This window comes from Pinus tabuliformis, chromosome 6 (genome assembly GCF_031772625.1).
Source record: "Pinus tabuliformis cultivar Carrire ecotype Pingquan chromosome 6, CPIR1, whole genome shotgun sequence".
In the NCBI taxonomy this organism is placed as follows: domain Eukaryota; kingdom Viridiplantae; phylum Streptophyta; class Pinopsida; order Pinales; family Pinaceae; genus Pinus; species Pinus tabuliformis.
In genome coordinates, this window is record NC_142292.1 from 222,830,104 (window position 1) to 222,902,192 (window position 72,089).

A 72,089-nucleotide genomic window follows, 5' to 3' on the forward strand; every position below is an offset into this window, starting at 1 on the left:
CTAAAAGACACGGTGGCTTACATAAGACACGGAGGTGGCTACAAAACAATGATGGGTAGAGGGGAACCAATGGGAGTTGAGAATGACTTGAGTTAAAAACTCTTTAAAACTCCAAATCCTAAGGGAAGAAAATTAAAACTAAATTAAACGAACACAGACCTTTGTCATCAGGCTAGGATAGAAAATTATATGCATCAAATTTTTAGTTCTAAGTGATAACAGATACCATGTAGAAATTCCCACTGTAGATCAACAGATTATGCAATATACTAAAACACAATACAAGATCTACTTCTACAACACTTTGCGGAATCTTAATCGAATTGAGCAAGATCACGAGAACACATATAACTGAGAATGAGAAATCAATCACACATAACACAAAAGAAATAACCCGGGGAAAACCTTAGCTTAAAACCCCAATCTCTGTATTATCATACAAGTGGAAATCTTGTTCACATTACAAAAAGAATCAGCGCTCAAGCTATCCTGCTCCCTCTGCAATCAAACAATACAGCTCATAGACTGAATAGACATTGTATATGTCCTCCTCAAGCCCTCCAAGCCTCCTATTTCCTTGCGCAGTTTTTCTTGGGGTCCACTGAAGCCACATGTGTGAATTGGCCTTATCACACTCACTAAACCTGAAGAAGTAACTGCATAATCCTCAAGGAAAGAATTCCTTCTGCATGCAAGGAATATTCACAATGGAATATTCTAGCAACTAATAGTACACTGCCCCTCCATCTGATCTCAACTGGGTCTCTGTCTAAACTGACATGCATGAGTTATTTATGAGAGAATACTCAGTTATCTGAAGTGCAGTAGTTACATGCATGCAAGCATTAACTAACTAACTTACATTAATTCAACAAACTGTTTGAATTAATCTAACTAGACCTGACTCAGTTAACTGAGCCAACTAATTACAACTCAATATTACAACTCATCCTTATCTCCTTAACTAATGGATAAATTCCTCAATTAATGGAGAAACTGTTGCATGTCCCCACATAGACTTCATATTTGATTTTCCTTAACTAATTAACTCAGGATGAATTAATTAATTATTTTACAAACAACTTCTAAGATCAAATTCGAATTTTACTTCATTATTTTAGTTTAGGGACTGACTAAAATAGGAAGGTATCCCAAAATTCTATTTATAGAATGCTATTTTTAGCACTTCCATTTTTCCATCCATTGTTGCTAAGATCAATGCTGGATGAACTGTTATTTATAGCAGTGCCACTTTTAGCAATTCTAATTTTAGCATTTCTTGTTGCTATTTTCAACACTTCCAAGGGCTAGGAGGTGTTTCTTTGGATGATGAAGACTTCCCAATGGAGGGAATTTGTCCCTTAGCTGCCAAATTAACACTCCCTCTTAGCTAGGGAGAAATTTTTGACTACATCATGAATCTCATTTCAAAAGCCCTGTCATCATCATCACTATATCATGTCATATCTCATCTCTTCTCATCTACTAAACACTCTTGAATCTAATGAAGAAGAATCATCATAGGGGAGCTCAAGCTACCACCCTATATCTAATGACAATAGGCGAGATGCAACTTATCAGACACGAATTACAACAATCTTGTTGTCTAACAACAATAAGCGAGATACTACTTGCCATGAGAGGTAAGGATCACATCCATCCTATCGTCCAATGAAAATGGGAGAGATACAACTTACCATTAGAGGTAAGGATCAAATCCAGCCCATTATTTGCTGATATTCCCACTTTGACCCTCAAGAGTCAAGTGGTAGAACACCTACATCCCATCACTTGAGTGAGATACCAATTGCCATGAGAGGCAATGATCACAACCATCTCAAGTATCCTTGCCTATTGGCCAGATGGGTGGAAATCCCAACAAGCCCAACTTGTGGGTAGGATGCATAATGGGGTATACTCTGCCAAGTCCAAATATGATAGGGGGAGATACCCAACTTGCCACAAATAACAAGGATCACACACACCCTATAGTGAAAATAGGCGAGATACTACTTACCACAAGGGGTAAGGATCACAACCATTCTATTGTCCAGAGATCCCTTAACCCCATGAGCTCTCCAGCTCAATTCCTCTCCCTATGAGCTCAAACAGGGGGAAAGAGCATGGATCAGTGCCCTCGATCAACCAAGACCCTTTCTCGGGATGGTCACATCCATCAGTCCAAACTGCTCTTTGAAGACCAAGAACTTCCCTTTCTGCAAAGCCTTAGTAAGAATATATGCTATCTGCTCATTAGTCAAAATTTGATGGAGTCTTACAGCTCCTCTCTGCACCATGTCTTGAATATAATGATACTTCATCTCAATATGCTCGCACTTGTCATGAAACAGAAAATTCTTTTCCAATCAGATCCCTCTTGTTGTTGCAATATATCACTGTCGTATCCAAAACCTGCTTAAGCAACTCTCCAAAGAGATTCCTCAACCATATGGCCTTGTAGCTAGCAATGCTAGCAACAATATACTCTTCCTCAGCCGTGCTAAGGGCAAAAAACTTCTGTTTCCTGCTCATCCAAGATATCACGTCAGATCCATGGCTAAAACAACATCCTGATGTGCTCTTCCTGTCAATAACATTTCTGTCCCAATCAACATTCGTGTATCGACAATGTCTTACATGTCTGATAGTATATCTCAATCCAAGATTAATCATTCCATGTAAGTATCTTAGCACATGCTTAACAATGACCCAGTGTGCATGTATAGGCTCAGTCAGAAATTGACTCAAAGTGTTAACTGCAAAACATATGTTCAGACGAGTGTTCACAAGAAACATTAATGCCCCAATCAATTGTTGATACTTAGAGGGATTCACCAAGTTAGGTCCAACAAGTTCTCACATGACTTATTGAAGTTGATCTCCATCGGTGTGGCCATGGACTTGCATTCTACCATTCCAAATATTTCCAATAATTTCACCACATATTGTCCTTGTGAAATGAAAACCTCACTAGGCCTTTTCCACACCTCTAAGCCCAAGAAGTAGTGCATCAATCCAAGGCATTTCATCTCAAATTTAGTGTCCAAATCCATCTTGCACTCAAGGATCAGAGGCTCACCACCCGTCAAGAATTGCTCATCAACATACAAAACCAAAATAAGTGGAAAACCTCGTACAACTTTGAAGTAGAGGTCCGGGTCAACATTGCTTCTTGTAAAACCAAGCTTCATAGAAAAGCTATCAATATGTGCATACCAAGCTTTGGGGGACTGCTTTAATCCATAGAGTGCCTTCTTTAGCCTGCAAACATGAGTTTTCCTGTCCTGTACTTCAAAATCCTATGGTTTCTCAACATTTACTTCATCCTAGAGTATGCCATGAAGAAATGCGGTCTTCACATCCATCTGGTGAAGAGTCCATACTTGACTAGTAGTAAGGGAAACAATCAATCAAATAATATTATAGTGGGAAACAAGTGCAAATATATCATCATAGTCTTCTCCCTCTTTCTGGGAAAAACCTTGCCATGAACCTCGCTTTCTATTTATCAATACTTCCATTAGCTCCATGTTTGATTTTGTCATTTAGAAGTCACAACAGATTTCCCTTTGGGTCTCAAAACCACTTCCCACACATCATTCTTCATAATAGATTCATATTCTTCAGCCATAGCATCTTTCCAAACCTGCTCTTTAACTGCTTCTTCAAAAGTGGGAGGCTCAACCTATATGATGGTACTCATAGGTATAACATATCCTTGGTATCGACATGCCTTCTTACTTTCTCTAAAGGTTCCTCTGATAGCAACATGTCTTTTAGCATCCCGTAAAGTATCATGAAGCCAGAGTGCTCGCTTCCTGGTAGGGGGATCACATGGAGGAGGATCCAAGGGGTCCATATATTCCATGGGATCATCAACAACATCTTTCTCAGGTTCGGGCACATAATGACCTTCTAGTAGGTCCATGTCACCATCCTTCTCAATAGGAGGAATGCCCCTTGCTTTTCCAAGGGAAACATCTTCATTGAAACTCACATTCCTGCTAAACTCGATATTCCTTTGACTAGGCACATATATTCTAAAATATTTGGAATTCTCACAATAACCAATAAACATACCTTATTTCCAATGGCTTCCAACTTGTTCCTCTTGTTGTTCGGCACATGAAAGTACACAAGGCAAACAAAGATTCTCAAATGTCCAACATCGAGCTTGATACCTTTGAATACTTCTAGAGTCTTTTCACCCAGGGCTTGATGAGGAGTCTTGTTTTGAACATAGACCGTTGTATTAATGGCTTCTCCCCAAAGGAAATTCAACAAATTTTGATCATGCAACATGGCTTGGGTAGCTTCCATAATGGCCCTGTTCTTTCTTTCAACCATGCCATTATTCTCAAAATTATAAGGTACAATGGTCTCCTTTTTTATTCTAGCCTTTTGCAAAAGTCAATGAACTCAATAGAAGTGTATTCTCCACCATTATCAAACCTGAAGACCTTGATTATTTTCCCTATTTGATTTTTTATCAATGCCTTGAAATCTTTGAACATATCAAATGCTTCATCCTTATGCTTCAAGTAGAATATCAATGTTTTCTCGATAAGTCATCCACATAGATTATATATTATAGATAGCCACCTAGAGATTTTACCGACATGGGTCCACATAGATCAAAATGTATGAGTTGTAGAATATTAGTGGTCTTGCTTTTGCTAGAAGGGAATGGTCCCCTTGACTTCTTTCCACCAGCACATCACATACATAGTCCATTGTGATTAGTTTGAACCTCAAACATTAGAGAGAAAACTTTTGGTGCCATAGCTCACTTTGATGATTACTATCATGTACAAGTGCTCGCATCAGTTTTCCATTGTCTCTATAGAGTCCTTCAATTCGAGATTGATCCGAAATGTATCCTTAAACATAACCATGATTGTTTCAAATTATGTCAGGCTTCAAAATCTCATGAATAATGAGCTTATCAAAAATGACCTCTGGACAATGGAAATTTGTGGCCAACACGGAACAATGAGGACCCTCGGTCAAAGCACGCTAACCGTTGGCCCATGGAGACCGTGCATGGACGCAAATTGGCAATCGGAAGCCCAGATCCAGAAATAGAGGTAGTTTTTGATACGCGATTAAGGGAAAAACTCTTAGTGAAGGAAAGCCCGGAGCGCTTGGTCACGGGGAAAAGCATAGAATCGCACAAAAATCGCTGAAATCGTCAAAAGGCGGGTCTTGCACCCAAAAACGGTAGGATATCGTGTGCACTTCGAGTGGTAAGCGGGTTGGGCCGAGTTTAGCACGATGTCACACACCAGACGATGCGTGTCCAACGGATGAGAGAGAAAACCGCTTACATTGCGTGAGTAACGGTCGAGCAACTTACTCGCGTGATATAGATGGAGACCGTAGGATCCAGAGGCTCCAGATCAACGATGGAGAATTAACCCGATGGACGACTGAATTTGACGGGGAAATAGACTGAGGCGCATAAAGATTTGAGGTCTGGCATGACTGATGAGCTGGCAGAAGAATCAGTTTCGCAGGCAAATCCTGGAGTAACGTAAATAACGTTTGTTTAAAGAAAATGGACACTCAGTTCGTAAGGCGACAAGTGGCCACCTCTCTGTGCAGCGTTACACAGCGATGATGACGCATAGCAGGGGAATTCTAGTGGACAGAGGCAGGAGATCCAGAGAGTCGGGAAGGGGAAACGAAAAATCAGGGAGCAGATGGGATTTAAGCCACGAACAGACAAAGACCAGAAAAAACAGAGGTAGAGAAAAAGAAGTGAATTGCAGAGAACAGAGAAGCTGAGCTAACCTGCAGAGCAAAGGCAACATTGAGCAGATAGAATAGAGAGAGTCCGAGAGTCTGTGAACTCCAGAGAAGGCTTGAGAGGTTCAAGCAACTCCTCTGTGTAGACCTGTCAGGTATTGAGTACCAAATTGGACTCATATCACTGAGACCAGTCGAGGTCGAGATTCAGTAAGGGAGAGTCTGTGTACTCTAGAGGCTTGGGGGATCCAAGTAGCACCCTACTGATCATCATCTGTTAAGTGAGACTCAAATTGAGCTCCTTATTGTAAAATCTCTGCTTTAAGACACAATAAAAAAGGCCACCACTGAAGGCTGGACCATGAGACGTAGCCTAGGAGGATTGGGGGAACTCCTTATTAAATTTGTTGTGTTTTTATATTTGCTTACTGCTTTTCTCTTACTGTTTCAAGTGTCTGTGTATTTTGTAATCTTATCGATCCGTTGCTTAAAATAACATAGACACACCCCAGCACATGGGTCTGTAATACCTTCATTAATTAACTGAGATCATTCACGAGTGATTTCAGATCAAGTGGTATCAGAGCTTTAGGTTGATTAAGGTTAGACAAGCTTGTGCTGGATTTTGCTGTTGAATGCTAACTAGATCAAAGCTTAAATTAGGAGAAGGAGAGTTGGTTGAGACTAACCCGGAAATTGGAAGAGTCTATCCTCAGAAGAAAATGTCAGAGGAAAGTCCCTTGGGGCCAGACCCTCAATTCATAGATAGTTTCCTGGCCATGAGGTCCATGGTAGAGGAAATGTATAGGGACTTTAGGAAACATAAAGATGAGGACTCATCAGGCTCCAAGCAAGATAAAAGAGAAGAAAAGTCTCTCCTCCATGACCACTCAAAAGGCAAAGGGAAAGAAGAAAGCTTTCTCACACCTCCTAATAGCCCTGAACATAAAAAGAAGACATCTTTGATCAAATTAGATGTTAAATTTGATTTACCAATATATGATGGAGAGTTGAATGCAGAAAAGCTGGATAACTGGATCAGACAAATTGATGTTTATTGCAGAGTGCAGAGTATCGACTCAGACAAGAGTAAGATTCAGTTGGCCAGCCTACGCCTCGGAGGCACTGCCTTGGTATGGTGGGAAGGCAGGACACAAGCTGACATGAAGAAACATGGTAAGATTCTTTTTGTCTGGAGTGAATTTGTTTCTGCAATCAAAAAGCAGTTCTATCCACTAGCTTACATGCAACAAGCCATGATGAGCTGGCAAACTCTTCGCCAATTGAAAGGGCAAAGTGTACAGGGTTACACCCAAGAATTTAGGAAGAGAGCTTTGATTCTAGGAATTTCATTAGCCTCACCTAAGACTCTGTTAAAGTACATAGGTGGTCTACACAGCTACCTGAGGCACACTATCCTCATGTTTAATCCCACTAGTATAGATGAGGTATCTGTCCAAGCTACACATCTAGAAGCTAGAGGAAAGAATGGGAACCCAGAAGTTGGAAGATCATCCAAGCCCATTACAAGCAAGAATAAGGAGAAAAGAAAATAGAAATGGAAAGAGAGGAAGGCCAACACTGCACAGAAAAACAAGTCTTCATGCACTCACTGTAAGAAGGATGGGCATGATGATCAGCACTGTTGGATTCTGCATCCGGAGTTGAGACCTAAGAAGTTCGAGGGCAAGAAGAAGAAGACTGCTTCAACTATTCAGAAAGATTTGGGGTCGGACTCAGGAGATGAAACAACCATTGCAGCCACAGGTATAAAAGGTAAGAATTCTGAAGCATCTACTAGCAATTCTGCACAATCTATTAATGATGAAGAAAATGAGAGAAAAAGACATGAAATTTTCCATATTCGAGTTATTTCCAAACATCAAAAGATTGATACTTTGTTTGATAGTGGCTCACAAGTAAATTTAATTTCTGAAGCAATTGTAAGGAAGTTGGGATTACTGACTACACCTCATAAGAGACCATACCCATTAGGTTGGTTAAGTGATAAAGCACAACTACAAGTGACTAGACAATGTAAACTTAAGTTTTCTTTTGGGTCAGCGTTTGTAGATGAGGTTGAGTTAGATATAGTTCCTCTGGATATATGTGGAATTGTTTTAGGAAGTCCTTACTTGTATGATAGAAAAGCTATTTTCTATAGAGCTGAGAACAAGTATCTACTCGTTAAAGATGGAATCAAATACTTTGTAAGAGCTCATAAGCTCAAGAATAATTATACTCTCATAAACTCAGGGCAGATGAAACGAATTGTAAATTCATGCAAACAATTTTTACTGATGGTTGTAAAGGAAAAGAAACCTGATAAAACCAATGTATTTGAGGGCTGTGATGCTAAACAACAAGCTGATTTAGAAAAAGTTGTTTCAGAATATGATATCTTGTTTCAAGAACCTAAAGGTCTGCCACCCAAAAAGGAAATAGTGCATGATATTAATTTGCAGCAAGATGCTCCATTTCCTAACATCAGAATGTATAGGTTGTCCGCTTTAGAGAATGCAAAAATCAAGAAGCAAGTGCAAGAGTTGCTCGAGAAGGGGTTCATCAGACCTAGCACATCACCATGTGGGTCGCCATTCGTTCTGGTGAGAAAGAAAGATGGATCATGGAGAATGTGCATTGATTATCGGGCACTGAATAAGATAACGATAAAAAATCATTATCCCCTTCCTCACATAGATGATCTATTAGATCAGTTAAACGAAGCTGTTTATTTTTCCAAGTTAGATTTGCATAGTGGATATCATTAGGTCAGAGTTGCAAAACAAGATGCATGGAAGACTGCTTTCAAAACAAAGCAGGATTGTATGAGTGGCTGGTTATGCCTTTTGGCTTAACTAATGCTCCTGCTACTTTCATGAGAATAATGAATGATATACTCAGAACTTTTCTTGATGATTTTGTTATTGTATATCTGGATGAAATTCTTATATTTAGCAAGGCGTGGGAAGAACATTTAAAGCATGTTAAGCAGACACTATATGTTTTGAAAAGAGAAAACCTTTATGTTAAACTCTCAAAATGTGAATTTGACAAAAACATATTTGAATTATTTGGGTCATATAGTAGGGGGTGGTGAATTGAAGATAGATCCCTCTAAAGTTGCAGTCATTGTAAACTGGCCTAAACCCAAATCTGCTACCGAAGTGAGAATCTTGTTAGGAGCATCACAATATTGGAGAAAGTTCATTTCTAACTTTTCCTTAATTGCAGCTCCCTTACATGCTTTAACATGATTGAACAAGGTGTTTTAGTGGGGAGGCAAACAGCAGAAAGCCTTCGACACCTTGAAAGAAAAGATTAGTACAACACTAGTACAAGCACTGCCAGATCTTCAAAGACCATTTGAGATCCAAACAGATGCCAGTGACTATGCCATGGGAGCAGTGTTGATATAACACAGTAAACCCATATGTTATCATTTTGGGACATTTAATTCTGCAGTAGTTAACTATCCAACATATGATAAAGAATTGTATGCATTAGTATAGAGTGTGAAAAAGTGGAAACATTACTTAATGGGAAAAGAGACACTAATACATACTGATCATCAACCACTTCAATATATACACTCCCAAACTAAGTTGCAGCAATCAAGACACTATAGGTGGATGGGTTTTCTACAATAGTTTCATTTAGTCATCAGATATAAAAAGGGCATACACAATAAAGTTGCAGATATGTTATCTAGGCCTATTATAAATGCATCCACTATACTTAAGCATAATTTAGTACTGCATGAGAGCTACATTGAACAATATGTTCAAGATATAGATTTTAAAGATGTATATGCAACTTTAAGTCAAGGCAAACGAGTAGAAGAATTGTATTATCATGTTATGGACCGAATCTTGTATTATTGTGGGAAGCTATGCATTCCACAAACTGAAAGAGTAAAGATAATTCGGGAGGCACACACTTCTCTAATATCAGGTCACTTTGGTGTAAGTAAAACGGTTGCACAACTGTAAAGATTTTGTTATTGGCCAAAAATGAATGAGGCGGTTTCTAGATATGTAAGAGGGTGTACCATGTGTGCTAAAAGCAAGCCCAACAATAGAAAACTAGGCTTGTACACTCCACTGCCAGTTCCTTCTCATCCTTGGGAAAGTGTTTCCATGGACTTTGTTGGAAGACTGCCTAAATATAGGAAAGGTCATGACTATTTATATGTTGTTGTGGATAGGTTCAGCAAAATGTGTATTTTGATACCTTGTAATAAACAGATTACAACTGAACAAACTGCAAAGATGTTCTTTTAGCATGTATGGGTTCATTTTGGATTACCCACTTCCATTGTATCTGATTGAGACACTCGATTTGTTAGGAAGTTTTGGTCGAGTCTATGGGAATTGATGGACACCAAATTGAAGAAAAGCACAACCTTTTATCCACAGACAGATGGCCAGACAGAAGTAGTCAACAGGACAATGATCCAGCTGCTCAGAGGCTATTGCAGCAATCATCCCAAACTTTGGGATGAACATTTGTGTTATGTGCAGCATGCTTACAACCGAGCAAAACATTCTTCTACACAGAGATCTCCTTTTGAGACCTGTTTTGGTTTCACACCAAGGTCTCCCTTGGATTTTGTCTTTGGTAAAGACATAGCAGTTAATGGACACAGTGATGTGGACAAGGCAACCAAGTTCATTGAACAAATCCAAGAGATTCACCAGGTAGTACAGGAACAACTGGAAAAGAGCCAAGCCAAATACAAGGCAAGGCATGACAAGCATCGGAAGGAGCATAGTTTCCAAGTTGGTTACCTAGTCTGGATGTATATCAACAAAGACAGAATGCAAGGTGAAGGTAAAAAGCTAAAGCCAATAAGGTATGGACCTTTCAAGATACTTGAGAAAATTGGTGAGAATGCTTTTCGCATTGATTTACCAGCTTACATGCACATCTACTCAGTCATTAATGCAGACAACTTGAGACTATTTGAACCTTCATTAATTGAAGAACTCGAAGAGCAAAGTCAATTGCCTTCTATTGATGACCTGTTACATGAATATCTTAATGAATTGCAGGAAGACACAGTTCTAGACAGGAAGGTGAGGACGACGCGCAGGGGAGATGTTAAGTACCTCAGGATTGGACTCAAGGGTTCAAAGCCAAGCAGTGAAAAATGGATAGAGATTGGACAAGTGAGACAACTATGCCCTCACTTAGTCAATGCTTGAAAACCAACTTTTGGTGGTCCAAAAGCTTTTTCAGTGGGAAGGCTGTGATCCGAATTAAATCCTTAAACATTTCCATGACTATTTCAAATTATGTCAGGCTTCAAAATCTGATGAATAACGAGCTTATGAGAAATGACCTCTGGACAATGGAAATTTGTGGCCAGCACAGAACAATGAGGACCCTCGGTCAAAGCGCACTGATCGTTGGCCCATGGAGACCGTGCATGGACACAAATTGGCAATCGAAAGCCCAGATCCAGAAACAGAGGCAGTTTCTAATACGTGATTAGCGCAAAGAGCTAATCGCGTATTGCAGGGCAAAACTCTCAGTGAAGGAAAGCCCAGAGCACTTGGTCACTGGGAAAAGCATAGAACCACACGGAATCGCTGAAATCGTCAGAAGGCGGGTCCTGCACCCAAAACTGGTAGGATATCACGTGCACTTCGAACGGTAAGCGGGTTTGGCCGAGTTCAGCGCGATGCCACACACCGGACGACACATGTCCAGCGGACGAGAGAGAAAACCGCTTACATCGTGTGAGTAATGGTCGAGCAACTTACCTGCGCGATATAGACGAGAACGTAGGATCTGGAGGCTCCAGATCAATGGCGGAGAATTAACCCGATAGACGACCAAATTTTACGGGGAAATAGATTGAGGCGCATAAAGATTTGAGGTCTAGCATGACCGATGAGCTGGCAGAAGAATCAGTTTTGCAGGCAAATCCTGGAGTAACAGAAATAACAACCATTTAAAGAAAATAGACACTCAGTTCCTAAGGCGACAAGTGGCCACCTCTCTGTGCAACGTTACACAAAGATGATGACGCAGAGCAGGGGAATTCCAATGAACAGAGGCAAGCGATCCAGAGAGCCGGGAAGGGGAAATGAACAGTCAGGGAGAAGATGGGCTTTAAGCCACGAACATACAAAGAGCAGAAAAAACAGAAGTAGAGAGAAAGAAGTGAATTGCGGAGAACAGAGAAGCCAAGCTGACCTGCAGAGCAAAGGAAGCATCAAGTAGACAGAACAGAGAGAGTTTGAGAGTCTGTGAACTCCAAAGAAGGCTTGAGATGTTCAAGCAACTCCTCTGTGTAGACCTGTCAGGTATTGAGTACCAAATTGGAATCATACCACTGAGACCAGTCGAGTTCGAGATTCAGTAAGGGGGAGTCTGTGTACTCTAGAGGCTTGGGGGATCCAAGTACCACCCTACTGATCATCATCTGTTAAGTGAGACTCAAATTGAGCTCCTTATTGTAAAATATCCGCCTTAAGACATAACAAAAAAGGCCACCACTGAAGGCTGGACCAGGAGACGTAGCCCAGGAGGATTGGGTGAACTCTTTATTAAATTTGTTGTGTTTTTATATTTGCTTACTGTGTTTCTCTTACTATTTCAAGTGTATGTGTATTTCACAATCTTACTGATCCGTTGCTTAAGATAACATAGACACACCCCAGCACATGGGTCTGTAATACCTTCGTTAATTAATTGAGATCATTCACGAGTGATTTCAGATCAGAGATCCCAAGGTGAATGCATCCCTCATGTGAGATTCCGTAGGCCAGGTGAGGAGCTTTCCCCTTATAAAGAAATTCTCCTCCCTTTGTCTTCCAAAGAAGATATAGATACAAGGTTCTTCTTCAACCCCATAACATACATAACATCATGAAGTAATGCGACTTGCTCATAATCCAAATGAAATGTAACAAAACAAAAACCCTTCACAGGATAAGTAGATTTATCCCCAAGAATGATCTTCAAATTATTTTCCCTCTCAACCAGGTTTGGGAGGACTTTATGATACCCAAAGAAGTGTCTAGAGGCCCCACTATCTACCAACCAACTATCAAATGAATCATAAGGAGAGTAAAATAGAAAGTGCAAAAATACGTTTAGATTGAATAGCAGCTGCATTATTTCCATACCTTGAATTCCTTGATCTCTTTTGAGGACGATGACCTTCTTCACGATCATCCGGAGCTTCTCTTCTTCTTCTATCATTAAACCTATTGTTGTTGTAGCCACAATTGTAGTTAGAACTTGGAGCTTTCCTCTTTTCTTAATATTCTTGAGCGTAGTGACCATACTTGTGACACTTACAGCATTCAACTTTCATCATATCCTTGTCCCTTCTTGATCTTCTATTAGATTCCCTGGATGTTAAATTTTTCAGATTTTTCTATGCTATATCAATTACTTTAGCCCAATTTAATACTTCTATTAGTAATCTTTCCAATAACAATTAGTCTTTCCAATCATTAAATGTAATTGAAGATAGAACAATAAATGAAATGACAAAGGAGACAATCAACACGTCAACAAGAGACATTGGGTTTGGTCAAAGACTAGGGAAAAACCACACTACGAGGGAAAACTCTTTGAAATTCTTCCTCTCTTAGATTGTCATAAAATGTTCAGCAGAGAGTTCAATGAGCCCAATACAATATCATCCAAAAAAACAACCCAATAACATGAACTAGGAAGTGCTGATTATGAGGCCATTACCAACTTCGAAGGAAATATCATAGATTCATGGTCATGTGATATTCCACATGGTAAGGAATGGATGAATCTTATGGAATTATATATGTAGGTCACTCAAAGCGTATTTACACTAGTGTCATAGGTGGCATCGACAAAGGTAGGTTCCATCTCAAAGCCTCCACCACCACAACAGGCACGATCTCAATAGTCGACTCTAACATTAGTGCCATTGGCACAGTCAGTAGCCTAACCAAGGTAACACCCTGTTTAGGTAGTGCCCAAGCAAAGAAAGAGAAACAATCTTAGCGCACGGCTAGGAAGAGAGATAGACAAGCTAGTGTAACCAAATATAATGGGACCACCCTACATTTGGCATAATTTTCTAGAAACTTCTAGAAGAAGTTTGTTATAATACAACTAACATTTTGTAAAAATTATTAGTTGTTTTCTAAATATCACTAGTAGTTTAGGGTGAGGGTCTTGGGCCTTAAGAGCTTATATATAGGCCTCATTTTGTATTTTCAAGGAGAGAAATATTCTAGTGTAAAAGAAACTTCGTCAAATTTTCTCTAGAATTTGCTGGGAATTTTGAAGCTATTAACTAAGGAATTCTAAAGTGAGTTTTGGGATGTCAATTTTTCTCATTCATGTAATTCTATGGACCCACCTTGTATTTTGAGGTTTTGCACAAGATTAATAAAATTTCAAGGATTTTCATGGCAAGTTATGTTGTAAACCTGGTTTGTTATGATACTAAAATGGAATTGTCAAATTAAAGTGGATTCTACATCAACATGATGGTTTACTTTAATTTTTGCAAAATTTATCGAAGTTGTTGAACATTATCGTGGCTTCTTTGATGGGTTTTACCAGTGTTTTTAATGAAATGGAAAAATTCAAAATATTATGTTTTTTTGTGGATGAATTCTTAATTGCTCAGCTACCCATATGATTTTAACAGGTTTAAAAGAATTCTTAAATGCTCTTTTGAATTTGTTGAGGTTTATTCTCAACTTTTCACCTTCTCCAAAAAAAATTCAGTTCCTTATGTCAAACCCAAAGCTCATGAATGCTCCAACTAAAAACTAATGGAAATTCTACCCAACATAATTGTTTTAATGATTGATGGTTTTCCCCTCTACCCAGATTCTCAGAAGAAATTTGAATTTTAAACATAAATTAGAGCTTAAATTCACATAACAATTTTAAAACAAAGACAACACACATTCAACAAGATGAGTACCGAAGCCACCGAAATAGTTCAATTTCTCCAGTACATATGAACACAACATATACTATAAAAATCCCAAGAATAGTCCTAAAACATTTGTGATACATGCATGAAAATGTGTTGGCTCATTGAGCTTCAAAATTAGCTGAAAAATTCAACTACACAATTACAATAGTGAGGCACTAGTTCCATTAGTGGAACATTAAGTCACTTCTTTCTTTTCCAAAGAATAGTTTTCTCTCATATCCCAAGTAGAGAAGCCAATACTAGCTCTCCAAAGCTTAAGCCTTCAAAAGCCCTTTGCTTGAGCTATGAGGTTGCTTTTATAAAAAGAGGAAATACCTTTCATCTCCCCATGACTCTTGGTTTACCCTCATGACTCTTGGACTTCTTAATATGTCCTTTGGAGTTCCAAACAACTCTTGAACTTCTAAATGACACTTGAACTTCTCTATGTGACTTTTGAACTTCTCCTAAAGACATTTTTAACATATATGACTAAGTGACTTTTCATATTCCACATATGACTATTGGACTTCCACACATTATATTTTGTCCTTTTATTGAGAATACATCATTACATTCCACATGATGATGTTGCATGACACACAGACGCACATTTACTATTATGATGACACTTGTTCAAGTTACAACTTGACAATGATGACATGGACTTCATGATGAGGTGGCAATGCCAAGTTGTCTTTCTTGCTACTTCATCTTGCATTCTTAATGGTAGATATGATATATGCTTCATCTTCATGAAGGATCCACTTTGTTCTTCTCTTCACCCTCCAAAGGGTTTTGGATGAGCTTTGGAATCCTCAGAGTCATCATGCAATGTCTTCGTTTTGTCTTATTCCATGATTTTCTTAATGTCTCCATGATAGCTTTGATTTGTTGTTCTTCTCCACAACTACTTCATTATGATTTATTCTTGCTATCTACTTTGAGCATTACCTTGTCATTCTAGGAAGGTGCTTCTGCCGATGAGAATCATTCACGACAAACAAAATCAGTCTTAAAAATATATATTCTATCACTACCTAGCTCATGGAATGATTAAATCATGATAGGCCTGTGAGAGGATTAAAAGAAGGAGGCTTGATTACGAGGGCACAATCAAACTCATCAGTGGCTTAGGAAGGCTCCACTATTCATTTTTACTACATGCACTATGAAGAGGATCTCTCCTTGGTCCAGCGCAATGGGGGAAGTTGAAGGCACAAGATGGGAAGGCTTTAACCTTTAAGACTACGCCATGCGCCCTAAAGAAAAGAGAGCGATACTTGAAAGCGCAGATTGACTAGTCAAGGGATGAGAGGAGGCCTCCTTATGCCTTCCCTACTGTGGTGTCCCTTCTTGGTGAGATAGCTTTGATGACACTTGGAGAGGGTGATTATGATGCAATGATATAAATATTATTCATGTCAAACCTATGTATATGCTTGTATGCTATAAACCTGGTTAGAGTCACACAATTACTATGTGCTTATGATAAAGACTGATTTTGGTAAGACTAATTTTAGTTAAGTGCATATTATCGATGTTTTCTCTATTTGTATCCTATTTTGGACATAGGTGTATGGCATGGATGGTGATCCAGGATTGAGACACATAGATCCATGGATGATCATGGTTAATGTGGAACATATGGTTAATTATGATTTATGGGTGATACATGATTTGTACGATTATATATGCTTAGTATTGTACTAAGTAGGATGTGGCAGGGGACTTGCTTATTTGCAAGCAAGGATGCTCATATTATAAATGACTATGGAAGACATGATACATGATTTGTATGATTATATATGCTTAATCTTGTACTGAGCAAGATGTGGCATGGGATGTGGTTATTTGCAAACAAGGATGTTCAAATTATAAATCACTGTGGAAGTCATTTCTTCAAAACCAAAATGACTATGGAAGCCATGCACAATTCTCGGTCTTGGAACTAGACTTTACCAACGAACCATTAGATGGATATGAGCTCATAATCAGTACCTTAAGGTGAAGTGTGAAGTTTCAAAGAAGAGTAGATGAGAAGCCATGGAAATTAGGGCACAGAGTCCTAAATGCATGAAAGATAAAGACATGGAGTCTTAGAGCTATAATAACAATTTTAAGGCGCGAAGTCTTGAATATTTAAAAGGATTAAGGTGTGGAATCTTGGATCTTTGGAGTAGATTAAGGCATGAAGTCTTCAATCTACTAAGGCGCATAGATGTGTGCAATAGGGGTGTGGAATCCCTATTCTTCAGAAGAAAAATACAACTCATGGGAAGCTCAGGGATGAATTTCCTTAATAAAATCTCATTTCTAACAATTCTAGAGTGACTTTCTAAAAATATAAATTATGTATTTCATCTCATTTATGACCTTCCAAAAATAGTAAATCACATTTCATCATTTGGTAATCAAGTATAGTTAAAGGAAAATCACTTAACTGATCTATAATCAATCCTAATAGTTCAATTTTGACTTAATCATCAATATTATTATTATTATTATTATTATTATCCTCTATGAGCCTATGTTATTATTATTAAAAGGAATTACAAGTCACTTCACACCTATCTCCTTGATGACCCTCATGGCTCTAAATAACTTTTTCTCTTAATGATACATTTCAATCTTTTATGCACTCATCAAAGACATGGCATATTCCTCTTACACTATTAAAAGCTTGTCATACAAGATTCCTCTTATGCTCTCTTTAATGCATCTATTTGTTGGCTTATTGGGGCCTGACCTAGGTTCGGAAGTGTTTTAGCCAAAAAAATCCCGCACTACCGGCCTTTTCGGCAACAGTTCGTGGAGCGCGGATTGAAGTCTCACCCGAGGTAGTATGGGAGGGTGTTGGAACCAGGTTTCCACACCCTAGGTATGTCTTGATGAGGTTTGGAGGGGTCGCGAACCAATCTGCGTACTCGTGCTATACTGCCCGGTTGTCTAGCCTTCGCGTAGCTCAGCGACGAGGCACTTCCTAGAATCCTTATTATTATTGTGTTTATTATAGATATGATCTAATTCTTAAGGTCTTTTAATCAAGCATTCAACAGTTATAACCAGCGCGCGCAACCATAAATCTTAAAACATGCATAAAACCGTAACATCAGAATAAACATGTAGGTTTGTGACTAGATGCGCAATAATTTAGAAACACTTATCTTTATTGATCTTCAGTTCAGTACAATCCAATTCCGCCCTTTGCACTCAGCTGCAGGGGTCTACACACACAACTGCGGACTCTACCAGGCCTCTGCACACACAGCTACAGAGCCTTCTCTAACCTCTATCAATCTTGACTTGGACTTACAGACTCAGATTGAATATTGCCTTCATAAACCCATAATCCTTAGATCAAAACCAAAAAGATACCCTCTACCCTTAGAGCCTCGTTCTATTTATACATTCCCATGGTCCACGGACCATGGGCAGGCCGACTCGCTTTCTATTATCTTACATTATTTTCGGGCGGACAACCCTTTGACTTGACCCATTACAATTCGCGCTCCGCGCACTTCGCGGAACTTTTACAACATCAATACCCAAAATTGTGGGCTTTGAGCCCCAAAACCCTTACGCGGGGGACCCGCTACCCAACAAGCCCCCAACAAAATCATCGTGACTCATCCTGAGTCACTCAGTTGGTGCGGTGATCTTCGCGTGGAGGTTATCCAACAACTTCTGTGCTTTGCTTACCTCCGCAACACATTCTTCCGCCATCTGCTATACTCGTTGTGCGCGAGCCTCCGATACGTCATTATCAGCTTCACTTGCTTGTCTGAGTTCGTATACTGCCTGCATGTGTGCTAGCTTTCCCTCGATGTTGGCGGTGATCGCGAATGCCTCATCAAGCCAAGGCTGGATGTGTTCTTTAAGCACTGCTTCTTTCTGGCGAGCGGTGTCGACTTGTGCCTTGAGAGCCTAGGCCTCCCTCATCTTGGCCAATCGCTGAGTAATGGCAACTGTCTACACAGTCCCCCAGACATTATCATAGCCCTGCTGCAACTCCTGTGCTTCGATTTCTAACCGCTGTAATGTTGGGTCTTCCTGTAGTGAAGTGACCGTGATAAGTGACTGATCTAACAAGCCGGTGCACTCCTGTATGGTGCGTGCTATTTCTTCCTGCGCGGATTGGATGGCGCGTTACTGCTGCTCTCTAACCTCTGGTGGTGTAGAGGGCTGCGCCTTGAGTCTCAGCTCTGTGATCTACAAGCTGAGGTCCAACTGGATCCTCACTGCTTCCTCCTTCGCTTTGCGGAACCCACTGGCCAACTTGTGGATCCGTATGTCTACAGGTAAATCTACTGCAATCTCGAGCTGAGGGGCATGACAACACGCTTCCTCAACAATTTGCTCCAATTGCCGATTCTGTGCTACTGCTTCATCACGTTGGAGGCTCAACTGGTCAATGTTAATTCATTGCTCACTGAGCATCTGTGCCACATGTCCTTCCCTAGTGCGGAGCTCCGTCGTTGCACCATCCTGTAGCTAGTATAAGATTTCTCGTGGGAGGGTAGCCAAGTTTAATCCAAGTCCTGTGAGCCGGCCTACCACGGCTCTGTCCTCCACGTTGTCTGCTGTCAATGCTCCTGCCGGGAGTGCGATAGTATTAGCCATTTTGGCCCGCAACAGCTGCTCAGTTGCTGACGTACCCGTAGCTCCATGGGCAGCTACCACTCCCGGCTGTGGGGGCCATGCTTGAAGTTCCTGCAGTTGCGTCCTGAGTGCCCCCAACATAGTCTGCTGCTCTATCATGGCCTCGTTGAGCACCTCCCTGGTGACTTCGTGAACTATATCCCCGATGTCACATAGGTCACCCTCGGTTAGTGTAATAGGCTCCCCCTGCAACTTGGAAGCCTTGGTCTTCTTCCGTGGCCCCATGCGTTCTGGGTCGCGTGGTTGTTTCAATTGTGTCAAGGTGGTGCTTGGGTCTGTGCCTTCCGTTGCAGCATCTTGTTGTGGGGAAAAATGCCTATGCAGGATGATCCTATCCACCTAAGGTGTGACAGTGCCTTAGCAACAAACGAGTACAGCTATTCTGGTTTCTTCCTTTATGAAATGTGAAAGAAGAGAGATCAATAGACTTACCGGTGTCTTCCGTTTGTCCCTCGATCCGGTCTCTCTTCTCTTTGGGAGTTCACAGCTACTTGCCTTCTTGCTTATCCAGCTTCAACTTCCTGCAAGATCACAAGAGAATAGCTACTTGCGACAAGAGAACAACTACTTGCGACAAGAGAAGAACTCTACACAAAGACAGATATTCACATTCATAACTAGTTTAGGATTAGAAATAAACTAAACATAGTAATGCATTCATACATCAAAACACATCAGCATATAGGAGAAACCAAGATAGCTTTATTGATGAATAACAAGGTTCAGGAAGAGATACAACCCAGAGGGCTCCAATCCAGCATCTCCTTCCCAACAAATGGAATTCCTATCTTCACCCCTTTCAAAGCATTAAGCACCCAATGATTCCAATCTCAAACCAACAGCAATTCTTTGCAATAACAAAATTCCAGCCTCTAGATCTCATGGAGGAGAGATCCATATATAGATGTTTGGAGAGAGGATGAGTCAGCTTGAGATCTGACTAGTGTCCTCTCCCTCTGTCAATTCTTGAGTCCACTTGGAGGTTCTTGCTTCCACTTGGAGATTTGGAACCTCTTACTCATCACCAGTCGAATTCCCTGAGGCAAGTGTCATTTTGGAAGCTTCTTGGGTTTTGACACCTTGAGAAATGAGCCTGCCACTTGTCCATTCTCGTTCAGCGCAGGTAGCCAGTGTTCCAATTGACATTCAACGCAGGTAGCCAGTGTTGGCTTTGACATTCAGCGCAAACAGCTAGTGTAGCCACTGAAATGATCCTGATTTGACTTGTTTTGAGCAGTTTTTGGTGGAGAACTTCTGTGAATTGCTGTGGTTTGTTAGCCTTGTTCCTCTAGGGGTAGGAACAACATGTTTAGGGACTTTGGATCCCTTAGACTATGGACATTTCATGCTCAATGCTGTAAGGCACAAAAATGTCTATAACAGTTGCCCCCTAAAGTATGAGGCTGTTTATCGGGCGAAATGCTTTATCAGGGGGATCCGAAGTTCATCCAATGCTGAGAGGAGACCTGTAATAAGATACAATACAATACATTATTTTTCATTCTGATTTCATGATCTAGCTGAGGCGGGCATTCCCATGCTCATCTTTATAAATTCATTTTTCTGTACATAGAACAGACAATCGTCTGATGGTAGACTGATAATTTTGCTGAAATTATCATCCTTTGAGTAGGATGATTATCTGCTGCAATGATGTACATGTCAATGTCTTTATCTTTCCTGAATATATATCGCAGCCCGGATGGATGAAACTAGATCCGGGGTCTTCAAACTCGTTCGATCTTCACTCTAAGTACAAGTCGATCCATGTGAGAAATGTTCTGAAGTCGAACATGGAAAGACATCGCTTGATTACCGGTCAATGATGTAAACCGTTAACAAGCGCGAGAGGAATCACCGATAATGATAATTACCCTCAAGGTACTGCAGTACAATTCACGTGGTGTGAATAAAGGACTTGGCATCGAACACCACGCAAAATCTTTCGGTCGAAGGTCATTGATGTATACCTGTCGCCGGAAGTGAGAAACTTGCCATTGTGGCATGCAAGCTTCAAAGTACTGAAGGGGTTGTTCCTAGATCCACTTCTTGGATAATGAGCTGATGTCGACAAGAAGCGATCCGTCAAAGGAGGGCCTTAATGAATCCCACATCAGTGACACGGAACGGAGCTAATGATTTTAATGGAGGTGAAAACGATCTGTGACATATGATTCAGGGTGGCGGTCATGAAAGGATGAAGGATAATGTATGGCAGTGGATGGGACACGGTTGACTTTTTTGAACGACTTCTCTTGAACATATGGCGACACTGATGCGATGGATTGGTAGCATTACCCCAAATGTGGATGGTATGGCGAGACCATGGATGTGACTGGTGAATGAAACAACCCAACCCGACTGTGGTACGGAGGAAAAGTGTCATGTTCAAGAGCGACTTGCTACCATCAAAGTTTTCTTTAGTTTCTCCCAATTTTTCCCCAGTCATTGCTGACCAATACTTCTTTATTTTTGTCAAGCTTGAGGAGGATAACATATGCTTGTTCTATAACCTGCCCTTCGGGCAAGCCCATCGCTATGTTTTAACGAGCCTAGCGATAGTGAAACTCGTTCTCGTCTAAAGACAAGTTTGTCGCTATTTAATGATTTTAACAAGTCTAACGACAAGGATAACTCGGTCCTTTTCATTTTTAGAGAGTCTGAAAAGGCACATAAAGTTAACTCCAAAAGTCCTTTTTCGTCATCTAATCCCTTAAGTCCGAAAAAGTATAAAACAATACAGAAGGGATGAGTTTTCGATAGTTTTAACGAGCCGAATAAAACAAGCGCTCGATCTTTTTGTGCAATAATCCCTCAGGTCCAAAAAGATTAAAATCTAGAGGGGGGATAACACTTCCGGTCGCTTTAACGAGCTGGAAGGCCAAAACTCGGCAATCTTTTCATATTTTACGAGTCAGATGAAAAGAGCTTAAAGAAGACTCATCTTTTGAGGAACGAGTGATAAACAGGGTTAGCAGCTGATTCCAGGTACAGGTTGGAATTTTCCAATCACGGCAGTGTCACAAGGATGGCTAGGTGAAATCACTCTTCGCAGCTGTTCCTCAAAATGGGTAAACAAACATATGGAGGTGAACGATCGGCCAATGGAAAAGTGGAGGTGACGGTGCAAACACGACCAAGGCTTTAATGGTTGATGATATTACATTCACAGTGGTTATTTACCGGGATAGTTCATTTTTTAACGAGCTTAAACGCGGGTGGAAACATTTTCTCGGTCTTATGTTTATTTTTTAACGAGCATGAACTATGCGCTAAAACTGCTCAGATCTTGCGTTTATTTTTTAACGAGCATGAACTTTGTGCTAAAACTGCTCGATTACCCAGTCATATGATAAGAATGTCTCATTAAGATTCTATTTTTTATGGAGCTTCATCTCACTAAGCTTTGCTCCACATCCTTTCTTTATGCAAGTTAGGAAACGGCTAACCCAAAAAACAGATAAATAACCGCTCTTTGCTTGCACTCCAAAAGGTTTGCATGCCCCCAGGTATAAAGTACGATTTCAAGGTTACCCCTCAATTTGCAGATAAAACATTTGTTTTACCGGGAGAGGCCTACCTCTTTCAGGCTACCCAAAGATTGTTCTGTTATTCTTTCAACAAAACACTTCTTCGGCGATGTCTACTGAGATAAACAAAGGTGAGTGACGAGACCCGCCCTCTCACATAACTTTGACAAGAGAATCTTATTCCAGAACAACCCCTCTTCCAACCACGGACGGGGTACGGACTAGTCATATTTTCTCGCGGAAACCTACCCTATACCCAAAGTTTTCCTGCCGAAGCAGACCAGGACGCATGCCCCCTGGGTTCCGGTCATATCCTCCCGGATTACTCGCGCTCATCAGGAGGACGGACCATGGGTTGAGACACTTCTTGCGTGAAGAGACCATTTAGGGATGGTACATGATTATTTGCGATGCGTGATCCGGGAAACGAAAGTTGGTCCACGAGCTTGACCACTCTTCCTTCATGCGGAAAACACATTACTCTAAAGAGTGAGGAGACTATAGCTCCCATGCAATATATATAGTCTCGTCCAAGGAGTAGGTTATAATCCAAGGGTCCTTGAACGACCATCACGTTCATTTGAACGGTCTTCCCTTTCAATGTTATGGGCACATTGGGGAGGATCCCTAAAGGTCGACTGGTTCCTTTATCAAAACCTGGTAGATTTCTCATTTCAGGTAAAAGCGTTGGCGAACCAAGCACTTTCCAAGCAATAGAGGAAAGGATACTCACAGATGCCCCCTCATCAATGATAGTGCCAGCCATTACCATTCTGTATATTTGAATGATAATTCTGAATGGTATGCTTGCTGGCAACCGGGGTCTGCCTAGTTGGTTCCAATCAAAGGACACAACCAGGTTGCTTGGTGGTGGGACCGAATAGACGGCCGGATATCGCTCTGACGAACTTCCTTCCTGCGATAAAGGAATGGGGGCATTTCCCCCTTGTTCATCAGAGTCAGTGTTAATGAAGAGAATTTGGACGGTGTCGTCTTTATTCTCCTCTGTGATGGTATCATTCGAAGATAGAGCCTCTGAAGGCAAAACCGGGTCAACTGCCGTCTCAACCTTTTGACTTTCGTCAGGCATGGATCCAGACGGTTCATCTTCAATGATAGGTGCTTCGGCTGACCACATGGGCGGGCCAACCGGGTTCTCAACTAGTGAAGGACTTGGCAGGAGTTTTTGATATCCAGGAGGAAGTTGCGCTCATAAAATCAGGCGATCTTCCAGAACTCTTTTAGCCTCGTCTAAGAAGGGACAACGGTGGATGGCGTGATCGCCTTTACACAGTTTGCTGGGAAATCTAGCTTTCCCTCTCTGTCTTAGGACTTCACTTTCACTAGTTGATGGTGAGCAGTCAACATGGCTATCAGAGGTTGACGCTATCGAATTGTGCAAACGGGGAGACCAGTCCCTTAGTATCCGAGGGATGCAGGGACAATCTCCGTGGAAATGGTCTCCCTTGCATATGACACATGGCGATTTAGGCCTGGTCAGTGCTGTGTGTGGATTTTTGTCAGACGACACTTGTTTGCCCCCAGTCGCCTTTGGCTCCTTCTTCTTCTTCTCTCTCTTCTTCTCCTTAGGAACTTGGTTTTTTGTTTTACCAGTTCCGTCAAGCGAAGAGGAAGGAGGAGAGGAAGAGTTAGATGAGGTAGAAGGCTGGTTGGCAACTCTGGTCTGGTCTAACTGTTGACTCGACTGTTCAGGAATGGTGGTATTCTGAACGACATTGGTTGAAAAGAGCCAGACCGGCAGGCCAATTGTCAGTCCTGGAAGCGACAATGTGGCCATATGGGGCACACCAACATCTCCCCAAGAGGAGAAGGGACTAGGATTTCCACCAAGGGGAATTCCTTGGTTGGTGTGCTCCATTTTTTTCAACCTAAAGATCAACGCAGGAATAAAGGGTGATTGTTCCGTTTAAAATAAATTTTAACGACGCTTTAGACACAACTTGCTTTTTCACTTTTAAAGAGTCGAGAAAAAGCTAAAGATGATTCTAGTCTCCTTCGATGTTTTAACGAGCCCGAAGTGACAAATGCTCGGATGGACTTTTTCCATTATAGAGTCTGAAAAAGGCCAAAAGGAACTGCTCTGGAGTTCTAGGCAGAGGGTGTGCCAAACTTTTCGCAAAACCGCAGAATACTTTTTAGGGTACGGGCGGTCGATCTTCCTGAATGCTGTGTTCAGTGCATTGCGATCAGTAGGGCGGCCGACACGGCTTCCTAAGGATAAAGGTTTTATGCCTATAGGGGTCTCCCAATATATACGCGATGGTACGTGGGAGCACAATCCATACTGGCGCTATCGTCCCTCAGGAGGAATCACCCACCATCCACGAGATCGACAGTCACCAGGCTTAACGACGCCGGAACACGTCTCTAGCCTAGACCTCTATGCTGTGCGTTATGTTGCAAAGCGTTGTTAAGTTCATTCAGTTTATTTTAGGTTGATATTTTTAAAGTTTGCCTTTCAAGGTTCACCACGAGATGTATGATACAAATTCCTAAATGCAGTCTAAAGATGATAAGCAAGCTTTATATCTTTTCAACTTTGAAAATCCTAGCTACTAAGGGAAAAGAAAGACACCATCTTTTCTCAAAGAGCAATCAACACACTCTAATGCACTTTTCCTAAATCCAACATGAAAACTATCAAATGCAAATGCACAATGCAAGTGTTTGTTTTCCGCTTTCTTAGTATTGATGCCTACAAAGAAAGCTTTTTGTACAACTTTGAATTTGCTTTTAAATGAAAAATACAAACAAGTTTACTTTTTCGAAATCAGAGAAGATAGAAGAGATTACAACACTTAACGATTTTCGAAATGAAGACTTGTTTCGACACTTAAAAGAGACAAATTCAAACCAATAAGCAAAAGTAAATGTATAATCAATCTGCAAACAACTAATGAACTCTCTTCTAAGATCACAATCAACAGATCTGAATCAAGGGCTACAGGATGACTATTTCACTCATGCAAAGGAAAACTGTAAATGACGCCACAAACACATAAAAACACTCACAGTCTTTTTGTACAAAAGGAGGCGGAATTTAAGCAGAGAAAAGGAGTTATCAGACTGGTACCTATGCTGGTTACAGGCTGCAAAAATCAGAGATCAAAACAAGGCAAAATAGAGCAGAGAACCCCAGCTGCACAAGGGCAAACTGGTTCAGCGCAACCTCAACACAGGGGTTTTGACATTTAGTGCAGGTAGCCTTCATGGGACCTGCGTTGAAATGCAAAATCCCTTCACTGGGTCTGCGCTGAAGGAGAAACTCTCGTTTCCCACAGGTTCTGGGTCACAGATTGCTGTTTAATTCACTGTTTTAGGCCAAATAAAAGCAACAAGCAAGGTGTAATCAAAGGGATGCTTTGGAGGGCTACTATGATCTATCACAAGGATCATCAAATCATTTGTGAATCCATTGTTCAGATCATAGACCAGTCCAGTAATTGGATCAAAGCATCAACTGTCTACTTTGCATCCAGGAAAGATGCAGTTCGATTGTTGCTGTCAAGTCTACGAAATAAACAATGATAGAAACACAAATAAAATGACTAAACAGATCTCCCTAGTGGAGTCGCCAATTTGTTGTGGGGAAAAATGCCTATGCAGGACGATCCTATCCACCTAAGGTGTGACAGTGCCTTAGCAACGAACGAGTACAGCTATTCTGGTTTCTTCCTTTATGAAATGTGAAAGAAGAGAGATCAATAGACTTACCGGTGTCTTCCGTTTGTCCCTTGATCCGGTCTCTCTTCTCTTTGGGAGTTCACAACTACTTGCCTTCTTGCTTATCCAGCTTCAACTTCCTGCAAGATCACAAGAGAACAGCTACTTGCGACAAGAGAACAGCTACTTGCGACAAGAGAACAGCTACTTGCGAAAAGAGAAGAACTCTACACAAAGACATATATTCACATTCATAACTAGTTTAGGATTAGAAATAAACTAAACATACTAATGCATTCATACATCAAAACACATCAGCATATAGGAGAAACCAAGATAGCTTTATTGATGAATAACAAGGTTCAGGAAGAGATACAACCCAGAGGGCTCCAATCCAGCATCTCCTTCCCAACAAATGGAATTCTTATCTTCACCCCTTTCAAAGCATTAAGCACCCAATGATTCCAATCTCAAACCAACAACAATTCTTTGCAATAACAAAATTCCAGCCTCTAGATCTCATGGAGGAGAGATCCATATATAGATGTTTGGAGAGAGGATGAGTCAGCTTGAGATCTGACTAGTGTCCTCTCCCTCTGTCAGTTCTTGAGTCCACTTGGAGGTTCTTGCTTCCACTTGGAGATTTGGAACCTCTTACTCATCACCAGTCGAATTCCCAGAGGCAAGTGTCATTTTGGAAGCTTCCTGGGTTTTGACACCTTGAGAAATGAGCCTGCTGTTGGATACCTATACTAATAGGTTTCATATTTCATGATTTGCCAGGAAAGTCCAAATATGCTCTGCTTTGGTATTACAAAGATCCCATATTTCCTAGAGAACAAGAGGTGTGTAATCTGTTTCAAATATTGAGGACCTTATTTCAATTTTGTGGATGATTCAACAGTTTAACCTGGATCATTGCCATGTTTCAATTTTGAGTAATAGAATAGAGAAAGAAGTCTGTTCAAACTGCTTAATCTTGGCAGACAAGTAGTTTAGGTAGAGAAGTAAAGGTTCCCAACAGCTTAATCTGGGACCTTGGAAGAAATAAGGGCAGAAGTAGATAGTAAAGAATAAAGAAAAAGCCAAAGAAAAGAAAAGGCAAGTAAGGGTTTGCAAGTTCAAATGCACCCTCCAAGGAGAAACAAAAAATGCTAGGAAAATAGCTGGGTAGGTAGTGTGGTTGCAGAAAGGGTATTTTCACCATTGCAAATATGTCAAAAGATGTTTTGCCAAGGCAAAATCTATCAATGTGCAAAGTGGTTAATTCCATCAAATTGCAGCAAGGAGCATGACTAATTTCCCTCACTCCCCTCCAATTTCATTTCTAACATTCCCCACTAGCCTGGGATTCATGGAAAAGACTAAGGTTTCATGCTGGTTCTTAATCTTTAAGAAGCCACATTTCCTGTCTAAAGATCTTTTCATTTTGATCTACTCTTAAAACCAAGTTTGTTTCATATAAACTCAATGGTTTCCACATCCACTTACCCCCTCCTCCATAACTAACACTAACCCTATTATATAAATCCCTTATATCACCTTTTTCCCTAATATTACTAACACCAAGGTGTATAAATCCCAGCATTATCTACATATCCTCCTTTTGGCATTATAGCCAAGTAAATGGTCTAAGGAGACTTCAGTCCACCTGGGACTGTGGTCAACCTTGTCTTGGATGTGCTCTGACCTCTGGTTATGAGCAGAAATCCTGTCCCTCAAGCCCTTACTGTCTCTCTGCTGAAAATGCACAAAAAACCCCCTTTTTCCTATATAAACCCCTGAAAAGCCCCAAAAACCCAAAAACTGTGAAAAAACCCACTTGCCTATAGTCATCCGCCCAAAAATTAAATTGAATATTTTATTGCGCTGGCGGGACCCCTCCCCAACATGCTCGACCAGTCGGAAGGCCCGCCAGCCGTCAGATCTCCGTCGCCCGGATCTAAAGGTGGGCGGTCATTTTCACCCCCCGACCTGCCGACCTTTAGCGTCCGGGGAAAGTGGTTTTGCCTATCCCGTACAGGGGACGCGTGGCAGGAGGTGGGGTTGTTCGGAGCCCCCCTTCCCGTTACCACCTTTGCCCAAAGGTGGTGCGGGGAACCCGCTTACCGCCACCCCTAATACCACTCTCCCCCCACGTCATCTGTACGTCACCCTGACGCCACCTCGCCGGCGCCCGCCCCAGCGTCCCGTGGCCCTCCACGCAGACCCGCCACTGTACCCGCCCGCCACCGTGTCCTGCCACCCTGGCGAACACCTCGGCAGCCACGTCACCTCCGTACCTGGGCCCCACCATGACGTCATGCTGACGTCATCGGCGGAAAAGCGCCAAATGCACACTTTCGCCAAATTTAACGATTTAAACGACTAAATGAATTGTTTTCGCTCATTTGCATGCGAAAGAGAAACTAGCCGTTGCCAACAGTTGCCGCGAAACCTCTCACTCAGCCATCAAATTCGACAATCCGACCATTCTAAGTTCAGAATTCGACGGCACTAAGTCTCCACAACCCGGCCCGCGAGCTTCCAAGTCGATTTTCCAGGTATTTCGCCATTTCCTTCCACTTTGCCCGTGAATTCCAATTTTCTGTAGAATTCACCATTAAAGACTGGTAAAATCACTTAATTCAGCTCCACCTGAGCACCTAAACCAAACCCAAGCAACCTGCCCCATCCCTTAGCCACAATTTGACACTGGAGAAATCAGTTCGCGGGTTAAAACTGCAAAATTTGCCCCCGAGGTACCTGGCATTGTTCCCTTTTGCCAAGTACAGGTTACCTGCACTCTTCCTAAAGAATTATCACTACCTCTGCAAACATCCCCTTAGGCAATCCACATCCCTGAGAAGTTACAGCACTTTACCAGCTTGCTTACAATTTTACACTAGAAGAGGACATCACATTCAATACAGTTTACCTGCTGCTTAAGTCTTTAAAGACTTATCAAACTATTACCTCTTCCTGCACACATTCAGACTATATCATGGCAGCATCTGCATCCTCCTCCCTCAGTGTTACTCCACTAAATCAAACCAATAAGGAACTGGAGGCTTTGCCATTTATTGACAAGGATTGTCTCATCAATGACTTTGAGGGAAGCAGGGACTTCTTGAAGACCTTCACTACACTGAGGGAAGACCATAAGGCTGGACTTGGTACAGATGGAATATGGGAGTCAAACCTGCCCTATTACTGTCTCCCAGCTGTGAATGTTTTCCCTGAAATCATTCACTTGTGTGCTCAAAATTATGATCTGGAGCACAGAGCTGTCAATACTCCATCAGGGAGGATCCTTTTTTATATAAATGCTGACTCCATCAACAAGATGTTACAGTTTGATCAAACGGAGTTGCTAGTCCCATTCTCCTTGAGGTATCTACTGGAAGCTGGTGATAAGATGACCAGTGAGGAGCTGCAGAAGGTCACCAGGAACTACATGTGGACTGAGTGCCAGCCTACAGGGCCACCCCCTTATCGGCATGAACATTTCAATGACTCAGGCAGGCTGCTGCTGGACATGATAGCCTATGTGCTAGGTTACCAAAACAGTAAGCATGTGGATCAAGCCATGCTCGTATTGCTGTCTACTTACAGCCCACGTAAACCCCCTGCCCGAAAGTATAACTTTGCTAAGTTCATAGCCAATAGGATTCATGATCAATTGAGCAAATTGGACAGACAGGGGGTCTTCAGATACTCAGCTTACATCTACCACCTGTTCATGTTTTATCATTCTGAAGCTTTCCCATGCTACATCAGAAGGCTGGATAACAAAGGAGAGAGAAGATCTGTCATTTTCTGGACCTCAGTCTATCATGAAATCACAAATTCACCCTACACCTATTGTGAATTTGTTGACCAGTTTGTGTACCCAGTCTCCTGCATGCTTATGAAGTCCCCTCCACCTAGAGTATCTAATGAGATCAAGAAAGCTTTGCAGCTATCTAAGAAGTACAAAATAGGTGATTGGTACCTGTATGAACACCATACTGTGTTCAGAGTATATGGGTGTGAGCTCTGTCCATATAGGCTACCCAAGTATGTTCCTATGAGATTATTTGCCTTGGAGTATTACAGGCAATTGATTCAGTCAGACCTTACCCATTTCCACAGCTCCAAGAAAAAGGCACACCTTAACTTCAAAAATGAGTTGGGTCCTTTCATCATGAACAAGAAGGAAGGATGGGAATCTGCAGACCTGATCCTCAAGGACAAATACAAATTGTCATACAGTTTTCGATGGGTCCCTTATGACCCTCAAGGTTTCATCACTGCCAGGAGAACTAAGTACAGACTCCTAGGGATTAAACACTGCCACTACCCACACATAGAAAAACATGCGAACTTACAAGAATGGCAGCTGGACACTTTAGTTGAGAGCTTAACTGAAGAAGAGAGAATGCTTAAAAATATGAAAGAACTTGAGAAGACTATTGACCTGGACTATGTGCTCCAGGTACCTTTCAGACTGCCTCAAACAGTGGGAGAAGGGACCTCAGTTACCAGGATAGCGCCACAAACAGCAGCACCAGGCTTAGATAAAGGAAAAGGAAAAATGGATGCAGAGGATGAAGCAAAAAAGGAACAGTCAAAGGAACAGTCACAGCAAACAGAACAACAAACAGAACAACAAACAGAGCAGCAACAAGAACAAACTATTCTGCCACAAACTGGGCTGCCAGAACCCCCCCTATTGCAAACACCACCGCCTCAGATTGAGCCACTAAATACCTCAGTTTTGCAGACCCCAGCACATGAAGAAAGGGGTACTAAAAGGCAAAGAGAAGAGTCCACTCCCCTCAGTGGATCCTCCCACCAGCCAGAAGCCAAAAGGCAAAGGGCAGATTCCCCAGAGGTGGAAGACATTACTGAAGATGTCTTGAACGATACAGCAAAGGACAGGGAGGGCAGCCAACATACAGGGACAAGCTCCTTTCAGCAGGAGCAGAATTTACAGCTTGGCTTGGAGGTGTCATCCTCTTCTCAGCAAAGCCAGAAGCTTAAAGGTGCTAAGGCTGCCTTCAAACAAATCAAGGCAGCAAATGAGTTATTGAGGGCTGAGGTTTACAAACAGTTTATAGATGCCACTCCAGCCCAGCAGGAAAGGTTGATGTCGGTTTACGACTTCAAAGAAGAAAAAATGATATTCAGCCATTTTAAACCCAAGGGGCCGCACCCAATGACAACTGCAGATTTCATCAAAACAAGGGTGGAGGTCCTGGCTAAAGACATACACCCTATGGACCAAATTGAGCTCCACAAGCAGACTGGGGAGATGGTCTATGCCACTTTGGTAGAGAAGGCCACATTAGCTCATGAGCTGAAAGAATCTTTGAAGAACACAAACACTCAACTAGATTTTGAGAGGTTGTCCTCTAAGGCCAAGGACAATAGGATAAAATCTCTTGAGGAGATTATTGTTGATCTAGGGCATGACCCTAGTGACCCAACCGGGGTAAAAGCCCTCATGAAGAAAAAGGATGATGATCTAAATGCCATGAAGAAAAGGTTGAAGCTGTTACCTACAGAACACCCTCAGACAGCTGAATTGCAAAAGGAAAAGCAAGTTAATGAACAACTCGACCTCTTATTACAGCAAGATCAAAGGATCCAAGAACTAGAGAAAGAGCTGGAGGGAGCATTGCAAGACAAACAGGGAGGATCTACACTCCAAACTCCTCCAACAGATTCCACAACAGCAACAACTTCTGGGGCAGCAGTGGCCCCCACAACTGAAGCAGCAGGTACAGCAACAGCTCCAGATGCCCACCCCAGTATAGAAGAACTGACCAAAGCTGTCAAGGCAATGGAGCTACAAGCGGATGAAATAAGGAAAGCAAAAGAAAAACTGGCAGAGATAGATGCCAAATATGATCAATCAAAGATAACGGTAGCAGAACAGGGCAGACAAATTAAGGCTCAAAAAGATAAAATAAAGGCCCTGGAGAAGGAGCTCAATCTGGAAAATACTATGGCAGAAATCAAAAGAATCTTGTGGAATAAAATTACCCAAGCCGTTATCAAACAGTGGAAATCCATTAAAACAATGCATGAGCATATGGATTTAATCGTACAAGCCCAGGCAGATGTCCAGAGGGCCAAGACAGTGTTAGGAAATAGACCTGAGTATGCTAGTCAATTGATAGAATTTTTGAACAGGCAAGACAAAGAGGAGCTAGCAGCCGTTGGAATCACCAACAGAACAGAGGCCATCCTCATGGCTAAAAAGGTGCTAACTCTCAGAGGTTATGTACAGACGGCAGAAAGAAGAAGTTATGAGATACAGACTGAAGTTGAAGATTATAAACTCAGAATGGGAATGCTACAAGCAAGAGGACTGCCTAGCCTGTTGAGCAGCTCAGGAAAACTGATCAGCAGTGATCAATTTGCAAACAGGGTGGCCGCTTACATTGAAAATCAAATCACTGCATCCAGCAGTACCTCTGAGGAAACAGTTCCTCCAACAGGACAGAGCTTGTACACTAAGCTTGAAGGCTCATTTTTTATTGAAAATGAGGTAAATCATCTATTTGAAACTCCTCCTAGTTTTTTCAGATATACAGAGCTTGATGAGACTCTAATTAAAATTCGGAGGCACCAAATGCCTAAGGAGGACTGGTGGCAGGCCATGCTCCAAATTTTGCCACGGTAGTTTCAAGACATTCGGCCACTGCCAGCTCAGGTCACCAGAAGACGAGTGTAAAAGAATCAATGTTTGAAAAGCATCCAAAAAGTGATTCATCACTAACGATGACAGCTAGCCACGTTTTGAACAGCGCGTCCCCAACCGACTCAGCAGCTCTCAAAGGCCAAATATCTTCTGACAGAACATCAAGACGCCTTCATTTTGTATTCAATGCTGTAATAAATTTCTGATAATAATATCTCAAAAGTTGGTGAGAATATTAAGTCTGAGATAACTTAGAACTCAGATATTTTGTAAGCAATCGCAAGTATATATTCACCCCTTGCAGAAGCTCAAGGGGTTGTTGTTATTTTCATTTTGGGCATCTCATTTGCTGTAAAACTCTCAGAGAAATAATACAAAGGGTGAATGGAATTTCCGAAGCTTGGTGTACCTTGATGCATTGTGATGAATGGTGGATGTTGCAGGATTCCAGAGTGTTTCATAAAACAATAAGTCTTTCTTAAATCTCTGTGTTACATGTTTTCGAGTCTTTTGTTCTCTTTCATTGTTTAAATGTTTTACACTTAATAGCAAAGTAAAAGAATAGTTACAGGATTTAATCACTGATTACCCTGAACTCAATCTGAGCTATTATCCATGTTTTCTTCAGATACAGTGAATGAAGTGTAATTCTTAATTGCTGCACTTTAAAACTATATCTTCTACAGTGATAGACATCCCCAGGGATTCAAGTTTTTGCTCCTGAGGCATCTATCTGTTTCTCATACCTAGTTTGGTGGAAATACTTGAATACTTTAGTGAAAATTCTTAATTGCTTTCACTGGTTTTTTCACCTGTTTGTGTTATAAATCAAAATTTGTTCTATGAAGTATCCAAATGGCCCTGTAAGTTGCACTAATTCATCTCAAAGTTTCTAGACACCTACTGCTATAGACTCCATTGCCCAATGATATTTGACTCTTTGAATACTACATCATAAGACCTAAAAGAAACTCTTCAACCAAAACATAAACAAAACCTGTGCATAATAGCTAGCCTAAAACCCTATCACAAACAGATACAAATCATAAAGAGAGAGCCCTCTCTGATCACAGTTTGGCTAGAAACAGTGATCCAAAGATTGGTTAGTGGTTACCCCGGCCGTATTCCCTTGGGAGTCATAGGGAACAACCTGGGTGTTAACATAATTGGCGACTCCGCTGGGGACTTCATAAAGATTTTTCAATTACTATCTATCTTCCGAAGCTACCATCAAGCCCGAAACTAGCCAAGAGGCCTTAGGACTGTTTCTGTGCCACAGGAACAGCTTTAGGGAAGAGCTGATTAGGGAATCTTCATCTTAGCTTTGAAACATATATAGCCATTCCAAAATTTTCATCCAGTCCTTGCATATATATAAACTTCTTGTACAAATTCAAAAGAAATTAGAAGCTGGCTCCCAAAAGAAACCCAAGGCACACTAGGGCAAACCCTGACCCTAATCAACCTATCATTGTTGATAATCCAAATATCATTCCAAAGAACATAAGGAGACAGCAAAAGCAGGAGAAGCCTGCTGATTCAGATATAAGTTCAGATCGACCTATCCTTATTCCTACTCCTTGCAAAGTTCTTTTCCGGTCCACCCCTAGTTCCCCTAGTTCGTCATCAACACCTCAAAGCCCTCCTCTCCCATCTTCACCATCTGCACATACTCTTTCAACCAGTTCCCCGCTTGTTACTCATACCATTAACCCTGTCACACCTGTAATCCCTGTTGTCCCATTTATTCCTGTCAACCCTGTAAATCCCATAAACATGGCTAACAGGTATGCACCTCTGCAGATACCAGCTAATGCTCCAGCTCTACCCCAAGATTACCAAACCAAAATCTCATTTTTTGACTCCCATGGCCCTTTGACAGCTGTCCAGCATGCTAAGAAGATGCAAGACCACTTTGAGACCTATGAAATAGATGATAACAGTGTCAGGATGAGAATTTTTGTTCAAAGCTTAACTGGGGATGTTAGAACTTGGTTCAGATCCCTCAATGCAAACTCCATTGCAACACCTGATCAGCTTTACGAAGTTTTTACTGAGAGATGGGAGAAAAAGAAAGATTCTCTCCACATACTTGGTGAATATAACACTATTAAAAGAGGTCCCCAAGAAACAGTTTTGGAATATTGTGCTAGGTTTAACAATGTATATAATGCTATTCCCCAGAACTTAAGGCCCCCTCCTGATTTGGCCCTGTATAACTTCCCCGACGGTTTTGATTCTGATATGGCCTATCAATTGAAAGAAAGAGATCCTCCAACCCTCGCAGAAGCTCAAAGGGTTGCAGTCACTGTAGAGGCTAACCTAATTGCCAAAAGAAACAGGGCAAAGTTGGAAAAGAAGACTGGCTTCAGAGAAGAACCCTCAGGTTTTGATCAAAAGCTGGATGCAATACTAAACAACATGAAGAGATTGGGTGAAAGAGTGGAATCAGTTGAAAGAAAATCATCATGGGAGGCCTCACAAAGCAACCCTCCTAGAAACCCGAATTTTAGGAGAACTCAGAACCCAAACATAGGAAAGACAAGTGCTGACCAAGATATTAGACCCCCTTTTCAAGAAAACTATGCAGAAACTTCCACAGATAATCAGCTCAATGAAGACCCTGAAATCAACTTAATGGGTCTGGATGGTAAAAGCCATGTTTTCTTAACACAAGAAGACCATGAGGAGGATGAAAGCAAAACATTCCAAACTAAAACAGGAGAATCCTTTGACTTTAAACAAGGATATGATACTGCTGTCTATGAAGTCCATAAACAATACAAACTAAGGAGTAGGACTGTAAATGTAAATCAGCCTGAAAAGATAAAGGAGAAACAGCAATCTAAAGAAACCTCAGTCACAGAACCTAATGACAAAACAAACTTGCCTATAAAAGAAGTAGTGGTTGAGGAGGTTACTGAACTACTGTCCCCACTACAACAGCCCATGGCAACCTCGTCCTCTCACCCTAATCCAAACATTACCCCTCAAGACATGAGTATAAGGGGCAGGTTACAAAATCAAGATGAAATCCAACAAGAAGATTTAGTGAACAAAGAAAGGACTGCTATCCGTGACTCTAAAACCCAAGTTGACAAACCTTTTGACCTAGGTACAGAGATTGGCAAGTTAAAGATAGCAATTCCCCTCTCAGAGCTAGCCAAGCATGACATATACAAGCAACAGATAAAGAAATCCCTACAGCTCACCAATAGCAAAGATGATGTAAATGTGCTAGATGACACTCCAGAATTACTGTTTGGCTCAGAGGTAGATGGAAAATCAGTAGTCACAGGGGTTTTACCTTTTTACGTCAGCTTGCATATACATGATAAAATACTGCACAATGCAATGTTTGACTCAGGTGCCTCTCATAACCTGATGCCAAAAGCAGTCATGGAAAGATTAAACTTGGATATAACAAGACCATACAAAGACCTGTTTTCCTTTGATTCTAGCCAGGTCAAATGTTTGGGCCTAATAAAAGATTTATGTGTGTCCCTGGTTCAATTCCCCAACAAAACCATTCTAATGGATGTTGTAGTCGCTGATATCCCACCCAAATATGGGATGCTGTTATCAAGATCATGGGGAGCCAAGCTCCAAGGCTCCCTGCAATTAGATATGTCATATGCAACCATCTCTGTCTTTGGGCAACCAAAAAGACTTTATAGGGAAACACTCATGAAGTATATGGTCAGCAGTGAAGAGAAGCCTCAAAATTTTCCAATATACGCTGTTCATTCGGACATAGACTCCTTCATCCTCTTCAATGACAGCGCAGACCTCTCAAACAATGACATTAGGACCGAAACACTCACACAAGAACAAAACATTGATCAGACAAGTAGCACCTGCCAAACATCAATCAGCCCAACAATACACATTAACCCTCCTCTAGTTGTCAAAGATTGTCAAACAACTGATGAAATTGTCCTAGAAAACAAATGGGAAAAGAAACCCCAACTCATGCTCACATTGCCATCCCATGAAAAGAATTTTAAATCTCCTGTTCAGCAAGACATCCTGTGGGTCCTAGAATTTGATGGCTCAGTTAACAAGCTAGGAGCAGGAGCTGGAGTGTGGATACATAACAAAGAGAAAGATTATGCAGAAGGCAGGGCTTATAGATTGAATTTTAGATGCACTAACAACATGGCAGAATACGAAGCTCTGTTGCTCGGTCTCAAACTAGCAAGGTCATTACAAGCTCCTAAACTCTCCATCATGGGAGACTCGGACCTAGTAATTCAACAAGTGAAAGGAAACTTTGTCACCAATGACAAAAGATTGAGGTCCTACAGATCTGCTGTAATTGAAATATTAGAGACTTTCTCTGAGTATGTTATCACAAAAATTTCAAGGGGCCACAATCTCCATGCACACAGCTTGGCAACGTTTGCCAGCACCTTCAAATTTCCATTAGAACCCAATAACTGTTTCACAGCCGAGGTCAAATACAGACCCTCTATTCCAAACAATGTCAAAGAATGGCAAGTATTTGAGGATGACATGCAAATAAACAATTTTTTAACCTTACAACAAGAGTTCACAGGATTAAATATTGACCTTGAGTCAGCAAGTCAATCACAAATACTTGAGTCAGCAAGTCAATCACAAATACTGTTTCAACAGTCTGCTCACCCAATGTCACCTAGAACAGCAAAACAATTACTAAGTCCAACTATTTTCAACAATGAAAACATTCACCAAATTCACCAAATTGACTGTGAAGAGATGAGCAGCGCTGAAGCTGAAATCATACAACTTAAGGACAATTTCCTTCCAGTAGGCCTTACCCCATTAGAAGACATTTTTGATTCAAATGATGTCCCCAGGAAACCAAAAATGCAGCCATTAGATGCAGCAATTGAAGAATGCAACATTGGTACCACTGACAAGCCTAAAATAATAAAACTATCTGCTGCTTTGCCCCCTGATCAAAAACCCAAATACATTGATCTCTTTAAAGAGTTTCAAGATGTCTTTGCTTGGGGTTATGAGGATCTAAAGTCCTATGATACTTCTGTCATCCAGCACACCATTCCCCTCAAGCCTAATCAAAAACCATTCAAACAGAAATTGAGAAGGATCAATCCTGTGCTCCTTCCTTCCATTGAAAAAGAATTACATAAAATGTTCAAAGCTGGTATCATAGCACCAATCAGGTTCTCGGAATGGATTTCAAATTTGGTCCCTACAAGAAAGAAAACTGGTGAGATTAGACTTTGTGTAGACTTAAGGAATTTGAATCAAGTATCACTCAAAGATAACTACCCTTTACCCAAAATGGATCACATCCTTCAAAGAGTAGTAGGGGCTTCAAGGATATCATTGCTTGATGGATTCTCAGGCTTCAATCAAATCCTAGTACACCCTGATGACCAAGACAAAACTGCATTTACAACCCCATGGGGAACTTTCAAGTATGTGAAAATGCCATTTGGATTGAAAAATGCAGGGGCAACGTTTCAAAGAGCAATGGACATTGCTTTTGCAAAAGAGATTCATGACTTCTTGGTCATTTACCTAGATGATCTTACACCCTTTTCAAAATCAGACCAAGAACACTTGAAACATTTGAGACAAATTTTCATAACATGCAGGAAATATGGCATTTCCTTAAACCCCAAGAAGTCATTATTTGGCTTGGAAGAAGGGAAACTTTTAGGACACATTATTTCAAAAGATGGCATAAGAATTGATCCAGATAGGATACAAGCTATCCTACAAATGCCTCATCCAAGGAATGTCAAGGAATTGCAAGGATTCTTAGGGAAAATCAACTTTTTAAGAAGGTTTATCCCGAATTTAGCAGAATTAATCAGATTACTAAACAATATGCTAAAGAAAGATTCAAAGGTCAAATGGACTGTCGAAGCAAAACAAGCCTTTGAAAGTATAAAATTGGCCTTGACTCGAACCCCGGTGTTAACCAATCCTCAGTTTGACAGAGACTTTATCATTTTCTCTTTTGCCTCTCAGCATACCATTGCTGCTGTTTTATTACAGAAAGATGACCAAGGGAATGAGAAGCCCATTGCTTTTTTCAGCAGAGCTCTTAGAGATGCCCCTTTAAAGTACCAAATAATGGAGAAACAAGCCTATGCTTTGATCAAAGCTATTAAAGACTTTAGGATTTACATCCTTTACTCCCATGTTGTGGCTTATGTACCAAGTCCTATTATCAAAGACATTCTCACCCAAGAAAACTTAGAGGGCAGGAGAGGAAAATGGATTGCCAATATACTAGAATTTGACATTGAAATAAAACCCACAAAGCTAATAAAAGGGCAAGGTTTGGCCAAATTAATGACAGAAGCAAATTTCCAAGCCTTAGATATCAACCAACTGGACAGTGAAACAGAGCTGGCGACTCCAAAGATCAATGTAGCCTTTGAACAATCCCCTTGGTACTCTGATATCTGTTATGTGTTACAAAACCTGTGTGCTCCCCCAGGGCTGTCCAGAACTAAGTGTAGGTTCCTAAAAATGAAAACATCTAGATTTTGTGTGATAGATGGAAACTTACTTTGGAAAAACCATGAAGGTATATTGCTGCACTGTCTAATAGAGAATGAAACTAACAATATCATGCAAGACTTCCATGCTGGAGACTGTGGTGGACATTTGTACTGGAAGTCCACTGTGGACAAGATATTGAGGGCTGGTTATTACTGGCCCACTATGTTCTCTGATGTTAAGAAATTTGCAGCCTCATGCCACAAATGCCAACTGTTTGAAGGCAAAAGACAGCTGCTGCCACTTCCTTTGAAGCCCATTGCAACAGAGAGACCTTTCCAACAATGGGGCTTGGATTTCATTGGGGAAATTCATCCCTCATCTTCAGGGCAGCACAGATGGATTTTAACAGCAACAGATTACTTCACCAAGTGGATTGAAGCTGCCCCATGCAGACAAGCAAATGATTCAGTAATCATTCAGTTTTTGGAAAACAATATACTGGCTAGATTTGGCTGTCCGGACAAGATAATAACAGACAATGCTGCTGCCTTCAGATCCAAGAAAATGGTGAACTTCTGCCATAAATTTCACATTACTTTGGGCCATTCTACTGCTTACTATCCTCAAGGAAATGGCCTTGCTGAATCATCAAACAAAAGTCTAATAAATATCATAAAGAAAGTGCTGGAAGAGAACAAAAAGAACTGGCATAAGAAACTAGTAAATGCTTTATGGGCAGATAGACTAACAACTAAAAGATCAATTGGGATCAGCCCATATGAGTTAGTCTATGGATTAGAGGCCAGATTTCCTTCATCACTAGGAGTGCCGGTTATGAAACTTCTGCAAGAAAGCCAAGCAGAGCCAAATGACATGCAAAGAAGGATCAATCAGATAATCTGTTTACAGCAAACTAGAGAACAAGTTTTCAGCAGAGTGCAGATATTACAAGAGAAACTGAAAAAGGCCTTTGATAGAAGAACCAAAGCAGAAGATTTCAATGTGGGGGACAAAGTCTTAAAGTGGGATGCAAGAAGAGAAGAGAAAGGAAAACATGGAAAGTTTGACTCTTTATGGAGAGGACCATTTGCTGTCCAAGCAGTACAAGGTAACAACACTTACTTCCTTAAAAGTCTGACTGAAACTGACTTGGATGAAGGTCCTGTCAATGGCAGGATGCTGAAGCACTACTTTGACTATTCCCCATGAATGGAAACTAAGGATTCATTGTATATATGCAGATGTACATATTGTTTTCTGTTTTAGATTGTAAAATACAGTTTTCCAAGTGATTCACCAACCAGCTAGAGGCAAGTAGAATCAGAGGTCTTCCAAGAAAGAAGCACACAATTTTGACACATTTTTGCAGCAAATTTCAAAGATTGGGATGGGCAGTCAAAGAACAAGGCAATCTGACCTGCTGTTCTTGGTCTTTCAGAAGAAAAACCATCCCCATGTGGAGCCACTGTTGGATACCTATACTAATAGGTTTCATATTTCATGATTTGCCAGGAAAGTCCAAATATGCTCTGCTTTGGTATTACAAAGATCCCATATTTCCTAGAGAACAAGAGGTGTGTAATCTGTTTCAAATATTGAGGACCTTATTTCAATTTTGTGGATGATTCAACAGTTTAACCTGGATCATTGCCATGTTTCAATTTTGAGTAATAGAATAGAGAAAGAAGTCTGTCCAAACTGCTTAATCTTGGCAGACAAGTAGTTTAGGTAGAGAAGTAAAGGTTCCCAACAGCTTAATCTGGGACCTTGGAAGAAATAAGGGCAGAAGTAGATAGTAAAGAATAAAGAAAAAGCCAAAGAAAAGAAAAGGCAAGTAAGGGTTTGCAAGTTCAAATGCACCCTCCAAGGAGAAACAAAAAATGCTAGGAAAATAGCTGGGTAGGTAGTGTGGTTGCAGAAAGGGTATTTTCACCATTGCAAATATGTCAAAAGATGTTTTGCCAAGGCAAAATCTATCAATGTGCAAAGTGGTTAATTCCATCAAATTGCAGCAAGGAGCATGACTAATTTCCCTCACTCCCCTCCAATTTCATTTCTAACATTCCCCACTAGCCTGGGATTCATGGAAAAGACTAAGGTTTCATGCTGGTTCTTAATCTTTAAGAAGCCACATTTCCTGTCTAAAGATCTTTTCATTTTGATCTACTCTTAAAACCAAGTTTGTTTCATATAAACTCAATGGTTTCCACATCCACTTACCCCCTCCTCCATAACTAACACTAACCCTATTATATAAATCCCTTATATCACCTTTTTCCCTAATATTACTAACACCAAGGTGTATAAATCCCAGCATTATCTACATATCCTCCTTTTGGCATTATAGCCAAGTAAATGGTCTAAGGAGACTTCAGTCCACCTGGGACTGTGGTCAACCTTGTCTTGGATGTGCTCTGACCTCTGGTTATGAGCAGAAATCCTGTCCCTCAAGCCCTTACTGTCTCTCTGCTGAAAATGCACAAAAAACCCCCTTTTTCCTACATAAACCCCTGAAAAGCCCCAAAAACCCAAAAACTGTGAAAAAACCCACTTGCCTATAGTCATCCGCCCAAAAATTAAATTGAATATTTTATTGCGCTGGCGGGACCCCTCCCCAACATGCTCGACCAGTCGGAAGGCCCGCCAGCCGTCAGATCTCCGTCGCCCGGATCTAAAGGTGGGCGGTCATTTTCACCCCCCGACCTGCCGACCTTTAGCGTCCGGGGAAAGTGGTTTTGCCTATCCCGTACAGGGGACGCGTGGCAGGCGGTGGGGTTGTTCGGAGCCCCCCTTCCCGTTACCGCCTTTGCCCAAAGGTGGTGCGGGGAACCCGCTTACCGCCACCCCTAATACCACTCTCCCCCCACGTCATCTGTACGTCACCCTGACGTCACCTCGCCGGCGCCCGCCCCAGCGTCCCGTGGCCCTCCACGCAGACCCGCCACTGTACCCGCCCGCCACCGTGTCCTGCCACCCTGGCGAACACCTCGGCAGCCACGTCACCTCCGTACCTGGGCCCCACCATGACGTCATGCTGACGTCATCGGCGGAAAAGCGCCAAATGCACACTTTCGCCAAATTTAACGATTTAAACGACTAAATGAATTGTTTTCGCTCATTTGCATGCGAAAGAGAAACTAGCCGTTGCCAACAGTTGCCGCGAAACCTCTCACTCAGCCATCAAATTCGACAATCCGACCATTCAAAGTTCAGAATTCGACGGCACTAAGTCTCCACAACCCGGCCCGCGAGCTTCCAAGTCGATTTTCCAGGTATTTCGCCATTTCCTTCCACTTTGCCCGTGAATTCCAATTTTCTGTAGAATTCACCATTAAATACTGGTAAAATCACTTAATTCAGCTCCACCTGAGCACCTAAACCAAACCCAAGCAACCTGCCCCATCCCTTAGCCACAATTTGACACTGGAGAAATCAGTTCGCGGGTTAAAACTGCAAAATTTGCCCCCGAGGTACCCGGCATTGTTCCCTTTTGCCAAGTACAGGTTACCTGCACTCTTCCTAAAGAATTATCACTACCTCTGCAAACATCCCCTTAGGCAATCCACATCCCTGAGAAGTTACAGCACTTTACCAGCTTGCTTACAATTTTACACTAGAAGAGGACATCACATTCAATACAGTTTACCTGCTGCTTAAGTCTTTAAAGACTTATCAAACTATTACCTCTTCCTGCACACATTCAGACTATATCATGGCAGCATCTGCATCCTCCTCCCTCAGTGTTACTCCACTAAATCAAACCAATAAGGAACTGGAGGCTTTGCCATTTATTGACAAGGATTGTCTCATCAATGACTTTGAGGGAAGCAGGGACTTCTTGAAGACCTTCACTACACTGAGGGAAGACCATAAGGCTGGACTTGGTACAGATGGAATATGGGAGTCAAACCTGCCCTATTACTGTCTCCCAGCTGTGAATGTTTTCCCTGAAATCATTCACTTGTGTGCTCAAAATTATGATCTGGAGCACAGAGCTGTCAATACTCCATCAGGGAGGATCCTTTTTTATATAAATGCTGACTCCATCAACAAGATGTTACAGTTTGATCAAACGGAGTTGCTAGTCCCATTCTCCTTGAGGTATCTACTGGAAGCTGGTGATAAGATGACCAGTGAGGAGCTGCAGAAGGTCACCAGGAACTACATGTGGACTGAGTGCCAGCCTACAGGGCCACCCCCTTATCAGCATGAACATTTCAATGACTCAGGCAGGCTGCTGCTGGACATGATAGCCTATGTGCTAGGTTACCAAAACAGTAAGCATGTGGATCAAGCCATGCTCGTATTGCTGTCTGCTTACAGCCCACGTAAACCCCCTGCCCGAAAGTATAACTTTGCTAAGTTCATAGCCAATAGGATTCATGATCAATTGAGCAAATTGGACAGACAGGGGGTCTTCAGATACTCAGCTTACATCTACCACCTGTTCATGTTTTATCATTCTGAAGCTTTCCCATGCTACATCAGAAGGCTGGATAACAAAGGAGAGAGAAGATCTGTCATTTTCTGGACCTCAGTCTATCATGAAATCACAAATTCACCCTACACCTATTGTGAATTTGTTGACCAGTTTGTGTACCCAGTCTCCTGCATGCTTATGAAGTCCCCTCCACCTAGAGTATCTAATGAGATCAAGAAAGCTTTGCAGCTATCTAAGAAGTACAAAATAGGTGATTGGTACCTATATGAACACCATACTGTGTTCAGAGTATATGGGTGTGAGCTCTGTCCATATAGGCTACCCAAGTATGTTCCTATGAGATTATTTGCCTTGGAGTATTACAGGCAATTGATTCAGTCAGACCTTACCCATTTCCACAGCTCCAAGAAAAAGGCACACCTTAACTTCAAAAATGAGTTGGGTCCTTTCATCATGAACAAGAAGGAAGGATGGGAATCTGCAGACCTGATCCTCAAGGACAAATACAAATTGTCATACAGTTTTCGATGGGTCCCTTATGACCCTCAAGGTTTCATCACTGCCAGGAGAACTAAGTACAGACTCCTAGGGATTAAACACTGCCACTACCCACACATAGAAAAACATGCGAACTTACAAGAATGGCAGCTGGACACTTTAGTTGAGAGCTTAACTGAAGAAGAGAGAATGCTTAAAAATATGAAAGAACTTGAGAAGACTATTGACCTGGACTATGTGCTCCAGGTACCTTTCAGACTGCCTCAAACAGTGGGAGAAGGGACCTCAGTTACCAGGACAGCGCCACAAACAGCAGCACCAGGCTTAGATAAAGGAAAAGGAAAAATGGATGCAGAGGATGAAGCAAAAAAGGAACAGTCAAAGGAACAGTCACAGCAAACAGAACAACAAACAGAACAACAAACAGAGCAGCAACAAGAACAAACTATTCTGCCACAAACTGGGCTGCCAGAACCCCCCCTATTGCAAACACCACCGCCTCAGATTGAGCCACTAAATACCTCAGTTTTGCAGACCCCAGCACATGAAGAAAGGGGTACTAAAAGGCAAAGAGAAGAGTCCACTCCCCTCAGTGGATCCTCCCACCAGCCAGAAGCCAAAAGGCAAAGGGCAGATTCCCCAGAGGTGGAAGACATTACTGAAGATGTCTTGAACGATACAGCAAAGGACAGGGAGGGCAGCCAACATACAGGGACAAGCTCCTTTCAGCAGGAGCAGAATTTACAGCTTGGCTTGGAGGTGTCATCCTCTTCTCAGCAAAGCCAGAAGCTTAAAGGTGCTAAGGCTGCCTTCAAACAAATCAAGGCAGCAAATGAGTTATTGAGGGCTGAGGTTTACAAACAGTTTATAGATGCCACTCCAGCCCAGCAGGAAAGGTTGATGTCGGTTTACGACTTCAAAGAAGAAAAAATGATATTCAGCCATTTTAAACCCAAGGGGCCGCACCCAATGACAACTGCAGATTTCATCAAAACAAGGGTGGAGGTCCTGGCTAAAGACATACACCCTATGGACCAAATTGAGCTCCACAAGCAGACTGGGGAGATGGTCTATGCCACTTTGGTAGAGAAGGCCACATTAGCTCATGAGCTGAAAGAATCTTTGAAGAACACAAACACTCAACTAGATTTTGAGAGGTTGTCCTCTAAGGCCAAGGACAATAGGATAAAATCTCTTGAGGAGATTATTGTTGATCTAGGGCATGACCCTAGTGACCCAACCGGGGTAAAAGCCCTCATGAAGAAAAAGGATGATGATCTAAATGCCATGAAGAAAAGGTTGAAGCTGTTACCTACAGAACACCCTCAGACAGCTGAATTGCAAAAGGAAAAGCAAGTTAATGAACAACTCGACCTCTTATTACAGCAAGATCAAAGGATCCAAGAACTAGAGAAAGAGCTGGAGGGAGCATTGCAAGACAAACAGGGAGGATCTACACTCCAAACTCCTCCAACAGATTCCACAACAGCAACAACTTCTGGGGCAGCAGTGGCCCCCACAACTGAAGCAGCAGGTACAGCAACAGCTCCAGATGCCCACCCCAGTATAGAAGAACTGACCAAAGCTGTCAAGGCAATGGAGCTACAAGCGGATGAAATAAGGAAAGCAAAAGAAAAACTGGCAGAGATAGATGCCAAATATGATCAATCAAAGATAACGATAGCAGAACAGGGCAGACAAATTAAGGCTCAAAAAGATAAAATAAAGGCCCTGGAGAAGGAGCTCAATCTGGAAAATACTATGGCAGAAATCAAAAGAATCTTGTGGAATAAAATTACCCAAGCCGTTATCAAACAGTGGAAATCCATTAAAACAATGCATGAGCATATGGATTTAATCGTACAAGCCCAGGCAGATGTCCAGAGGGCCAAGACAGTGTTAGGAAACAGACCTGAGTATGCTAGTCAATTGATAGAATTTTTGAACAGGCAAGACAAAGAGGAGCTAGCAGCCGTTGGAATCACCAACAGAACAGAGGCCATCCTCATGGCTAAAAAGGTGCTAACTCTCAGAGGTTATGTACAGACGGCAGAAAGAAGAAGTTATGAGATACAAACTAAAGTTGAAGATTATAAACTCAGAATGGGAATGCTACAAGCAAGAGGACTGCCTAGCCTGTTGAGCAGCTCAGGAAAACTGATCAGCAGTGATCAATTTGCAAACAGGGTGGCCGCTTACATTGAAAATCAAATCACTGCATCCAGCGGTACCTCTGAGGAAACAGTTCCTCCAACAGGGCAGAGCTTGTACACTAAGCTTGAAGGCTCATTTTTTATTGAAAATGAGGTAAATCATCTATTTGAAACTCCTCCTAGTTTTTTCAGATATACAGAGCTTGATGAGACTCTAATTAAAATTCGGAGGCACCAAATGCCTAAGGAGGACTGGTGGCAGGCCATGCTCCAAATTTTGCCACGGTAGTTTCAAGACATTCGGCCACTGCCAGCTCAGGTCACCAGAAGACGAGTGTAAAAGAATCAATGTTTGAAAAGCGTCCAAAAAGTGATTCATCACTAACGATGACAGCTAGCCACGTTTTGAACAGCGCGTCCCCAACCGACTCAGCAGCTCTCAAAGGCCAAATATCTTCTGACAGAACATCAAGACGCCTTCATTTTGTATTCAATGCTGTAATAAATTTCTGATAATAATATCTCAAAAGTTGGTGAGAATATTAAGTCTGAGATAACTTAGAACTCAGATATTTGGTAAGCAATCGCAAGTATATATTCACCCCTTGCAGAAGCTCAAGGGTTGTTGTTATTTTCATTTTGGGCATCTCATTTGCTGTAAAACTCTCAGAGAAATAATACAAAGGGTGAATGGAATTTCCGAAGCTTGGTGTACCTTGATGCATTGTGATGAATGGTGGATGTTGCAGGATTCCAGAGTGTTTCATAAAACAATAAGTCTTTCTTAAATCTCTGTGTTACATGTTTTCGAGTCTTTTGTTCTCTTTCATTGTTTAAATGTTTTACACTTAATAGCAAAGTAAAAGAATAGTTACAGGATTTAATCACTGATTACCCTGAACTCAATCTGAGCTATTATCCATGTTTTCTTCAGATACAGTGAATGAAGTGTAATTCTTAATTGCTGCACTTTAAAACTATATCTTCTACAGTGATAGACATCCCCAGGGATTCAAGTTTTTGCTCCTGAGGCATCTATCTGTTTCTCATACCTAGTTTGGTGGAAATACTTGAATACTTTAGTGAAAATTCTTAATTGCTTTCACTGGTTTTTTCACCTGTTTGTGTTATAAATCAAAATTTGTTCTATGAAGTATCCAAATGGCCCTGTAAGTTGCACTAATTCATCTCAAAGTTTCTAGACACCTACTGCTATAGACTCCATTGCCCAATGATATTTGACTCTTTGAATACTACATCATAAGACCTAAAAGAAACTCTTCAACCAAAACATAAACAAAACCTGTGCATAATAGCTAGCCTAAAACCCTATCACAAACAGATACAAATCATAAAGAGAGAGCCCTCTCTGATCACAGTTTGGCTAGAAACAGTGATCCAAAGATTGGTTAGTGGTTACCCCGGCCGTATTCCCTTGGGAGTCATAGGGAACAACCTGGGTGTTAACACCTGCCACTTGTCCATTCTCGTTCAGCGCAAGTAGCCAGTGTTCCAGTTGACATTCAACGCAGGTAGCCAGTGTTGGCTTTGACATTCAGCGCAAACAGCTAGTGTAGCCACTGAAATGATCCTGATTTGACTTGTTTTGAGCAGTTTTTGGTGGAGAACTTCTGTGAATTGCTGTGGTTTGTTAGCCTTGTTCCTCTAGGGGTAGGAACAACATGTTTAGGGACTTTGGATCCCTTAGATTATGGACATTTCATGCTCAATGCTGTAAGGCACAAAAATGTCTATAACACATTTGTCCCCTGCTCTGCTGTTATGTCCGAGCGTCTTTCCTCCTGCATCGTAGTGGCCCCTGGTACTGTAGCCTTTTCCGTGGCGGCCTTTGTTGCCTCCCGGGATGCCCACACTTCCGCAGCTAGTTGTTCATTCCGCTTCTGTTGGGCTAGCCGCTTGGCAGTAGCCTTTTGTTTCTGAATCTCTGCGTCATCACGCACTACCACATCTGGTGTGTGCCATTCTAGTGGCCATGTATCAACCACCACGAAAACATCGTCATCTGTGGCAATGAAGGGGAGTGTGGTCCACTTCTGCTCTAGATCCCTCCGTGCCTTGATATATACATTGTGCATATCTGCTTTAAAGTCTGCAAAGTTTTTGAGACTATCGTATACTTCGGCAGATAGGCATGGCTGTTTATTGATCCATAGTCATATGCTTGCCTCCATTAGCACCCAGAAGATCTTAGTTTCTCTGATTCATGTAGCATCCTTCGTTGCCCATAGCGACGCGTATTTTGCTACCTCTCACGAGTCCTGGTCAAGGGAAGGAAACTGACTATCCTTAGGTAATTCATCGGTAACCAACAAGATGGATAGGAGCAACCACGCGTAGTGGAAACTCTTACCCTGTTCTTGGGCCTCCCTGCAGTTTGTTAGAAACTCGTCGCAGAGGAATTGTGCCCAGTTGAACTGTACCCCTTCTGCGCATTGCTCAGCCAACGCGATGACTGTGGCTGGTACCTCATTGCTCCTGCATTTCCTCATCACCTTTCCTGCCAATAACTGGGTAGCTACGTAGACCCCTTTTTCCTGAATGCTAGTAATAACATACCCCCTCTTCTTCTTTTCCAGCTTATATTTCTTTTTCATAGCCTCCGCAAGCGTCAAGTCCCCACTTGGGCTAGCAATTTCCGCGGGGTCCCTTCCCGAATAGGGAAGTCGAGAAATCCTATGAATGAGCTCCACCGTGATGGGAATGGGCTCCTCCAGCCACAAGTACCCATCATGCACCAGGAAAAGTAGTTGTCTGATAACAAATATCGTAATTGGGGGCCGATGGAAATGGGGAATTGATAGGAGGTGGAGTAGCCCGGCCTCCTCCACCCCGTGCAACACTTCCCATGGCTATAGAGTGGTAACCGCCCCTTCCGTGCTTTGTTCCATCAGCTCACTAGTTTCTAGATGCGGGAATTTCTTAGTGTCCGCGAGGTCCCGGTCTTCAAACTTTATAGTGGGCACACGGCCTACAGCCGTGCCCTCAAATAGAACCCCTTCATGAAGAAATGGGGTGAGGAGTGTGCTCGTCATAACATCCAAATATTTAGGTACCTTGACCCTCCCTTTTCGCGGAGGAACATACTTGGGTAGCTTTGCTGCTGTGCCTACTGGCTGGATGTGTTATTCTATCTCTTCCTCTGGTTCCATCTCTTAAACAAAGGTGGGGGGGTCCCCCTCCTCATCGTCGCTTTCAATATTAACCATTTTACCTTTCTCTTCCATCGACATTTTGCTGAATCGGGGATTTCGTGGAGACATGCGGACTGGTCCTGCTGTTTGTGGGTCCTTTTTGGGCCTCAACATCCGGGGTGATTTAGGGATTTCTGGTGTATCTCCTACCGGCGGTGTAGCACTCCGGGCAGCTCCCCTGGTTGTTGTCATGATTCTGATTAGGGACTCCTGTGTATCCTTTGGCAATGCTTCAAACCACAGACTTGCTTTTACGGTCTCCAAGTTCATCAGGTTCCCGCTCGTTTGATAACGCCACAATTTAAACAGGCCAAGGGTTGTTTGGTGATGGGCCACCTATGCTTTATAGGCCTCTTTGAATTCAAATTCAACCATTCCCCCCTTTCGTGGCTCATTAATGCGATTTTGGCGATAGATCCGTTCAACCCTAGTTCTGTCCCTGTGTCTTAATTGCCCGCCGTCCACTCCTCGGTGTCTTAAATGGGACATCTTGTCATGAACAGTATCTGCAATGGTCACCTTCCATCCTACCCACGTGGTAGCGCAATCCCTTGTACGCGGACGCGTTCTGTGTTTCATACTGATTTCACGTGCCACGTTCGAGCCGCGCAACTTCCTTACAGACTCCTTTATAGTCCCGCACCCTCTTCCAACTGCTTGGAGCACTGAGACTAGGCTTCCTATGGATAGTCAGGTGGTCGCACCCCTGGTGTGGGATTTCAATTTTCCTGCTAGCCCGGGCTGCGGGCACCCTTCGAGTACCTTTGTATCCAGTATCACATCGCACTCTTCTATATATGGTATGCTCCCTTGTTTAGTAAGGCGCAATCACAGCCATGATAGCAGGGTCGCAACTCGCTCCAATGCAGTAGTAGGGCCAGCCACGCCCGATCTTAGATTCACGCAGTCCGCTTTTGCGACTCCGGTTTTCATTTTGCTGATTTCTTCGTCCAATATCATGCTTTTCCTCCTCAGCCTTGCCCATTCTTCATCGAGTTCACGAAGTTTCAAGCTCCCGTGCCGAATGGCTTCCTGTAACTGCCGAATTCCTTTACCCAGGTCCTCGTATTTAGTCCGAGCTGCTGGGGCTGTGGTCGGGGAACTTCTCTTTGTCTCCCTAGTTTCATCTTGTCTGATCACTGATAGGGTCATCTTCGCACACCTCTTTTTGCTTATGGTCCTATAGGTCCATCGAACCTTGGGTACGCCCAGATGCTAATTGGTTTGGTTCATCTGGCGAACTCTGTTCGGGATCTCGCATGTCTTTCCGAATGCTCCGTCGCGAATAGCTGGCGGAATGCGTCGCCTTTCCTGCTGCCATGTCGGGTTTTGATTTTTGATGCTTAGTTGGGAAGGTGGTTGCGCAACATACGTCTGCATCCCTCGCCGCAGGTAGGTGCTCAAACCGCTTCATCCTTGCTATCCCGAGCACGGTCGACGCTGGGGACCTCCAAACTGTACACGCACCCTCCTTCTATCTTCGCGCCAGTTCCACCTAGTCTTCTGATGTGTACTCCCCCCTTGTATAGTTGTTACATGCAGCGCCCCTTTTGGCGCACTGTGCTGATTCGACTTTGTTATTGTAGTTCCACAGTGGTCTACGAATTCCTTCGCGTTTGTCGCGCCATTATCTGCTGATAGTTTCCTTGCTTCGGTCATCAAGCATCAGAGTGACCTAGTCATCATATTACAATTTAGCGTTGTTACTTCATGCAATCGGTTCTACCATCGCTCTATTTCTTCATTTGAATCTGACATGCAGGAACTGTCGCGCTCCCATGAGATTCTCCCGTCCGCTATTGGATTCACCTGATTCCGGTCTTGCGCCATTATCTGGTAGATGCAGTCTAGTTCATCGTCACTGTCCTCATCGCGCACAGGTTCAGTGTAGCATGCTCCTTCAGCTGGGTCCAGTGAAACTATTACACGGAGTGAATTTTTCTCGAATATCATCTTCCGTCTTTTTAAGTTGATGACCCCATTCATGTCCATTGCCCAGTCTATTCCTAGCAATGTGGGGTACGGATTAATCTCATCAACAATTTCTATTACCTCAAATTCTGTATGTGTACTTACACCTTCAATGTTGACTGTCACCCCTTGCAACCTTCCCATGGGTAAGATCTTTTGTTCGTTTTCCATCCGTAATTGAATAGGAGACCACTGCAGTGCGGGCCTGCCCATGCTTTCCCACCTCTGTTTTGGTAACACATTTGCGTCTGACCCCCAGTCCAGGATGACCTGATCCATCTCATACTCACCAATTTGCGCCATCAATCGCATTTCCCGCCCGGTGCGCAAAGCATGCTTTCCAAGTTTCTGGACCATGCGTGGCTAACGTGACCCTGCGCGCCTAGTGATCAGCACTTGTAATCCCTTAATTGCCTTATTGTCGCGTAGCAGCTTCATACATGTCTCTAAAAAGGTAGTAAGCATAGAAGGATCCATTCTAGGCTCAGGTTGATCCTTACTACCTGAAGTAGAGGCCTCTGTGAAGCTCTTCTTAGCTTCCTTAAACGTTTCCTTCCCACATTCCAACTTAGACTCAGGTTCCTTTGTAGGAGCCTCGCGAACCCATAAATCTTCTTCGTGTTGTTTCCTCTTATCTTCCCCTGTAGTCACGCCGCTTTTGAGTACCATGTTTATGCTGGGGTCTTCTTCGTGTGGCTCAGACCTCATCATTTGGATATTTTGAGTGGGAGTAGGCTGTAGTACCCCTTTCTCGTGCATTTGTGTGATCAGCATCAGACAATCTACCATTTCATGATCAAATTGCTCACAGTACAGATAAGATATTCTCGTCGGGTTGGTACAATCACGAGCGTAGTGCCCCGGTCCTCCACAATTATAATAGATCAGCTGTCCGCGCCCTCGTCCAGGTCCCATTCCTCCTCGCCCTCGTCCGCGTCCTTGGAATCCACTGCACGCCATCGCTGCGGCTAGATCGAAACCTCGTGTTTTAGTCTGCATTCGATAGGCTGGGGTTCTATCCATCATTAGCTCATAGCTCCGACACGTTCGCTCGTCATGACCCACTGATCTAAAAAAGTTACAGCACAATTGCTGCGGAGTTTGGGTATACTTCTACAACAAATGACAGTTGTCCGTCGCGTGCTTTCCTTCTACCTGACAAATCGCGAACCAGAGTGCAGGTGCCGCACTTTGGCCTGCTTGTACTTCTAGTCTCAATGCCATCGGTCCCCCTCCCACCAAATAGTTTGTGAATATAGGGCGGTGATCCTTGTCATGACCCTGGCCTTTGCATTTGATACACCACACTTCTTCGCGTGCCTCTAGTCGGGGCACCCTCTCCTGCTTCAAACTTTGCATCTCCAAGCATAGGTTTTGTAGTTGCACATGGATCTGTTGGACTCCTAACCCAGGATCTTGTATTAGAGTTTCATTCAACCTCGTCGCTATTTCCAATGCTTCTGCTTGGGTTGAAATCTTCTGCTGTGATAGTGCCATCCTCAGATGTGGTGTCAAAGACGCCACAAACCACGTGTAGTGCTGTGCATTCGTCAGCGTCATGTTAGCCTTGCAGATAGTGCTATTTAGTCTCTGATACAGATCCCAGGGGGTTTCGCCTAGAAGCATCGCGATCTCCCTGAACCTGATGGTGTCTCCAATTTTGGCCGGCTAAATTCTTTGTTCAATGCAATCTGGATCTCCATTATTCCAACATTCGGGTGATCATTCAAGTGCTTGATATACCATTTCAACACGCGATCCTGCAGTGCACTTACTAAGGTGGCCTTCTTAATGTTATCATCCGTAACCCCTTGCGTTTCCCATACTGCTCTTACTATGAACCAAAACTGATCCGGGTCTTCGTTTCCTACTCCTCTGAATACTGGCAACTTGATTGCACTCACCATGCTAAACTGCTGGTTAGGCGGAGGTGGTGTGGGTGAGGATGAAGGCGACCAAGGTGATGAGGGTGGCGGCGTACGCGGGGATGATAACCGCGGTATGCTTTGCTTTATCAAACTGACCGCAATCCTTGGAGAAGCCCAAGTGCGCTCTTCCTCGCCTGCTCGCAGAGGTGAAATTAAAGGACTATTTCCTAACCCTTCGATACCTTTGTAGGCTTTTCCACTCCGCGTCGTTCCACTCATTAATGTATTTGCATCAACAACATCTTAATCCAGGTATTCAAAGACTTGTTGTATTTACCTCACGATCCCTTGAGAAAACATCTCTCTGCTTCGCTATAGCTGACAGTTGTGTCTACCGCAAATTTAGTGATACACCCTCCTATTATCCAATCCAGCTAATGATCTACTATCCGTGCGATTTTGTGTTCCGATGCCTCTAGCCTGCGTATGAACTCTGGAGTCCACACTAACAGTTGATCGAGTTTGCACCTTCCCTGACTATCAGCTAGCCTTGCGATCCACTCATACAGTTCTGACGAGAAGGACGTGAAGAAGATCTCGTGGATTTCCATGTATATGTAGCGATCCAACCACCTCTTCTCAGATATCTGCGGAATTTTGTTTTCCTGTACCATGAATTCATGAAGCTTCTGATCCAGCCAATCTTCAATCTCTTTCTTCATAGGGTTCCAGTGTTTCGACATCAGACATCCCTTAGGCAGATCCCGGTCCCGAAAATAGAACCATTTTTTGGCTTATTGGGGTCTGACCCAGGTTCAGAAGTGTTTTAACCAAACAAATCCCGCACTACCGGCCCTTTAGGTAACATTCCGCGGAGCACGGATTGAAGTCTCACCCGAGGTAGTATGGGAGGGTGCTGGAACTAGGTTTCCGCACCCTAGGGATGTCTTGATGAGGTTTGGTGGGGTCGCGAACCGATCTGCATACTCGCGCTATATTGCCCGGCTGTCTGGCCTTCGCGTAGCTCGGCGACAAGGCACTTCCTAGAATCCTTATTATTATTGTGTTTATTATAGATCTGATCTAATTCTTAAGGTCTTTTAATCAAGCATTCAATAGTTATAACCAGCGCGCACAACCATACATCTTAAAACATGCATAAAACCGTAACATAAGAATAAACATGTAGGTCTGTGACCAGATGCGCAATAATTTGGAGACACTTATCTTTATTGATCTTCAGTTCAGTACAATCCAATTCTGCCCTGCGCACTCAGCTGCAGGCGTCCGCGCACACAGCTGTGAACTCTACCAGACCTCTGCACACACAGCTGCAGAGCCTTCTTTAACTTCTATCAATCCTGACTCAGACTTACAGACTCAGATTGAATATTGCCTCCATAAACCCATAATCCTCAGATCAGAACCAAAAAGATACCCCTACCCTTAGAGACTCGCTCTATTTATACATTCCCATGGTTCATGGACCATGGGCAGGTCGACTCGCTTTCTATTATCTTACATTATTTTCGGGCGGACAACCCTTTGACTTGACCCATTACAATTCGCACTCTGCGCACTTCGCGGAACTTTTACAACATCAATACCCAAAATTGTGGGCTTTGAACCCCAAAACCCTTACGCGGGGGACCCGCTGCCCAACACTATTAGTCTCTCCTTAAATAAGGCATGCATACCTCTCCTTAATGGCATGAGTTACCCTCCTCTAAATGGAATATGTTACTCTTTCTCAAGGCATGCATATTACTCCTCTATGACAAGAATTTCTTGCTCCTCCTATATATGTGTCTCATGTCTTCTCACTTAGGAAGGGAGGTGCATTATGATACCAAGAGTTGGAGAGATTTAAAAAATATTATGAGAGGGAGAGAATTGGAGATTAGCCAAATGCTCATCTAAATCACTAAGTAGCTCTACCAATGGAGTTAACCATGAGTGGTATTGAGAGGAAGTGAAACTTATCTTCCTCAACTTGCCTTGTATATCTCTCTACTACTATATTTTGGTACTACTTGTGAGCTCTTACAACTCGGGGGTTCCAAGAGGAGAGGTTCTCCCTGGATATGGTTGGGTGGAAAACCGGATGGTTCAAATGAGTTGGTTACGGAATCAAACATGGATCTTATTCTAGCAATTGGAGTTGAATATCTCATCATGTATAATTTCGATTGTCCTAAAATTTTAGTATAACATTAGCATAAAAGAAAATGTAGAAATTTAATTTGTTATAAACATCTAATTTTGGTTTAATATTATGTTATCGAGAATCATATTGGCTAGTTGAAAATCAAGACTAAGAGTGGTCTATATGTATGGATGTTTAGATCTCAAGATTGGAATTATTATTGGTGTAGTTTATGGTACTAACATTGGTCTTGCAACATTTGAGAAAGGAAATCCAAATATTGCTAAAGGTAATTGCAATAAATAATTTCCAAATAACTTGGGTAAGAGTTTCATGAGTTATGGTTTTTTTCATTTTAATTGAAATAAATAATTAGAGGCATGCTTTAGAAAGAGGTTCAGGATATGTTGCCAAGTGTTTGGAAAAATCCTTGAATGGATAATTCTATTGTTTTTTTTAATCATTATGCATGAATAAGTGATAACTTGCAGCCTACTAGAGAAGTAGAAAATGGATGCATACCCAAAATATACCTGGAGGATTCACTATATCATTCCTTAAAATAAAAATGATGGCAACCAAGAGTTTCAAAGAAAATAATTGAGGTAGTTTTCAGTCATTATGTGCTTGCAATCCTTACAAATATAGATAACATGTAAGGATAAGTAATGCCTTAAAATAATCATCATTGGTTAAATTTTATTTTGGAGTGTTTATCTATATGTATTACAATAATTTAGGATGCTTGTCATGTGTTTGTAGGAATGATTGAATGAAAATAATGTTTGATGAATCTCAAACCCTTCAATTCACTTACAGTGGATGATATGGTTTAGAAAAGAATTTAGACAATGTATAAGTACATATGGCTTAATTCTATGTTGTTATTTCTTTTATGCATAGTTGTATATTAAAGTTTGCGTTCCATCTGTTTGACAACATTTGTAAATGAAATTCTAGGAGTCAGAATATTTTCTAGTTTAAAAAAATTGCATCCACGGGTAGTTTCGTAACGATTCAGGACAACATCAAGGGGTATATGTACTGATTGGACATGTAACCCCTTATTTTATTCCAAAAAATTTCTTTTCAAAACTGAAAGTGTAAATCTAGATGATTTTGCAGATTATTGATGCTAATTATGTCCGCTTGTTGTCGAGTTTTTGGTGAAAGAATAAGATGATTTAGTCCCTGATTTAATATTCCGACATTTGAAGAATTAATTTATATATTTTATGAGCTAAATAGGTTGAGGAATAATTTTAAATTCATGTCAAAATTGCTTTAAGAGATTATGGCTTCTAAGTGTTTGACAAAATGTCTCAATGGTTGTAGATTGCATGCTTGCAAAGTGTTTGAAAAAATGCCTTAATGGTTGTACATTGCATGCTTGCAAAGTGTTTGTCAAAATGCCTCAATGGTTTAGATTGCAAGTTTGCAAAGTGTTTGTGAAAAAGCCTCAATGGTTGTAGATCGCATGTTTGCAAAATGATTTTCAAAAGGCCTCAATGCCTGTAGTTTTTGTGCATATAAATTGTTAGAGTAAGTGTCTTACTTACTATAACTTTTACGTACTAGAAATTTATGAATATATTATTTAATGGATGTAGCTTCCTATGTCTGCAATTTTTTGTATGAATGTGAAAATGAATTTAATAAGTTGCTGAAGTGTGAATAGCGAATAGGGCAATTGTTATTTTTATTATCTAAAGCTATCCCCAAAAAGGGGGGTTGTTGTTGGAAACAATTTTACAGTGACCAATTCTGTAGGACTTAATTATTTGTGCAAATGAGCATAATAAGTTGTCTGAGTTGCATGTATTCATGGGTGCAGTCTTATGTTTCAATGATTGTAGCAAAAGAACTATTTGTGCCCAATTTTGGTAGGTCCATTGTTTGACTTTGCACTTTTTGAAGAATAATATGCTTCTGAATTTGTAATAGTACTCGCTGAAACACTATTATATAAATCTCATTATTGAAGCAATGCCATTTCGCAAATAAGTGATCGCCTTAGTAATTGGGATTGAGATTTTTTAGTTGATGAATTTAGAAATGTGGCTGGGTCAATATCTTTAGTGATACCATTTTTCCATTTCAACAATGTAATCTTTGAAATGAGAATTGTAAACTCAAAATGAGAACTCTATCAAAAAAGCCTCCAAAAAACATAAAAAAAAAACCTAAAAACAAAAAATGTTGATGCTGGAAAACCTTAAAATTTTGACAAATTTTTAACCACGACATTATGGAAAATTTTTATGACTAAGAAAACTTTAAAAATGAACACCTAAATTAAAGATTCATTATACCAAGAGTAATTTCTTTTTTAAATGCTAAAAATATGACGACTTTGAAAACTTAGCCTAAGACAGCTTGACACATTACAAAAATGGTTTAAAAGTCAACTATCAAATTGACACACAGTGTAGGCAAACTCGACCCATTGTAATGAAAACTTAAATTGACAACCATTGTAATGTGTTAACCATGAAATTGACATCTTTTATAACAAAAAATTTAAAATCAACAATCAAACTGACACATAATGAGATCGGGTTGCTAGTCGATGATCGACACGAAACCTGTGGGAAAAATAAAATAAAACAAAATAATAAATAAATATATAAATAAATACAAAACAAAACAAAAATTAAAACATTGAAAAAAACCACAAAAAGTTAAAAAAATAATAATAAGTAAATAAAAATATATATTAAAATATTAAAAAATGAAAAAAAATAAAACATCGACAAAACTAAAAATAAAAAACATAAATTAAAAAAAAAGAATTATAAATAAAAATTTCTATATATTAGAACAAAAAAAATATAAAACATGACAAAAAAAAATAAAATATAAAAAACATGGCAAAAAAAACACAAATATTAAAACATATATATATTATTAAAAAAAAAATTAAGATAAAAAAAAGATAAAAAAAAAAAAAAAAAAAAAATTAAAAACAAACATAATTAAAAAAAATAGAAGATTAACGAAAAAGTTAAAACAATTTTGAATAATTAAAAAAAAAATAAAAAAATAAAAAACATTAAAAAAGACAAAAACATTATAATAAAAACAAAAGAACAAAACCATTTAATATATATATATATATATATATATATATATATATACTTAAAAAAAACAAAAACAAATTAATAAAAAATAAAAAAATAAAAATTGGCAAGCCTCGAGGCTGGACAACCCTGGGCCTTTGCTTGGTCGATTCTCGGAATCGGCTGGGTAAGGCCCAGGGCCACCCGACCTTTGGGCTGGCCGACTGCGAAGGCTGCGCGCAACACCATGACCGACCAACCTAGCGATCGGGGGCCCTGGGCCTTGTCGCGTTGATTCTCAGAATCAGATGGGTAAGGCCCAGGGCCCTCGGTCACTAGGCCTTTCCCGATCGATTCTCGGAATCGACCAGGCAAGGCCTAGGGCCCTCGACCACTTCTCGGAATCGGTCGGGCAAGGCCAAGGGCTCCCGACCGCTGGGCTAGCTGGCCGTGGAGCCAGCCCTGCGGCTTGGGGACCATGCGCTGAGCGGACCAGCGCGGATAGGGCGTCTATTTTTTTGTTTTTTGTATTTTGTTTTTTTTTTTTTTAAATTTGTTTTTTAATTACATATATATTTTTAATGTTTCTAAATTTTTTATTTAATCATTTTTTTTTTTCTTTTTATTATAATGTGATTAATTGGAAAGACATGCTTATTACATTATGGATCACAAAAGCCTAAGATCTAACATAATGCTTTTTTTTTTAATTAAATTTTGATGTTTTTATTTTTATTTATTTTTGTTTGTTTTCTTATTTATTTTTATTATTTAAAATTGTTTCATTTTTCTTTTGGTTAATCTTGTATTATTTATTTATTTATATTTGTTTTGTTTTGTTTTGTTTTTTTTTTTCTCTTTTGTATTTGTATTTATAGTTTCAAAAAAATTTTGTTTTTATTTTTTATTTTTTAAAATTTGTTATCTTTTACATGATAATTTTGTTTTTTGTTTTTTGTTTTTTTTACATTTTTTTTATATTTTTTTGTCCTTTTTATACATATTTTTATATATACATTTTTTTTTTGGGCAAAAAAGCATAAAAATTCCATTATAAAAAAACATTCCAAAAATAAAAATAAAAAACACATGTTTGGGAAACCCTTAAAAAACTAACATCCTAGTGACGAAAAACAAGAAGAGAAATAAGACAACTTGAAAAATTGTTAAATAATCAACATTTAAAAAACAATTGTGCATACTTCAGACATAAGAAATTTTAAAGTGTCAAAAATATTTTTAAAAACAAATGTTGATGCTTTTCAAAATCTGCATGAAAACCACCAACATTTAAAAAAAATATCCACACTTAATACATTAGAAAATTTGAAGTGTGAAAAATAAGGCCTCTAAAAAAGAGGTTGATGTTGCATCAACAAATTTCAAAATTCAGCATGAAAACCACTAACATTCAAAAAAAATATTTTATACTTGATACATAAGAAAATTTAAAGTGTCAGAAATATGCTAAAAAAAAATGTATTCTAAATCAACGCTTTTCAAAACTGAATGATTTTTTTGCTACCTCAAAAAATGGGTAACCGTATCACTTCTTGTTTCAAAGTTTACATTGTTTTCATAAACATATCATATTTATTAGATTTTCTGATGAAGAGAGACACATTCCTCCTTTAGTTATCTTGTTACAGGTAGGTTAATACTCATACCCTTATATGTGATTTTTGTAATAGAAGCATGATATTTTAGGTTCTTGTGGCATACTTTTGTGGTCATGATATCAAGAGTCAATAAGTGGAGCTTATTTCAGATAATCTAGGAAATCAAATAGATTGAACTTGCTTAATGTCGGCACATGGTATTATGGTGGAATTTATTTCTAGTCTTACTTAGAGCTCATGTTTAAGTATGAAAAGAGCAAATGGTTCTTTTATACTTGATGAGAAATGTCTTTTGGAATTAGTTTTAAGAGAAAGTTATCTCTGACTCCTCATGTTGAAATTGATGAAGGAACACGATTACATGAAAACTAAGTTAGTCATATATATATATAACCATTGAGTACTAACGTTCAATGTGACCTTCAATTCTCTATATTATTGATGGTTGGTAAGGTGAAGCCTTACATATGGTATCAGAGCGAGGTACAACACTAGGGCCTAATGGGCCAACATGCTTGCTTGTAGGTTGATGATGTATGAATGTTGATTTTGCATGCATGTTGAATTGTTGTGTATGTTGAACTATTGTGTAGGGGATATTATTATTATTATGTCATTTAGAAACTGAAGAAAGAAAAAGAATGCTTTGTTATATTCCTTTATGTTTTTGTTAAGACAAATTATTATAAATATGTTAAAAGACTTAAAGACATGCTAGGAAAGGATGTGCTTGAGAAAGTTGGGTTTAAACCCAATCATGTGAATGGATTGATTGTCAATCGATGAGTGAGATATGTGGAGTGCATGCATGGTTGCATATATGTTTATTGCATCATTATGAATGTGAGACGAGCTAAAGCTGGAATCGTATCTACCAAGAAAAATATTGGCTTAATCTGGACTATAGTATGATGAATTTGGTGTGTATGCTTTGGGAATGTGTAATAAGTGTAAGGATGAGATTCAATTAATGTGATGATTGAGTTCATCATGTTAATTTTGACTCTTTTATTATCTACACTAATGGAAATTTAACAAAAGTTACCTTGAAGGATGTCACTTTTCACTGTGAATGTAGATTCACAAGTAATGTATGTGCATTGAATTGATGTTTTAAAAATATGATTTGGAAATACATTCTTAACAAGAATGGAATTCCTATGATTTCTTTGACATGATTTTTTGTAGTTGTTAATTTGTGAATTTGGGTTGATATTTTGCGTCAAATAACTTGAAACTACTCAAATACTAGGTTGTGGTATGATCTTCCTAATAAACAAGAGGCTTAAATGCCTTGTGCATGAGTGGTTGTGGAAGCCATTTTCCTTAAGTTATGTATGGGTGTGGAATCCATATTAGCATATATCGACAAGCTAAGTAATGAGGTAAGGTATGGGTGTGAAATCCATACTAACATATATGTATGAGCTATGCAATTCTTCTGGTTAGAATGAACAAATTATTTTGATGGAATCTCATAGACATGATTAAGGAGGATTGATTATGCGTAATTAAAGCTAAATGGATAGAGATTCGTAACATGAATTTGCTTGAGATTTAAATACATTATTTATTTTTATAATAAATGAAGATACTAAGATTGGAATAGTGAACACCATTATGTGGTTTAAAATGTTTGGAATAAATGATTTTAACATATATAGTCAAGTGTGAACTAGACATTTATTCTCTAGTATTGTAATTATTTTGTATGTGATTTAGGTATATTAATTAAATTGATTTTCAAATGCTTGAAGATGTATAAAAATATTATTGTGATAAGTCGATAAAATATTTTTTCTATTGGCTTAAGACAAATCAGGTCTAGCATATTTAAATAAGATTTCATATTGTTGTGTCTAGGAAAGCCATAATATTCTCCTTAATGATTTTATCAATTGCATACTTGTTGAATTGTATTCAACTAAATTAATTAGGGAAATTATGAGGATTGAACTCATGAATTTCTCTAAACTACTATTAGTTAGGTGACTGAGTCAAAATTTATATTGTTTATGAACTTGATGAACTGCTTTCTTGAAATTTAATTAACTTATAATTTGTTAAGAGAATAACATGTTTAGAGATTGCTATCACTCCATAAATCCCTTTAGCCTGAGGAAAGGGCCATAGAGGTAACCACAATCTTCTATGGGCTAGAAAACTGGCCTTTCTAGCCAGGGGGGCTCCCTCAACTTATGAAAAGTGAGGATTTGACTCTATAGCATACAAAGACCAATTCTGGAAATGTTTGGATTTTGATAATGAAGGTGGTATAGGATTCTAAGAAAAGTTATTGACAATAATAGTGATATCCCTATTGTGACATGCTGATGTATCTCCAACCAGCTTCATATATGGAGGCTTAATTAGTACAATTTTAGGAATGAATAACGAAATTGTAGTATAGAAAAGGTAAGAGTATCAAGAAATTTATCAAAAGAGTAGAAATAATAACATTTTATCACTGTAACTCAGATCAATGACCATCAAGAAGAAAATACAATACTTTAAAGACATACATATTTCGTTTGCAATTGAAATATACTCGGTTCAGTCAGACATGAGCATATAAGATGAATTCAAGTATAACTGTCCCCTACACCTTTAAATCAGTACGAATAAAACAAACAAGAGAACAACATATACACTGAGAGAGAAAACCTTATTCCAAAAGCATTCATACCATAAGAATCTCCATAAATCGACTCGAACCCCTTCAACATTCAAGCATGATCATTAAAACCAAATCGCAAGCATAACTGCAATAACTCCTCTAGCAGTTGAGAAACCAACAACAACCTTCTTTTTCTTCATTTATGAAAATATATAGTAGATACATGTATCAAAATAAGTTCAAGTTCACTGCATCTTCGATCTCACAGAGGATTGATTCAAAACTGAAAAACATAGTAAACTGTTGTTTTTTACATGCTTTTCCTCCAAATATAAAACATAAAGCATATTTTGTCCTTTTGAAAGGAAAAACAAACTATTTTAATAAAAATTAACTTAAAAAGTATTCAGACTGATCAACATGACTGAAATAGAAAAAACACTAAAAAGCTGCCTTTGCGACTGTTGAAAAGCCCGTGCAACACCCAAAACTTTATCTTTGCAGAACTGACATGTGGCAAGCAGCTGAGGTGGTGAGATGGACACCACATGTACTCCACGTCAACATCTTAAAAACTTGATAGGTGACCACCATCCAATGTACGTGAGATAGTCAGAGCATGGGATGCGTAGCGAGTGCGCAACATCTGCATAGAAAAATTGCTGCAACTGTTCTCCAAATGCCTTTTATTGCTCCTGAATGCTGTCATGACACCATATGCCGATCATATCAACTTCAACATATTAACACATTAGAAAATTAAGATAAAAATTGATAATAAGAAAGAAATCTTGATCATTTCCGTTTCATCTTGCTTGATATTTTACTGCTAGAAGCCTTGATGCTAGAAGTCTTGGACTTGGAATTTGGAGTAGTGAGGTCATGTTGCTTCATAGGTGGTGATAAAGTAGGTGTGGCTTTGGATTTAGGATTAAATTTAGGCATTTTCATGAGCGTATGTATTACAACAACTCCCTCATATCTCTTTAGCAATCTATGTGCCTCCTCTAAATCTTGCCTCATAGTTCTTAGCTGTGTATTCAAGACCAAATTTCTAACATACAAGTTTCTGCATTGTCTCCAAACTGGATGTGACCACTTGACAAAATTCTTACCCTTGGCAAGAGCTTTATATGCCTCTTTGACTTCATGGTCACAATTTTCAAGAATATGTTGAATGGAATTTTTATACTCCAGATTTTGTTGCCTGAATTGATTGACATGGTCTTTACTTTCCTCTAAATCCTCCAGGCACCTCTGATACTCTTTCCATTGACTGAATGGGGGTCTACTAGGATCTTTAGCTATTTTTTTAATTTGTTGCACATATTTAAACTTTGATTTGAACACCCTGACTGCTGGCTCACTAGGCCCCACTACAACATTCTTGGCTTGTTTAGCAAAAGAAAAATGTTTTTTCTTCCCTTTGGCACTTGCTGTAGGTGACTTTGTCTTGTCTTCTACTGGTTTAATATCCCGTTTTATATACCTGTTCTATTTCTCCAAAAATGTTATTATCATCTGGTTTTTAAACAGTGCCTCTCTCATCTTTATTATCTTAGGGTGCAAAACACATGTCTCAAGTGGTTCTATGTCCTCCTCATAGCCTGATTGCACCATTTCTGGACCCTTGACCTCATCCACTTTATCATCAACCTGTACATCTGTCTGCTTGTCTTCAGAAATTTCCACAATTGCTTGAGGGGCTGCCTCTTCCTAGGTTTTTTTAACTCTAGACCTCATTCTGGGTCTCATAAAAAAATCATCTTGAACAATGTCTTCAATTTTGACTTTAAGTTTGGCTTGTTGAGCTAATGTCACTTGTTCTTCTATTCCTTTGTCTGTCTTGTCATCCTTCATGCTTTTGAATTTAGCTTTCTTGCTCAACTTTCCTGGCTTGGCACCTCCTTTCTTTATGGGTTTCATTTCCATGACTGAATGAGTGCTCTCCTTTTGTGGATTTTCTTGCTTGGGTTTCTCTTTATCTGTCTTCATTCATGGTGACCTAGTTTGTGGGAAGAGGTCAATACTTGCAAGAAAACCAGACCAAAGAATTTTCTTTCTTTCAACAACATGCTTAACTAAGATTTTGATTAAAGAGAAACAGAACATACTTGAAGCATGGTTATCCTTTTGAATTTGTACTTTGGTGGCCATTCTTTCTAGACTCTTAAGCAAGAAATAAGGCAGGTTCATAGGAATTCTTTCAGTGAAATGCCATAGTAACCTGAGATGATACTGGTATATTCTGCTGAACCTACCCTCATAGGTGAAGTATCTTTGGATAACCTTCAAAAGGTCTACATACTACTCTTGAAGATAAATTCTAGGGAAGGTGGAAGAAAACTTGTCAAAATACTTTGGTTTCACAAACTACTTGTAAGCCAAAATGTCTAGCTCATCCCCCTTGAACCATTTCTCCCCTGTTGTTGGGAGATTGGTTGCATTAGCTATAAACTTCTTAGTTAATATAATCTCCAAGTCTCCTAGTTTCACTCCGTTGTCTTAAAAGTTGAGAGAAAATAAACTAGCAAGTTTGGCATTGTGACCTACTTTCTTAATCTTCTTATAGAAAGGGATGCGCCCTGTGTTCTCAAAAGCCATTATAATGGCAGGGGGATGAATTGAGCAGACTCAAAGTGTTGGGTTCAGTGTGTATAAGGTATCCTCCCTTTTTTCTAGTAGCAGGGGCCATCCTATCTCAACACCTAGCAAATTGATTTTGACTTTAGGTTATGGCTACGTGTGCAGACCCAAAGGAATGAATATAGGCTTGAGTGACAACACAACTTTACTTAAGAAGTTGTAACATCAGGAGGGTGACATCATAATCTATGTGGTGGAATACAAGCAAGAGACCTTTGAAAATTTAAAAGACATCTAACATTATTTGCTTCAGGAAACATTCATCATCCAAATTTTAAGTTTACAACAATGTGACAATGCACTTAGAGGCAAGACTGTGTTTGTCAAACAAAACAGAGTGTGCGAAATACACATTTTTAACAGGGTCATACACGATTTTGACACAACAACCAGGAGAACTAGAAATGAGAAATTCCAGGTGTTATAGACATTTTTGTGCCCTACAACTCCAAGCATGAAATGTACATAAACCAAGGGCTCCTAAGTCCCTAAAAGTGTTGTTCTAACCCCTAAAGGAACAAGGTCAACAGATTACAGCTTCTCCCAGAAGTTCTCCACTAGAAACTGCTCAGAATAAGTCAAAACAGGATCATTTCAGCTGCTCCACTGGCTAGGTGCGTTGCATTGCACCTAAATACACTGTGAGGGTGCGTTGCATTTCAAAAGTCCCTTCTGTGGGGTGCGATGGGCGAGAAATGACAAATGGCAGTGTCATTCCGCGAGGTGGAGAGACAATGGAAGCTTCCAGAATCTTCTCCTGTGACACTTGCCTCACTGAATTCGACCAAGGATGAGTAAGAGGCCTTCAGTCTCCAAGTGGAAGCAAGAACTGACAGAGAGAAGACACTAATCAAATCACAAGCTGACTCATCCTCCTTACACTTATCTATATATGGATCCCTCATCTCAGAAATCGAGAGGCTGGAATTTTGCATACTGTAAGGAATTGCTGTTGTTTTTTGAGACAAACATCAGAGTATTGGGTGATATATGCTTTGTTTGAGGTGAAGAGGGGCTTCTTTGCTGGGAGGTTGATGCTGGGCCAGGAACCACCGGTTGTAACTCCTCCTGGATCTTTTCTTGTTTATCAATAAAAACTATTTGAGTTTTTCCTCCATGCTTTTGTATCATTGATGCTTATTACATTTGTATGGTTAACTTAAATATGATCCTAAGTTGTTTATGAATATAGATCCATGTCTTTGTATAGTGTTCTTCTTCTGTGATCTTACAGGTACTTTGTGAAGCTGGGCAAGTAAGGGAGCAGGTAGCTGGAGACTGTCAAAGAAGAGAGGGATTGGATCAAAGGATTAGCGCAAGACACAGGTTGGTTCTTTCTATTCCTCTCTATCTATAGTTCATAAAGGAAATACAAAAGTAGTTTTTCTCTGTTTGTTTCTAAGGTAGCTGTCACACCTTAGTGGGATAGAGCAGTTCTAAATAGACACTTTTCCCTGTAACAAAATGGCAACTCCGCTGGGGATGTCTAATTAGTTTGTTTGTGTATCATTCTTTGTTGTTTGTTTCATAAACTTGTAAGTAGCTTTCAAACTGCATTTACCATAACAAATGCAAAGTAGATAACTGCTGTTTCAATCCATTCACTGGATCTGTTTATGATTTAAACAACTGATTCACAAACTATCTGATTGCCCTTGTGATAGCTCTTAGATCCTCCTTAGATCTACCCCTGATTGTTGAATTACTGATTGCTTTTACTCGGCCAAAAACCAAAGACTGAACTACAAACTGTGACCTGGAACCCGGACAGATTCTCGTTTCTGGCCCAGCGCAGGTACTGTTAAGAGATCCTGAATTTCAGCGCACTTCCCGAAAGGGCAACCTGCGCTGCATTTCAGTTTCTTTGTGTTACAGGTGCGCTGATCAGACTAGCCCTATGCAGCTGTGGTTCTTGTGCTTCATTCTTTCCAATTCTGTCTCTGAATTTTGCTGCCTGTGATCAGTATATGTCTGTTTAAAACCCCTTTTCCTTGCTGTTATTCCGCCTCCTTTGTACAAAACAACTGTAGATGTTTTTGTGTGTTTGTTGAGTCGTTTACAATTTTCCATTGCAAAAGTAGAATAGTTGTACTGTCGTCCTTTGATTTGGATCTGTCGCAAGTGTCGATTTCGATCATAGGAGAAAGTTTGATTACTGTTGATGGTCGATTATACTGTTACTATTGCCTTTGGTCTGAATTTGTGATTTTCTAGTGTCAAGAACAAGTGTTCATTTCAAAATCGCAAGGTGTCGTAATCATCTCTGTTTTTGATTTCGAAAAAGAGCTTGTTTATATTTGTCGCTTGAAAAGAAATTCAGATTTGTACATCAACTTTCTTTTTAGCATCAATACTAAGAAAGTCAAAAAAAAATACATGCATGTGCATTTGCATATAGACAGTCTGTTTGGCTTGATTTAGGAAAGTGCATTTACAGTGTGCTCTTTGCTCTTTGTGAAAAGATTGTGTCTTTCTTTTCCTCTAGTAGCTAGGATTTTCATTGCACAAAAGAGATAAAAGTTTGTTTATCATCTTTAGATTTCATTTTAGGAATTACATCTACATCTCGTGATGAACCCAAAAGGAAAACTTCATAAGCAAGATCAACTTAAAATAAATTCAATGAATCTAACAACGCTTTGGAACTTAACGCACAAAATTTAGAGGTCTAGGCTAGAGACGTATTCCGGCGTCGTAAAGCCTGGTAACTGTTGTCCTCACTGATGGTTGGGTGATTCCTCCACTTTGAGACGATAAGTGCCAGTACGGACTTGTGCTCCCACGTACCGTCGAGTATATTTTGGGAGACCCCTATAGGCTTAAATCCTTTATCCTTAGGAAGCCGTGTCTGCCGCCCTATCGATCGCAATGCACTGAACACAGCATTCGGGAAGATTGACTGCCGTACCGTAAAAAGTATTCTGCAGTTTTGCGATTGGTTTGGTACTCCCTCTACCTAGATCTCTAGAGCAGTCCCTTTCGTTCCTTTTCAGACTCCTTAACGGAAAAGGTCCATCTGAGCACTTGTCACTTCAGGCTCATTAAAAATCGAAGGAGACTAGAGTCATCTTTTGTTTTTTCTCGACTCTTAAAAACTGAAAAAACAAGTTGTGTCAAAGCGTATAAAAATTTATTTTAAACGGAATATTCATTACCCCTTTCCTACGTTGATCTTGGGTTGAGAAAATGGAGTCAACTAACCAAGGAATTCCCCTTGGAGGAAATCCTAGTCCCTTCTCCTCTTGGGGAGATGTTGGTGTGTTAACACCCAGGTTGTTCCCTTTGACTCCCAAGGGAATACGGCCGGGGTAACCACTAACCAAACTTTGGATTATGGGTCCTAGCCTACCTATAATCAGAGAGGGCTCTCTCTTTGAGTTTTAACTCTGTTTGTGAAGATTTTAGGCTAGTTGTGAATTCAACTTTTGTTTTTAAGGTTTTGGTTGTGAACTGTTGTTTTGAGAAGGGCATGAAATGTTTGAGAGATTTTTTAGTCCATTGGGCATATGGAGTCAGAAATTGAGTAGGCCCTGATGTCTGTGATGGAGAAAGATTTACTGCAGAGCTAGACAGCTATTCATGATACAATTTTTTGGTTTATAAATGAAACAGAGTGAAATGGAAACTCATACACAGTCTGACTGCAAGTTGAAAAGAGCAGATTCTATTCAGTAGCATCTAAGAATTACTGCACAGAAACTGTTAAAGATTTATAGTAATTTGGAGCATTTAAGAATTCCAATTTAACAGATAAACCTGAGGAAAACATTTATAACAAGGAAAGATTGAATTCAGGGTGTCTCCATGGACAAATCCTGAGTTATTCTTCTACTTTCTTGTTAAGATTAGATCACATACATGAGAAACGAAATAAACAAAGAAAATTAACACAGACAGAGATAGAGAAACTTATTGTATCAAACTATAGCACTAGAATTCCATAGCATTCAATGGTTCCAACACAGCATACATCAGAAAAGACAATCTCTGAGATCCCAAAGCTTCTTTGTATTATTTTTCTCAAAATCCAGCCGAGTTCTCTTTCTGAACAAGTAACAACCACCCCTGCAAGCTTATGCGGGGGGGGAATATATACAATCGGTTCTACAAAAAATATCTGAACCGCTGAGTCATCTGATAATTAAATACGCTCACCAACTTTACAAAATAGCAGATAAAGAAGTTATTACTACTGTAAATACAAAATGAATGCTCTTTAATTCTGTCAGAAGTCCTTTTTGACCTTTGGAGGCCACTGAGTCGGTTGAGCGTTCTGCATACATGCTGAATGATGTGTCTTTGTGGCTTTGTCATGCTGTAGCTTTCTCGGCCCTGTCATCTGTAACTGTCAGTGCTGCTTTAGTGGTCAAATCTTTCTGCTGAGTTGGCTCAGTCCATCTTTCTTCTCTAATCATACTGTGTGCATCACTTTTTCTGAAGGTGATGACCTATGTCTTTTGATGAAAAACCTTCCTCTTTACAGCAACATCTGTATCATTTTGGTCCACCACTCCTGTGTAGGCAATTGATGCCTCAAAATTGCATCTAAGGTCTCATCTGCCTCTGTGTATTTGTAGAAGTTTGGAGGCACTTCAAATAAATGTCTAATCTCATTCATAATGAAAAATAAGTTCTCTACTATGTTATAGAGACTTTGCCCAGATGCTGGCCCTGTTTCTTCTGAGGTGCTTGGTCTTTCAGTGATCTGATTGGTAGCAAATGTATTGACCCTTTTAGCATAGTTCTCATGTGAAAGTAGTTTCCCTGCGCTGTTCAATAAGCCAGGAAGACCTCTGCTTTGTAGTGCTGCAAACTTGTCCATGAACCTGTTGACTTCTGTTTGCATGTCCTGGCTTCTTCTGTCTAACGTTTGTACCAGGCTTTTCAATGTGAGGACCCTCTTTATCAGCTGGATGATTTCAGTTCTATTGGAGATTCCCATTGCTGCCAGCTGAGGACCTGTGCGGTTATTGAGAACATTGATCATTCTGTTGGCTATCTCAGGCATATTGCCTAGAGATGCCGTTGATCTCTGCACTTCCTTGTGTGCTTTGGCTATGAGCTCTGTTTGCTCATGAATAGTCTCAATGTATTGCCACTGGTCTGTAATTGATTGGCCAATGTTGGCCCATAAAACTGTCTTGAGCTGAGCCACCACTTTGTCAAGTGTAAGCTCTTTCTCCAGCTCCTTTATCTTCTCTTTGAGAGCCTTCACTTCTCTTCCCTTTTCAGCTATGCTTTGTTTTGACTTGTCATATTTTTCATTGAGCTTAGCCAAATTGTCCCTGGCTTCATTTAATTCTGCCATTTGGGCTTCTAAAGCCTGAATTTCATTCTTTAGCTTCTGCATATCAAGGCTTGGAGCCTGCTCTGTTGTTGGTGCTGGTGCTGATGTAGATGGCGCTGTCTGTTCTGTAGGAGGAGCAGTAGTTTGAGGAGGTTCCTCAAGGTTGATTATTTGTGGAGGGGGCTGAGATGTTTGACCTCCTTCCTTCTGTTGCAGGGCTGCCTGCAGTGCAGCCTCTGATTCTCCCAGTTTCTCTTGTGTCTGGATCAGCTGTTTGTATAATGATACCAGCATAGCTGCTGCATCTTGGTCATGCCTTAGCTGGGCCACTTCTCCTGTTTGAGGATGAAAAGTTGCTGGGATCTTAACCATTTTTCTTAACGCTGCCATATCTGCATCTCTTAGTTTCAACAGCGCTTGTATAGCTTTGGTGTCCTTGGGATCATGCCCAAGCTCTATAATGATATCCTCCAATGCTTTGATTCTGTTGTCCTTTGCCTGGGAGTATGCTTTCTCCAACTCAAGTTGGGCAGCTGTGTTGTTTAGGCTATTTTCCAGCCTATAATTCACCAATGTTTTGTCTGCAAGGGTAGCATATACCATCTCACCCGTTTGCTTGTGCAATTCTGTTTGATCCATAGGGTGGATGTCCTTTGCAAGGACCTCAAGGTTGGTCCTTATGTAATCAGCTGCAGACTGTGGCTGCAATATGGTTGGCATGAAATGACTCATTACCATTTTGCCCTCATGTACATCATATGCAGACATTAATCTTTGCTGGTTTGTAGGAGCCATCTTCAATAAGTGGTTGTACAGCTGTATCCTTATTGGCTCATTCTTCTTTTTAATATCAATAAACTGTTGTTTGATGCCTA